Source organism: Coregonus lavaretus (assembly GCF_964263955.1).
Source record: "Coregonus lavaretus genome assembly, chromosome: 3".
Lineage (NCBI taxonomy): Eukaryota > Metazoa > Chordata > Actinopteri > Salmoniformes > Salmonidae > Coregonus > Coregonus lavaretus.
Window position 1 is genome coordinate 30,513,587 of NC_139990.1, and position 71,398 is coordinate 30,584,984.

At 42.0% G+C, this 71,398-nt stretch overlaps 5 protein-coding genes across 8 annotated transcripts; 3 read left to right on the plus strand and 2 right to left on the minus strand.

The window, feature by feature from the left end:
* The first annotated feature begins 14,478 nt into the window (after positions 1–14,478).
* On the plus strand, positions 14,479–16,738 carry LOC311110019 (uncharacterized protein). The gene is made up of 3 exons (XM_084152961.1): positions 14,479–14,644; positions 15,367–15,477; positions 16,127–16,738. The coding sequence occupies exons 1-3, from the start codon at positions 14,590–14,592 to the stop codon at positions 16,333–16,335; spliced, it is 375 nt and encodes a 124-aa protein (XP_084009087.1). The 5' UTR covers positions 14,479–14,589; the 3' UTR covers positions 16,336–16,738.
* A 1,345-nt stretch (positions 16,739–18,083) lies between these two features.
* On the plus strand, positions 18,084–27,821 carry LOC311123293 (chloride intracellular channel protein 1-like). 3 transcript variants are annotated; one of them, XM_084158163.1, is made up of 7 exons: positions 18,084–18,397; positions 18,702–18,780; positions 19,782–19,891; positions 20,610–20,735; positions 21,042–21,148; positions 24,481–24,662; positions 25,463–27,815. In XM_084158163.1, the coding sequence occupies exons 2-7, from the start codon at positions 18,739–18,741 to the stop codon at positions 25,622–25,624; spliced, it is 729 nt and encodes a 242-aa protein (XP_084014289.1). In that variant the 5' UTR covers positions 18,084–18,397; positions 18,702–18,738; the 3' UTR covers positions 25,625–27,815. The 3 variants fall into 3 exon arrangements, with proteins under 3 accessions (XP_084014289.1, XP_084014290.1, XP_084014291.1); XM_084158164.1 differs by having other exon boundaries at positions 18,258–18,388; positions 25,463–27,821; XM_084158165.1 differs by having other exon boundaries at positions 18,380–18,488; positions 25,463–27,813.
* Positions 27,822–42,407: 14,586 nt separating this feature from the next.
* LOC311112737 (prostate stem cell antigen-like) lies at positions 42,408–45,494 on the minus strand (the record flags this gene model as incomplete). Its single annotated transcript, XM_084155866.1, has 3 exons — positions 42,408–42,619; positions 44,987–45,106; positions 45,443–45,494. 3 exons carry the CDS (start codon positions 45,492–45,494, stop codon positions 42,408–42,410), a joined length of 384 nt encoding a protein of 127 aa, XP_084011992.1.
* Positions 45,495–47,522: 2,028 nt separating this feature from the next.
* Positions 47,523–53,271, plus strand: LOC311123316 (putative hydrolase DDAH2). Of its 2 annotated transcripts, none has more exons than XM_084158166.1 (6): positions 47,523–47,783; positions 49,133–49,800; positions 50,036–50,224; positions 51,059–51,178; positions 51,714–51,857; positions 52,201–53,271. In XM_084158166.1, the coding sequence occupies exons 2-6, from the start codon at positions 49,492–49,494 to the stop codon at positions 52,315–52,317; spliced, it is 879 nt and encodes a 292-aa protein (XP_084014292.1). In that variant the 5' UTR covers positions 47,523–47,783; positions 49,133–49,491; the 3' UTR covers positions 52,318–53,271. The 2 variants fall into 2 exon arrangements, with proteins under 2 accessions (XP_084014292.1, XP_084014293.1); XM_084158167.1 differs by lacking the exon at positions 47,523–47,783 and adding an exon at positions 47,915–48,067.
* A 5,361-nt stretch (positions 53,272–58,632) lies between these two features.
* On the minus strand, positions 58,633–61,515 carry LOC311117059 (small ribosomal subunit protein uS7). Its single transcript, XM_084157479.1, has 6 exons — positions 61,427–61,515; positions 60,492–60,601; positions 59,990–60,199; positions 59,382–59,510; positions 58,927–59,025; positions 58,633–58,755 (listed from the first exon to the last, which is right to left on the minus strand). Coding segments are annotated over exons 1-6 (618 nt in total). The 5' UTR covers positions 61,428–61,515; the 3' UTR covers positions 58,633–58,686.
* Positions 61,516–71,398: the final 9,883 nt, after the last annotated feature.

A 71,398-nucleotide genomic window follows, 5' to 3' on the forward strand; every position in this document is an offset into this window, starting at 1 on the left:
GACAATATGAAGGGACAATATGATTGGAGGAGATGAAACAAGGAGAGGGTGTGGAAAGATTCCGATTCCATCATCAACAGTCCATTGGAAGAGGGGACTACAGGGAGATGAAGTGTAATGAAATATAGACATGTGTAATACATAATTGTGTCATATTCTTAGGGATTAATTTTGTAGAAGGATGTTTGATGTTATTGAATACATGTGAGGATCTTAGATGTTTTTGTTTATTTCGTGAATGTTTAGGGACAGAGAGGCTAGGAAGGGAGAGTTCCACTTTTGGGGTCCAATGGGTTGACCAGCCTTTAGAGTGGATGTTTTTGGATAGGATTTTGTTTGCAGGGGCTTACATGTGTATTTAATGGCATCATAGTTTCAAATGCATTTACATGGTTTATGAGGTTATCTGGAGTACCGACGGTGGTTGCCTGGGGCAGAGGGACCGTGAGAGAATTTTACTGTCTTGATTGATATGGATGGATGGCTGCCGGACAGTTTTTCGCTCTTACACTCCATAGAGATTTCTTCATATTTCACAGTAATGTATTCACACTTCATAAAGATAGTAATGTATTCACACTTCATAAACGGTTATTGCATAGAAAGGTATTTACACTCTAGAGGAGAATGTTTTTGGTTTAATGTTAAAGATACTCAATAAGATAAATTGTTACTAGTCATAATCCTATTCTGTTTGTTTTCGAGACGTTTAGTTCGTCTCGAAGGGGGGAATATAGTATCTGAAGATTATGCCTTTGTTAAATGTTTTTCATGAAGAAATGGAATGGTGTTTGTGTTGGTATCAAGAGGGAATGTTTTGGGTGTGTAGACAGGGGAGACTGGTGATTGGCCAGAGGAGGGAGTTTCATTGTTTATAAATAAGGGGGTTAGGCGAGGAAGACGTCAGAACGGCCATGGCAATCTGAGGAGCCGTTCTCCGGGTGTCATATCACCTGTCATTTATGCTGTAACCTCGTGGTCTTAATAAAAGCCTCTAACACGATGGAGCATAAGCGGACTCTTTGTTGACAGCAATAATGACCACCATTCATCCGATACGACAGTCACTTGCATCACACCTGACATCCCATCCCTGGTCAGAGGTATGCAGGCCGAAGGTGGCCATTGATCGTAACTTACTGTTTGTTATTGTTACTTATTGTTATTTTTATAACACATACATTATAGCTGTGTCAAAACCAGTGTTCACATGATGTGCATGTGTGTATGCAACAAACTGCCCTGTTTCAGTTAATTGGTCTGAGGGAGATCTAGGACAGAGCTATATAGGTGCTGTTAATCATTTATTACGCTGATAATGAATCAATTATTATTATTTTGGTAACAATGTGTGTGTATAGGCCTACAGTTAATTATACACAAAGATAACCAGGGCAATCCAAAGAGAAAAGGAAAGAAAAACTATAATTAATGTACATTTTTGTCAATAAATATTTGGAATGAATCACTTTATTATTTTGGTGTGTTTCTACAACTTGATTGGAGTCCACCTGGGGTAAATTCAATTTATTGGACATGATTTGGAAAGGCACACACCTGTCTATATAAGGTCCCACAGTTGACAGTGCATGTCAGAGCAAAAACCAAGCCATGAGGTCGAAGGAATTGTCCGTAGAGCTCCGAGACAGGATTGTGTCGAGGCACAGATCTGGGGAAGTATACCAAAAAATGTATTCTGCATTGAAGGTCCCCAAGAACTCAGTGCCCTCCATACATTTTAAATGGAAGAAGTTTGGAACAACCAAGACTCTTCCTAGAGCTGGCCGCCCGGCCAAACTGAGCAATCGGGGGAGAAGGGCCTTGTTCAGGGAGGTGACCAAGAACCCAATGGTCACTCTGACAGAGCTCCAGAGTTCCTCTGTGGAGATAGGAGATCCTTCCAGAAGGACAACCATCTCTGCAGCACTCCACCAATCAGGCCTTTATGGTAGAGTGGCCAGACGGAAGCCACTCCTCAGTAAAAGGCACGACAGCCCGCTTGGAGTTTGCCAAAAGGCACCTAAAGGACTCTCAGACCATGAGAAACAAGATTCTCTGCTCTGATGAAACTAAGATTGAACTCTTTGGCCTGAATGCCAAGCGTCACATCTGGAGGAAACCTGGCACCATCCCTACGGTGAAGCATGGTGGTGGCAGCATCATGCTGTGAGGATGTTTTTCAGCGGCAGGGAGTGGGAGACTAGTCAGGATCGAGGGAAAGATGAAGTATAGAGAGATGCTTGATGAAAACATGCTCCAGAGCGCTCAAGACCTCAGACTGGGGCAAAGGTTCACCTTCCAACAGGACAACGACCCTAAGCACACAGCCAAGACAATGCAGGAGTTGCTTCAGGACAAGTCTCTGAATGTCCTTGAGTGGCCCAGCCAGAGCCCGGACTTGAACCTGATCGAACATCTCTGGAGAGACCTGAAAATAGCTGTGCAGCGATGCTCCCCATCCAACCTGACAGAGCTTGAGAGGATCTGCAGAGAAGAATGGGAGAAACTCCCCAAATACAGGTGTGCCAAGCTTGTAGCGTCATACCCAAGAAGACTCAAAGCTGTAATTGCTGCCAAAGGTGCTTCAACAAAGTACTGAGTAAAGAGTCTGAATAATGATGTAAATGTGATATTTCAGTTTTTTTCAGTTCTATCGGTCAAGTAATTTTTAAACCAGTTACAAGCACCCTGGTCTAGGCCAATTGAGGAAAGCAATTGAATTAGCAGTGAGTGATCAACAGTATTGAAAGGTCAATGAAGAGGGCAGCACAATGTTGCCTTTTATCCATACAGTTCACCACATCATTTTATTTTTTAATTTTTTTATTTTACCTTTATTTAACTAGGCAAGTCAGTTAAGAACAAATTCTTATTTACAATGACGGCCTACACCGGCCAAACCCGGACGACGCTGGGCCAATTGTGCGCCGCCCTATGGGACTCCTAATCACGGCCGGTTGTAATACAGCCTGGAATCGAACCAGGGGGTCTGTAGTGACGTCTCAGATGCAGTGCTATGACCTGGTCTAAAACCTGACTGATGTACATTTATAATACATTTCAAAGATAAGAAAGATCTTAGCTAGGCAAGAAAGTTTAGACATAATATTTTAGCTCACAATGGTCACCACCTTTGTGAAGGGGGACTACATGGGCCGCCTTCCAATCCTTGGGGATAGTACCAGATATAAACGTCAGGTAAAAAATATGTGTTAATGATTCAGCAATCAGGGGGTCAGAGAGCTGCAGCAAAAATGGATCAATTATTTCAGCTCTAGCTGATTTTTTAAAACATCAATCTTAAACAAGGCATCTAGCACATCAGAGATAGTAAATTGTTGAAATGAAAACAAAGATTCACAAGAAGTTGACAGGTCGAGTCAGCTAGAGGCTGGCAGAGAGAAGAGCTGTCGATTGACTGACTAGGGTCAACTACACCACCGTTTCTATCAAATAAAAAGCATGCCAAGATAAAATGATGATTAAAAGCATGACTTATCACATTATTCTCATTTATGATGCCAGAGTCAGACAGAACATGCTTAGTCAGGGAAGAAGAGGAATTTGTACGCCTCAGTGCATTTACTGTTTTCCAAAATTTAGAAGGATCACCAGCAGAGTAAGAGATAGACCTTAAAAGTAGCTTGATTTAGCTTTCTTAATCGAGATAGTACATCTGTTTCCCAATTGTCTGAAAGATTGAGCTCCTAGTAACAAATTAATGTGTATTCTGGTTTATGGACACATGGAGGAGTTTATGGACTTCTGGTTTATGGACTACAACCAGGAGCTTACATTTCTTGGGAACAGGAATATTTAAAGTTTGGGACGCAAAAATTTGATTTGACATATGGCCACTCCTCCCCTTTTCTGTAATCTGTCATGTCTTTATCTGAGACAGAACCATTTAACCATGTTTCAGAGAGAACCAGAATGTAAATGTAAATTGTGTCCATTTTTGAAATCATACTTCGCATATTTAGGTGCATTAGCCCAAACACCCTACGAGATTTAAAGTCAGAGGGGGTATTAAACTCATTCCCATAAGAGCTAACAGGCATAGGGTCATCTGCAGCTATTTGTTGAGTGAGCTGAGACTTTGCCAAGGTCCCTGGCCAACCACGTGAGAGCAGAGCAGATTGAGCATTTGACAGAGGAATTGAAATATGGTATGGCTGAGAGGGATGAGGCAAAAGGAATGGCAAATAAGTCTGGCTGCACAGCCGATTGGCAAATGTATTGCAAATTAAGAAATCATGTGACTAAACTGAATAAAAAGAAGAAGAAACTACACTATGAAACAAAGAAAAATGACATAAAGAATGATAGTAAAACGCTTTGGAGCTATTTAAATGACATTTTAGGGAAAAAAGGCAAACTCAGCTCCATCCTTAATTGAATCAGATGGCTCATTCATCACAAAACCCACTGATATTGCCAACTACTTTAATGATTCTTTGTTTTGGCAAGATTAGCAAATGTAGGCATGAAATGCCAGCAACAAACGCTGACACTACAGGTATATCTGACCAAATTATGAAAGATAAGCATTGTATTTTTGAATTCCGTAAAGTGAGTGTGGAAGAGGTGAAAAAAGTATTGATGTCTATCAACAATGACAAGCAACCGGGGTCTGACAACTTGGATGGAAAATTACTGAGGATAATAGTGGACGATATTGCCACTCCTATTTGCCATATCTTCAATTTAAGCCTACTAGAAAGTGTGTGCCCTCAGGCCTGGAGCGATCATTCCGCTACCCAAGAATAGTAAAGCCCCCTTTACTGGCTCAAATAGCCGACCAATCAGCCTGTTACCAACCCTTAGTAAACTTTTGGGAAAAAATGTGTTTGACCTAATACAATGCTATTTTACAGGAAACAAATTGACAACAGACTTTCAGCACGCTTATAGGGAAGGACATTCTACAAGCACAACACTTACACAAATGACTGATGATTGGCTGAGAGAAATGTATGATAAAAAGATTGTGGAGGCTGTTTTGTTAGACTTCAGTATGGCTTTTTGACATTATCATAGTCTGCTGCTAGAAAAACGTGTGTTATGGTTTTACACCCCCTGCTATATTGTGGATAAAGAGTTACCTGTTTTAATAGAACACAGAGGGTGTTCTTTAATGGAAGCCTCTCCAACATAATCCAGGTAGAATCAGGAATTCCCCAGGGCAGCTGTCTAGGCTCCTTACTCTTTTCAATCTTTCCTAATGACATGTCTATGTACGCATATGACTCAACACTATACACGTCAGCTACTACAGCAACTGAAATGACTGCAACACTTAACAAAGAGATACATTTAGTTTCAGAATGGGTGGCAAGGAATAAGTTGGTCCTAAATATTGCAAAAACTAAAAGCACTGTATTTGGGACAAATCATTCACTAAACCCTAAACCTCAACTAAATCTTGTAATGAATAATGTGGAAATGTAGCAAGTTGAGGTGACTAAACTGCTTGGAGTAACCCTGGATTGTAAACTGTCATGGTCAAAACATATTGATACAACAGTAGCTAAGATGGGGAGAAGTCTGTCCATAATAAAGCACTGCTCTGCCATCTTAACAGCACTATCATCAAGGCAGGTCCTACAGGCCCTAGTTTTGTCGCACCTTGACTACTGTTCAGTCATGTGGTCAGGTTCCACAAAGTGGGACTTAGGAAAATTGCAATTGGCTCAGAACAGTGCAGCACAGCTGGCCCTTGGATGTACACAGAGAGCTAACATTATTAATATGCATGTCAATCTCTCCTTGCTCAAAGTGGAGGAGAGATTGACTTCATTACTACTTGTATTTGTGAGAGGTATTAACATGTTGAATGCACCGAGCTGTCTGTTTGAACTACTGGCACACAGCTCGGACACCCATGCATACACCACAAGACATGCCACCAGAGGTCTCTTCACAGTCCCCAAGTCCAGAACAGACTATGGGAGGTGCACAGTACTACATACAGCCACGACTACATGGAAATCTATTCCACATCAAGTAACTCATGCAAACAGTAAAATCAGATTAATAAAACAGATAAAAATACACCTTATGGAACAGCGGGGACTGTGAAGCAACACAAACATAGACACAGACACATGCATATACACACACGATAACATACACACTATACACACACGTACATACATGTATGGATTTGGTGTTGTAGATATGTGGTAGTAGAGTAGGGGCCTGAGGGCACACACTTAATGTGTTTTGAAATCTGTTTTGAATGTATTGTAATGTTTTGAAAATGTTATAACTGCCTTCATTTTGCTGGACCCCTGGAAGAGTAGAACTGGGAGAGCAGTGTTGGCAGAGCTCAGTCCACCCTGATGAAGCTCCCACCAAAGGAGTGGAGCTGCTGCAGGGGACCAGAGTGGCTGCCAATGCTCCATTCTGGGTGTGCACAGGAGGTCTTAGTGTGGCTCCTTTTGCAGGGTTGGGGCTGTCATAGGGGGCAGGAGTGTCCCAGGCCTGTCCTGGGGATGGGAGTAGGGAGGGTAACCAAAACTAGCCTGGGAGGGAGGTTGTGGGGGAATTGAGGAGGGTGGTGTGGAGGGCAGTGTGGCTGGCAAAGCTCCAAACTCTCAGCATATGTAGGCTGATGATGTGAATGATACATGGTGTGGACTGCATCATGTGGTGCACTACCCTCGACAGTGTTTTGCCAGACCCTAGGGTAGTGTAGACTGTGCTGTGTAGAGCTGGGTTGAGTTGAGGTGGGCCTGGTCTGGTAGAGCTGTGCTGTGATGGGCCGGGTCTGGTAGACATGTGCTGTGATAGACTGGGTCTGGTAGAGCTGTGCTGTGATGGTTGGTTCTGGTAGAGATGTGCTGTGATAGACTGGGTCCGGTTGAGCTGTGCTGTGATGGGCCGGGTCTGGTAGAGCTGTGCTGAGGCGGCCCGGGTCTAGTAGAGCTGTGCTGTGATGGGCCGGGTCTGGCTGTGCTGTGATGGGCAGGGTCTGGTTGAGTTGTGCTGTGATGGGTCGGGTCTGGTTGAGCTGTGCTGTGATGGGTCGGGTCTGGTTGAGCTGTGCTGTGATGGGTCGGGTCTGGTTGAGCTGTGCTTACCCCAGCCAGTAGCACCTGACGACCTGTTGGATCTAACCAAAACTAAACCAGTGGAAGCTGAGTTTATTGTGGCTCGCAAATTCTTGCAAAGTGAAATCGCAATCACAGCCAGCAACAACAAATGGACCCCACTCTGTGTTCTTCAAAGATACGGCGGGCCTTTGTCAGCTATGCCGACTGTGATGTTTGCATTGAAACATGGATTAACATTTGGGACATCTACAGCAATGTGCTAAAATTCCTTCTCCACCCTAAAGAACGTATTCAGTGAACACAGACGCAGCAAGTTACATTAACGAAAAGCCCAGCTTGTCCAGCTGGCATTTGAGAGGGACCTGACAAGTAAATTTAGCCAGGAAGGAGAATGGAATCAGAAACTTCTCATGAGGTTCAACACCGCATGGAGGAGGCTGCAACTCTTCTACATTGTAAGCTACAACGTTATAGCCCTGGCTGCTGTGCCAAAATTATGAATTAATTGGTTTTCCCTCATGTAAGCCTACTTGTTATTTGGCAGATTTTTTAATGTAATGTATAGTTTAGGCCTTTGCTTTTTACTTCAATGCTTTTGAGGGTCGAATTGCTATTGATAGATATACAGGTTTGTGTTATTTGATGTGAATGATACATAGTGTGGACTGCATCATGTGGTGCCCTACCCTCGACAGTGTTTTGCCAGACCCTAGGGTAGTGATCGGTGCTGTGTAGAGCTGGGTTGAGTTGAGGTGGGTCTGGTCTGGTAGACATGTGCTGACATTCTCAACATGTCCCTGACTGAGTCTGTAATACCAACATGTTTCAAGTAGACCACCGTAGTCCCTGTGCACAAGGACACTAAGATAACCTGCCTAAATGACTACCGACCCGTAGCACTCACGTCTGTATGACGTGAAGTGCTTTAAAAGGCTGGTCATGGCTCACATCAACACCATTATCCCAGAAACCCTAGACCCACTCCAATTTGCATACCGCCCCAACAGATCCACAGATGATGCAATCTCTAATGCACTCCACACTGCCCTTTCCCACCTGGACAAGAGGAACACCTACGTGAGAATGCTATTCATTGACTACAGCTCAGCGTTCAACACCATAGTGCCCTCAAAGCTCAACACTAAGCTAAGGATCCTGGGACTAAACACCTCCCTCTGCAACTGGATCCTGGACTTCCTGACGGGCCGCCCCCAGGTGGTAAGGGTAGGTAACAATACATCTGCCACGCTGATCCTCAACACGGGGGCCCCTCAGGGGTGCGTGCTCAGTCCCCTCCTGTACTCCCTGTTCACCCATGACTGCATGGCTAGACACGACTCCAACACCTTCAATAAGTTTGCAGACAATACAACAGTGGTAGACCTGATCACCGACAACGATGAGACAGCCTATAGGGAGGAGGTCAGAGACCTGGCCGTGTGGTGCCAGGATAACAACCTCTCCCTCAACGTGATCAAGACAAAGGAGATGATTGTGGACTACAGGGAAAAAAAGAGGACTGAGCACACCCCCATTCTCATCGACGGGGCTGTAGTGGAACAGGTTGAGAGCTTCAAGTTCCTTGGTGTCCACATCACCAACGAACTATCATGGTCCAAACACACCAAGACAGTCGTGAAGAGCTCACGACAAAGCCTATTCCCCCTCAGGAGACTGAAAACATTTGGCATGGGTCCTCAGATCCTCAAAAAGTTATACAGCTGCACCATCGAGAGCATCCTGACTGGTTGCATCACCGCCTGGTATGGCAACTGCTCGGCCTCCGACCGCAAGGCACTACAGAGGGTAGTGCGTACGGCCCAGTGCATCACTGGGGCCAAGCTTCCTGCCATCCAGGACCTCTATACCAGGCGGTGTCAGAGGAAGGCCCTCAAAATTGTCAAAGACTCCAGCCACCCTAGTCATAGACTGTTCTCTCTGCTACCGCACGGCAAGCGGTACCGGAGCGCCAAGTCTAGGTCCAAAAGGCTTCTCAACAGCTTCTACCCCCAAGCCATAAGACTCCTGAACAGCTAATCATGGCTACCCTGACAATTTGCACTGCCCCCCCACCCCCACCCTGTCCCCCTTTTTTACTCTGCTGCTACTCTGTTGATTATTTATGCATAGTCACTTTAACTCTACTAGCCGGTACCCCCGCACATTGACTCTGCACCGGTACCCCCCTGTATATAGCCTCCCTACTGTTATTTTATTTTACTGCTGCTCTTTAGTTATTTGCTTTTTTTTTTTTTGCGTAACACTTTTTACTTTTTTTTTTACTTTGCATTGTTGGTTAAGGGCTTGTAAGTAAGCATTTCACTGTAATGTCTACACCTGTTGTATTCGGCGCATGTGGCAAATTACATTTGATTTGATAGGGACAATGACCAATTTAGCCTATTGGTTGTGCTCTGAGGTGAGCCCTGGCGTGGTGTCGGCTGTCCACTCAGGTGGCGCTGAAATTGGCAGTGTATCTAAAGTTATCATTTCATCGCGCTGACTGGCAGTAGCCTTCTGTCCATGGTCCTGAATTGATGGTTACGGTGTGTGATGTTTTAATGACCCCATCTTGGGCTACCAGTCTTCCTGAGGCTTCTCTTCAACATTGTGTGCTTTCTTCTGCGCAAAATTACAATTTTGGTGTATATGGCTGCATTTCAGATAGGCCTACATTTTTGTAAATGTTGTATGTTGGACCAGTACCGTACCGTGTGTAGCCTGCTAAAAGAAGTAGTCAAACTTTCACTCAGTTATCATTAATTTGCATTACATGGTTATTGTGTGATAGGGTACTGTTAAAGTGATGACAATACTATGAAAACGACACATAGTCTACTTTTTCGCCCCCTCCCTGCTCTCTTGCTATAGTGTGTGTGTGTGTGTGTGTGTTGCTCTCGGAATGGTGCTTTACTCTTATTCGCGGCAGATTCAAATTAGCTAATGCATGTAGGAAATTTCACATCAGCTATGACTATGCAATTAGTTTGATTTTGCTTGCTTTTCTGAAACTCTCCCACACAGAAAATATTGTGCACCTGGAAAAGTGGCGGCTTTGTTACACTCATTGCGTAGTGTCACAAAATCAACAGAAATGTAGCCTATAGTTCTAATTATTGAAGTTTAAGCTATGATACCTGTAAGTATCTTAATGGTGCTCATCCTTTTGAGTTGATCTGTGCGTGTTGGTTGGCGCAAATTATGTGTACGCTAGGCCTATGGCAGCTATGGCTGCAGGCTGCATTTCGGATACACATGTAGTGTGGAGCATATCTTTCTGTTATTATATAAAGCCATGGTTGTTGATGTGTATGGCTACATTTCAGATACATTTGCACATTTTTCTAATGAATACTGTGGAAATTGAGCAAATTGGCCTGTCGTTTTTTCCCGTTAACGTTACAACTATGGAAATGTTTGTAACACACCCCGGTTTAATGGCTTGTCTATAAGAACGCTAAAGCTTTGTCTGGGATTAAATGCATCATCTCGATACTTACATCACAAGAAAGAGAAGAAAGATAACTTTATTTTGATGGGTGTGCATTTTTTTTGTGGAATTGAACAAATTAATAATTGAATGCAGTTGAAATGTTGACAAATTATATGCTGAAATGAAAGCAACTTCCGAAAATGAACACTCGGATTATAGTAATATTATGTCTGATCTCGCAAACAGTATAAAGTATTTATAGATAGGTGTAATATAGAGCCAAGTCTATAGATTTTTAATCTGAAACTATCCTGCTATTGACACACTTGTTGAATTATGCAACAGAACGTGACAACAACAGTAATTAATGAGGCAGACTAGACAGCGCTGTCAAACGTGGTTTCCATATGTTTTTGATACCATTCCATTGATTCCATTCCAGCTATTAAAATTAGCATTTTTTTGGTGGTTGCAGCCCTGTTCCACCCCTTTATGTTAATGTTTAATATATGCAAAATAACCCAGTGTGTTTATGCAAATGAGGCACATATAACTTTATTTTAACACAACAAATATTTTAAAAATACATGATACCTTTAGAAAATATATGTATGAGTGCGTTCTAAGAAAAAAATAGTGAAATTTGACAATAAATTGAATACCTGAATTACCACCAAAATCCCTGAACTCATTATTTTGTCTGTGCCAGTCAAATAATAATGTTTTATGTGCTATAATTCAGTCAATATCTGATGGATTTAAAAAAACGTAAAAAGTTTGGAGTATCTTCATCCATTGTCCAACTGTTGCATTGTTTTTAAAACCTTTAAAAACATATATATATGACCTATATAATAGTGTCATGATGACAGCAATCTTTTATGTTTCTCTCCTTTTGCTCTCTTTCTCGACATTTTTCTCTCATTTCATCTCACAGAGTCCCTGGCTTGCAAAACATGTTCTGTGAGGATCACCAGTTTTGTCTGATTGGTTCAACTGCAACATGTAGCACCTCCAAGCCCAACTGCTACAGCGGACAAGCAGGTACTGACCCTGTGGTTACATCCAAGTAGAAAGCTAAAATAAAAATAGGTAATTCTTAGGTTCTTTTTTGTGTACTTATTGTATAATTACTGTGTAATTTCTCAATTAACCTAGCAATTTTTGTACTGTTAAATGAAGTGCTACCCAAACAAAAACGACCTGTATTTACAATTGCTCCTTGATATTACGTCTTTTATACAGGATTAGTTAATGTTTGATATTGTGAGCTGCATAAGGATTTGGAGGATGAGGACATTCCATGTATTTATTTCTGTCACTGGTGGGTGCCAGAAGGTGTGCGTGCCAAGATAGCTGGGGGGCCACTGGTGCTAATCTTAGGAGGAGTACGTGATGGAATATCCTGACTAGGGTGCAACACAATACCATATAGGGTGATCCTATTGTGGTGAGGAGTAGCTTAGTGGTAAGAGCGTTGTGCCAGTAACTGAAAGGTCGCTGGTTCTAATCCCCGAGCCGACTAGGTGAAAAATCTGTCGATGTGCACTTGAGCAAGGCACTTAACCCTAATTGCTCCTGTAAATCGCTCTGGATAAGAGCGTCTGCTAAATGACTCAAATGTAAATGTAGTTGGCAACTGTTGGATAGAATTAGCTTGCAAACAAGTATATAAGCTAAGAGATTTCCTTTGTTCAGTTAGTTCAAATAGCAATGGGCCACCCACGTGCCGTTTGCTACGTGAACCCGATACCGCATACTGAATTACTTGATGCCAGAGAAACTCATCATAACACTCCTGCTCTATTCCTTCTTCTTTTAGTGTTCAACATCAGTAGCTTCCTGAGCATCACGCACAAGGGTTGCCTGGCCACAGCCTCCTGCAACACCACATCCATTGCTAGCATCCTGGGAGCCGGCTACACCATCTCACAGACCTGCTGCAGCACCAACCTGTGCAATGGGGCCGGCTGCCGGAGCCATCCAACTACTTCTCACGTGGCCCTTGGTGCCACCCTGGTGGCCATCTGGTGCACCTTTTCATAGACAAACCATTCACAATAAGGACATCTCCTCCATAGGTTTCCATTGAAGGGTGTTATTGAAGGTTGTAGTTGTTAAATACACAATCAGGGGTGGTGTGTTCAATAGGGCGATATGGGCGACGCACTGCCAAACGGGAAAAGGAAGGGATTTTTTTTCTAATCAATTATATCACGGCAACAGTAGTTATCAGTGTTGTAATCTAGACATCTGATCTGCCACAGTGCCACTAAATGTCCAATCAGGCTAAAGTCGTGCTTCAAATGCCCCCCCCCCCCTTTTGGGGCGATTTCAGTCAGGTTGAAAATCTGAAAAAGAGCGGGTAGCCTCATCAATCAATTCACGTACTACTATCAAGATGGCTATAGCGTTCAGTGCAACTCGATTGTCTCTTTGAAATAAGTTACTTTTTGTCGGCGAACAAATCAAGAAAAATTGGCAACGAAACAATTAGGACCTCCCAGACCAAATTTAATAATTCAACAGGTTTCTACTAAAGGGGGGAAGTCCTACACCCGAGGATTTTCCAAAAATTGGTACGAACGAAAAACCTGGCTAGCAGGCTGCGATGTAGCTAATGCAGTCTTCTGCTACCCCCTGCTTACTCTTTCAACCTGAAGGCGGCACGGCAGACAGCACCGCTTGGACAGCGACTGGTGTGTAACGGACATGCACCATCTTTCAGGAAAGATTAAGAAACATGAGCTGTCAAAGACCCACATGGATAGCTGTTTGAGATTGTCTGCTTTGGGGAGAGTGAACATTCCCACTCAACTGGATGAGGGATACAGGCTAGCTGTCCGCCGCCACAACGATGAGGTTAGTGTTGATAATCACAAGTTTACTGGAGAACTGAAACTGACAAGGCTGACAAGATAGGACCCTTTTGTCCATTGTTATTGGATAGGAACAGAACTTATAACCAGCTCCTGACCTAAATAGATCTTAGCACAACATTTTACTCAACATATCATATTCCATATTCACTATAACAAATATATTTACTACGACATTAGCAAGAACCGCCACATCCTCAGCCGGCTAATCCAGTGTGTGAAGTTTTGCGGAGTGTTTGAGTTAGCTTTGCGAGGCAAAGATGAAACTGAGGGCTCCACCAACCCTGGTAAGCCAACACTTTTGAGATCAGTCAATAAATGCTTCTGGTATTGACTTATATGCTGCCCCTGTCTTCATGTTGTTGCTGGACATATCTTTTTTTAAATGTGTGTAGGTCACCTAAATCATCAGAAAAATTGCCCCCCCTGAGAATTTTTTCAGGAGCCGCCACTGTACACAATGTATTGAAAATGGTTTTATTCTGGAAAAGTCTGCAATGTTTATTCAGGCTAGTTTAACTAAGCTTTAGTTACAAGTACCAATTTAAACTGGTTTTACTTCCAGGGCCTAGAATACACAACATCCTACTACAACATTGGTATGAGCAGTTAATCAATGTATGTACTGTCTTGTATTTACATTGGGAACACATAAGAGTGACTATGCACTTTTTTATGGAATAACTTCTTCCCAACCATGTCACTATCAATTATCATTATCATACATAGTGAGTTATAATTTTCCCCATAGAGTATGTGTACTCTTTCATAAAGATAACCTTTTTATTTATTCTATGTGTAATAAATAATCATACTACATACACTTTCAAAAATATCTGCTACTACGAGACACTACATTATGTATTTTTGTGTGTGTGTGAAAGGGTTGAACAAATAATACAATAAAGATTAAATTAAATTAAATTAAATTCACTTTTTTGACTGAGCATTCCAATGTGATGTTAATGATAGATACTGTCTGCATTCCAGACTCTTCTTTTCCGACAAATGTCCTCTTAGCACCCTCATGGAAGACAACAAAACCTGCTATACTTCATTCTAGTTTCCATCTGCACTACTCCCTTAGCAGGAAACTGGAACTTTCCCCATTCATTTGATTAGTGTTCTTTCCTCACCAGTATATATAGAGTGAGTACTTTCTGCGATTAAAGCCTACGACTCCTATTGACAACAACAAACGCTACCCTCCTACAAGAAGATGAAGAGTAATATTTTGATTGGGCTAACTGTCCTGGTGGTCTTCATAGCAGTGGGTAAGTCATATCAGAATCATCTGTTTCTATGGCAATATTCAAAGACAGGTACAGTAATAGGTTGTGATTTGATTAGTTACAGTTTTTCGCAAATTCTGTACTAGGTGCTTTTATTTTCTAAGGCTATACAATTTTAATATGATATGTTGGTAGACATCCATGGGATGCATGTTAGCTACATATTCTGTACACAACAAAGGAGTTTGAAGAACCTGATAGAACCTGATAGTGCTTTCTATTGTTTTAGTCTGATTACCAGGAATAATTATGCATATTTCCATGGGTACCTAGGCTGTTCTGATACTGTATGACAAGTTGAGTCTCCTGTGGTAGCATTACATTCACTAATAAGATGATATTGACTCTCATGTAATGACTGAACCACATGTAATTGGCAAGCTTGTAGATAAGAGAAGCCAGTGAACACACATCAATTTACACAGTACACAATCAACCATTCATCTTAATGTATATACCTAATACCTATACATACTGTGAATGTCTAAACATGTACGTTTCAGCTTTTTATTATGAATTGCTGAGTGAGTTATAGGTATGACGTCAATCTGTCTTCTTTCATTCTTCCACCTGATGCCACTCGTGATGTTCAGTCAGGTGCTCCTATCTACCTACTGTATCATTGTTTGTGTTGTATTGTATTGTATTGTGTTGAACTGCACATGATTCATCGACTACTCTTGTCTCTCCTCCATGTTCCACAGCCCAGTCCCTGACCTGTAAGCAGTGCAGTGTGGGAATATTTGGGACATGTTTATTTCCCGGAAACATGGTGTGTGACAACTCCACTCTCAACTGCTACACCGGAGAAGCGCGTAAGGAAACCTGTTCACAGAAACTTGTGAATATGCAATGAATTAGCATACACTGAGGTACAAAACATTAGGAACACCTTCCTAATATTGAGTTGCACCCACTTTGCCCTCAGGACAGCCTCAATTAGTTGGGGCATGGACACTACAAGGTGTCGAAAGCGTTCCAAATGGATGCTGGCCCATGTTGACTCCAATGCTTCCCACAGTTATGTCAAGTTGGCTGGATGTCCTTTGGGTGGTGGACCATTCTTGATACACATGGGAAACTGTTGAGCATGAAAAACCCAGCAGCGTTGCAGTTCTTGACACACTCAAACCGGTGTGCCTGGCACCTACCACCACACCCCGTTAAAAGGCACTTAAATATTTTGTCTTGCCCATTCACCATCTAAATGGCATACATACACAATCCATGTCTCAATTGCATCCAGGCTTAAAAATCCTTCTTTAACCAGTCTCCTCCCCTTCATCTACACTAATTGAAGTGGATTTAACAAGTGACATCAATAAGGGATCATAGCTTTCACCTGGTCAGTCTATGTCATGGAAAGAGCAGGTGTTCCTAATGTTTTGTACACTCAGTGTATAACTTCAATGTCATAATGAACCAATTACTGAAAAATCTTATCCAAAATCTCATTCCATCTAGAATTCAATGCCACAGGGTTTCTGAAACTCCACACCCGTGGCTGTCTGGACTCAAACCTGTGTGGCAAGACCATCACTGCAAGCATCCTTGGTGCTGGTGTCACGAGCAGCTTCTCATGCTGCCAAACAGACCTGTGTAACGGGGCCAGCTCCGTCCAGGTCTCTGTGACTGTAGCCCTCAGCGCCGCCCTGCTTGCCTGGGGTATTTAGACTGGATATCCTAACATTTATTTACATTTACATTTACATTTTAGTCATTTAGCAGACGCTCTTATCCAGAGCGACTTACAGTTAGCACATACATTATTTTATCGAACCCACAACCCTGGCGTTGCAAACGCCATGCTCTACCAACTGAGTTACATCCCCTGCCGGCTATTCCCTCCCCTACCCTGGACGACGCTGGGCCAATTGTGCGCCGCCCCATGGGTCTCCCGGTCGCGGCCGATTTATCAACTGAATAATACTTGCAACTATGATCTTCAACAACTTGAAGTGCCTTTACACTACTCAACTGAACACACATACCAATGCTGTAATATTATTCTGAATAATAAATTAATTAAATAATGTCACAAAACGGAAATAAAATGTGGTGTTTTTCATTGTTGACACAATAGTGTCCTCTACACTTTTTTATTCAGACATTTTATTGAGAATGTACTGTTTGGTAAAAATGCTGAAACAATAATGGATGTTTGCATGATAATAAGTTGTACAAATACTGCTTTAGTTAGGAGGCTACCAATCTGTCAAACATAAGAAATGGTAAAAGAAATGAAAGACAAACTTATGAAACATCTTGGGTTAGGGTTCGGGTTGGGCTATGGCTAGGGTAAGGGTTGAGCCTGTGTATGGACATCAAGCTAGTGTCAGTTTGCATCATTTGGGTGTCTATTCACATTAGCCTACGTTAATGTGTCTTGTACAGTAGGAGAGTGGGTGTGTATTGCGTAAGTCCCATAACTCTAGTTTAACAGGTTATGCCCCCACCTTGACACCATTAGCAGCTTTGCCAGCCAAACTCAGCTGGCAGACAGTCTGGTGGAATCTTTCTCCCCCTTGTTTGTCTGCAACTCACTTTCAAACCAATAGCGCCATCAAGTGCATCAGACAGACTACAGCACATTGGTGAATCTACGACTAGGCCTGATGCTGTCAAATGTCCAGAAAATAGTACTTCATTCAGATTACATATAAGCACCTCTCATTGATCTCAAAGGCAAGATTTAAACACATCATCTGTTTCCCCTGAGGAAATAATATATTATATTATATTATTATAATGTTATATACACATCATGTAATACAAATTGTATTATAGCCGTGTAGCTTGTGTTTTATACCCTTCTGGCGCAGAGCATATAAACATTAATAAACCCACCTAATTGTCATGATATCACAATATTCCAGGAAATTGAATTAGTCAATTAGTCAAATATATATATATAAAGAAAAATATAATTGTTTACCTACATAATGACACATTTCAGAAAAGGAATACACCAGAACACCTGATTAAGTGTCACACAACACTGTCAAAGGTCTGTTACATAAGCTTATTACTGACGCATGAGTGCCTGACCCGATGAGCTGACAACCGACATTTAAATATATTAATGTCCACTAGGCTGTATTTCAAGATGAAACGACTCAATATCGCGGTCTGCTGGCCTTTGGGCTAGTACAGGTGCAATTCATTCCACGTTGTGTAGGCTTATTTTAGATTTCATAACCCAAATTACATAGATTACCTACTATAGACTAATTGTCGGCATAATGTCACCACATCTTCCCTTCTTAACCCCTCTCTTTTCCCCATCTCTCTCACTTATACACACAATCGGTCTTTCTTATCACCGGTTTTCGCTCGGTGTGCTTACACGTGTAGCCTAATTGCGCGCTATTCTTTGGGTGCTGAAATCAGTACGTTTTTGATAAAAAAAAAAAAAAAAGTCATTTTATGTAACGTGAGAATCTCAAGTCTGCCCATACTAGTGGACTCCATCGTAAATCCCATACTAGTCGTCGCTCAACTCCATCGTAAATCCCATACTAGTCATCGCTCAACTCCATCGTAAATCGTGGAGTTGAGTTTGGACGGGTAGGTTAACAACGGAGTACTAAACATCACTTGTTGCTAGTTGAGTGTTGGCTTGTACGGGGACCTTCCACCATCAGGAAATGGAGGAATGAGTGTTTAGCGAGAGACACAGAGGGAGGGGAAACCGACAAGACGTTTACTGCAAGTCCCATACATAACGTGAGCGAAGTAAGGAAATAATACATTTGTTACAATTTAGACTACATTGTTACTCACCAAACTCGCTTGGAAGGTTGCTATTAAGTCATAACGGTTTACAGTAAGACCTTCTTTTCTGATGCTTGTTTGTATTCGTTTATATAAGCTACAGAATGTGTCTGTCATAGCAGATAGTGCGGCCAAGCCCTTGGTCGACATCGGTTTTCTGTTTATGATTGAAATTAACCTAATAGGCCTATCTAAAAGTTAGTGCAAGACTGCACATTGACAGTTGTTTCCCTCCAAAAACGAAACTGCTTTATGTCACCTTTAGGTCTTCCAGTTCCAGCGCCAACACTTGAAACAAAAAGATGAGTGACGAAAATCGACTTCAAGTTGAACTTTTTGTGAAGGTATGCCACATCATCAAATCAATTCTGCTCTGATATGCATAATCATATCTTGGACAAGTTACTTTGTAAACAATGCGCCATTACATTACGCTATCAAAATGTCACCATGTGGTAGCCTACAATGTAATCTATTTTACTAAAACATCATTATAGCCCACGCATGTCTGCAAACAGATTACCTATCAGTGAGAAAAGTAAACTGTTGACACTGGTCCTTCGCAGAATTTGTTCGAAGACTGAATACCTAGAGAAGGCAAGGCCTAATGGCTTTCATAGTGCAATAGCCTATATTTAATAAGATAGTTATACATTAGGCTATTTATTAATAGAAGCTATGCCTATTGCTGTACTCCATTTGGCTCTTCAGTTGAATGGCCAGAAAATTTACTAATCTTATTAAATGCACATTAAGATAATACATATGCCATATAGGCTCCTTAATCTATATTTAGTAAACTGGCCAGAGCAGCCCAGGGGTGTGGTCATTCAGAGGAAATGATCCATTATATAAAAATAGTGAGTCTTTTTTCATGCTCTCATGGTCCTTCATGACCTATAATGATTTCTCTGTGTGAATATGTAGATGTATAACGTTTTTTTTTTTTCATGTATGAAAGATGTCCTTGTGGTAGCAGCTTAAAATGCTGACTTCTTGTCCAGTTCCCCACCATTCAAATTTCAAGAGAGCCACAGCCCCTACTCTGTCACACATTGCATTGTATATTTGACTAAAACAGTTTATTTCCTCCTATGAAAACATTTAAACTACACACATTATTGTGAATTCCATTCTCACTCACCTTACAGGTTATGTCTAAGCTATGTACAATTCAAAATTACTTTTCTTATGTAGGCAACTTTACAATGTTGCACATATTTATGTTTTGAATTAATTTAAAACCATGTGATTCCTGTTTGACTTCCCCTATCTATCTTGGGTATTATATGATCTTCTTGTTTGGATGAATTACCATAATATAAGGGCTTCTATCCCATTCTAGGCAGGCAGTGATGGCCAGAGCATTGGCAACTGTCCATTCTCCCAGCGCCTCTTCATGGTGCTGTGGCTCAAAGGAGTCACGTTCAACGTAACCACTGTGGACATGAAGAGGTCTGTCTAATACCTAACAATCTGTTTTTAAATTACATATACACTACCGTTCAAACGTTTGGGGTCACTTAGAAATGTCCTTGTTTTCGAAAGAAAATCACTTTTTTTGTCCATTAAAATAACATCAAATTGATCAGAAATACAGTGTAGACATTGTTAATGTTGTAAATGGCTATTGTAGCTGGAAACAGCAGATTTTTAATGGAATATCTACATAGGCGTACAGAGGCCCATTATCAGCAACCATCAGTCCTGTGTTCCAATGGCACGTTGTGTTTGCTAATCCAAGTTTATCATTTTAAAAGGCTAATTGATCGTTAGAAAACCCTTTTGCAATTATGTTAGCACAGCTGAAAACTATTGTGCTGACTGCAATAAAACCCTTTTGTGGGAAAAAAACTCATTCTGATTGGCTGGGCCTGGCTCCCCAGTGGGTGGCTGCGCCCCTGCCCAGTCATGTGAAATCCATAGATTAGGGCCTAATGAATTTATTTCATTTGACTGATTTCTTTATATGAACTGTAACTTAGTAAAATCTTAGAAATTGTTGCATGTTGCGTTTATATTTTTGTTCAGTATAGTAAAACATAACGCTTTTTTTTGTCACAAATGTATTACTTTTTGTCCCATTCACATACCTCTACCTTCTGCCTCTTTCTCACTCCCTCTAATTCTGTCCCCTCTCTTCCTCTTCCTTTTATTTTCTCTCTCTTGATAGGAAACCAGACATCCTTAAGGACCTGGCCCCTGGTGCTCAGCCCCCCTTCCTGCTCTACGGGATGGAGGTGAAAACCGACACCAACAAGATAGAAGAGTTCCTGGAGGAGAACCTGTCCCCTCCGAAGTAATCACTCCTTCCATCATTCTATCCTTCTATCCATCCTCTGATCATACCATCGACAGTTATGCTGCTACTTGCATCAAGCAAAGTTTCATACCCTTTCAGGTCTATGTTACATGTGCCATTGTTGTGTTTGAAGAATCATTTGTATCTGTTGTTTGCCTCTGTTGATCGTTTATGTACTGTACATGCATGTAGGCTGTTAATGCTTTGTGTATTTAATATGAGTTTTTATGTTCCTCTCGGAAGACAATATGCTTTCTTCCATGATACCTCACTGACTGAAATGTTTTATGCCTCCTTCCACAGATACCCCCGCCTGGCTTCCAGGAACCCTGAGTCTAATACAGCCGGCCTAGACGTGTTCTCCAAGTTCTCAGCCTACATCAAGAATTCAAACCCCCAGCTCAATGACAGTGAGTGACAATGATAAACCAGGATGAACTGAGCCCAGCCCTTCATGTACAACAACATTGTTGCATGCTAACAAGCACTATGGCCGGAATGATACCAGTTTTGCGATACTCGTTAGTACCGTGGCACGAAAACAAAACACAAAGCGGATTTAACTTCTTTAGGAAAACAGCCCCAATGTTGGAAACAAACATCATTATGTTGTCATCGATAGTCACATTTATTTTATTTTAATAGTTTTTCATATTTTATTTTTTCTATAGCATACAATATTTTATATACAGTACCAGTCAAAAGTTTGGACACATCTACTCATTCAAGGGTTTTTCTTTATTTTTACTATTTTTTACATTGTAGAATAATAGTGAAGAAATCAAAACTATGAAATAACAAAAAAGGTGTTAAATAAATCAAAATATATTTTATATTTGAGATTCTTCAAATAGCCAAACCAGATGGGATGGCGAATCGCTGCAGAATGCTGTGGTAGCCATGCTGGTTAAGTGTGCCTTGAATTCCAAATAAATCACAGACAGTGTCATCAGCAAAACACCCCCACACCATAACACCTCCTCCTCCATGCTTTACGGTGGGAACTACACATTTTTTACATTTTAGTCATTTATCAGACACTCTTATCCAGAGCGACTTACAGTTAGTGAGTGCATACATTTTTCATACACATGCAGAGATCATCCGTTCACCCACACTGCGTCTCACAAAGACACAGCGGTTTGAACCAAAAATCTCACATTTGGACTCCAGACCAAAGGACACATTTCCACCGGTCTAATGTCCATTGCTCGTGTTTCTTGGCCCAAGCAGGTCTCTTCTTCTTATTGGTGTCCTTTAGTAGTGGTTTCTTGGCAGCAATTCGACCTTGAAGGCCTGATTCACACAGTCCCCTCTGAACAGTTGATGTTGAGATGTGTCTGTTAGTTGAACTCTATGAAGCATTTATTTGGGCTGCAATTTCTGAGGCTGGTAACTCTAATGAACTTATCCTCTGCAGCAGAGGTAACTCTGGTTCTTCCATTCCTGTGGTGGTCCTCATGAGAGCCAGTTTCATCACTGCACTTTATGGTTTTTGCGACTGCACTTGAAGAAACTTTCAAAGTTCTTGAAATGTTCCGTATTGACTGAACTTCATGTCTTAAAGTAATGATGGACTGTCGTTTCTCTTTGCTTATTTGAGCTGTTCTTGCCATAATATGGACTTGGTCTTTTACCAAATAGGGCTATCTTCTGTATACCCCGACAACCTTGTCACAACACAACTGATTGGCTCAAACACATTAAGAAGGAAATAAATTCCGCAAATTAACTTTTAAGAAGGCACACCTGTTAATTGAAATGCATTCCAGGTGACTACCTCATTAAGCTGGTTGAGAGAATGCCAAGCTTGTGCAATGCTGTCATCAAGGCAAAGGGTGGCTATTTGAAGAATCTCAAATATAATTTGTTTAACACTTTTTTTTGGTTACTACATGATTCCATATGTGATATTTCATAGTTTTGATGTCTTCGCTATTATTCTACAATGTCAAAAATAGTAAAAATTAAGAAAAAGTAGGTGTGTCCAAACTTTTGACTGGTAGTGTACATCAGGTTTTTAAAGGACTAAAGAGTTTGGCCTGCTTCGTGTTTTCATTTCTTTCATGGAAAAAATATTGCGATACTGGTATCGTCACAGCCCTAACAAGCACCTGCAAGAAGCTCCCACAATCTGTCTCTGTTTTCCAAAAACAGCAGGGAGTGTCTTTGTTAATGGCATTATGCTCTGAGCTTTGCGTCTCTTCACAAACCGGTCGCCTGTTGTTTTGTATTTTTAGCAGCTCTTTCAGAAGTACAGTGAAAAGTACACACTACTCAGATAAACAATTGTCACGTGCAAAGAGTCAAAATGACATTTTAAATGACTCTAGTTCAACAATTTATAATTGTGCCTCAAGTCCTTTAAACTATGTTTTTATTCAAATAATGTTGTAATGATATTAGCATACAGGGCATTCAGAAAATATTCAGACCGCTTGACGTTTTCCACATTTTGTTACGTTACAGCCTTATTCTAAAATGGATTTTAAAAAAATTCCCCCCTCACCAATCTACACACAATACCCAATAATGACAAAGCAAAAACAGGTTTTTAGAAATGTGAAAAATTGAAATATTCTATTTACATAAGTATTCAGACCCTTTACTCAGTACTTTGTTGAAGCACCTTTGGCAGCAATTACAGCCTTGAGTCTTCTTGGGTATGATGCTACAAGTTTGGCACACCTGTATTTGGGGAGTTTCTCCCATTCTTCTCTGCAGATCCTCTCAAAACTGTCAGGTTGGATGGGGAGCGTCACTGCACAGCTATTTTCAGGTCTCTCCAGAGATGTTCGATCAGGTTCAAGTTCGGGCTCTGGCTGGGTCACTCAAGGACATTCAGAGACTTGTCCCGAAGTCACTCCTACGTTGTCTTGGCTGTGTGCTTAGGGTCATTGTTGTAAGGTGAACCTTCGCCCCAGTCTGAGGTCCTGAGCGCTCTGGAGCAGGTTTTCATCAAGGATCTCTTCATCAAGGATCATCAAGGATCTCTTTGCTCCATTCATTTTTCCCTCGATCCTGACTAGTCTCCCAGTCCCTGCCGCTGATAAACATCCCACAGCATGATGCTGCCACCACCATGCTAAACCGCAGGTATGGTGCCAGGTTTCCTCCAGACGTGACGCTTGGCATTCAGGCCAAAGAGTTCAATCTTGGTTTCATCAGAGCAGAAAATCTTGTTTCTCATGGTCTGAGAGTCCTTTAGGTGCCTTTTGGCAAACTCCAAGCGGGCTGTCATGTGCCTTTTACTGAGGAGTGGCTTCCGTCTGGCCACTCTACCACAAAGGCCTGATTGGTGGAGTGCTGCAGAGATGGTTGTCCTTCTGGAAGGTTCTCCCGTCTCCACAGAGGAACTCTGGAGCTCTGTCAAAGTGACCATCGGGTTCTTGGTCACCTCCCTGACCAAGGCCCTTCTCTGTATTTAATCAATTTTAGAATAAGGCTGTAACGTAACAAAATGTAGAAAAAGTGAAGGGGTCTGAATACTTTCCGAAAGCACTGTATATATAGAATATAAAGAATATAGTGTCATATTTCCTTTGTATTGTCATTGTTTCATGGTGCAGCACATTCAGTTCCTTCTTTCAGAGGTTTGCTTCAGCCTAATTGCAGGGAGCTCTATGAAGGCTTTACTTGCATGATACTACTGAGGAGCTTTACCTTTGCCCGTACTACAGTTTATGTACGTGTTTCAGTCTTAATGAATGTGTTTTACTTTGCGTGTTCTCTGCATGGTCAGACCTAGAGAAAGGCTTGCTCAAGGCCCTGAAGAAGCTAGACGACTACCTCGGCTCCCCACTTCCTGACGAGATTGACGAAAATAGCGCTGATGATGTCACTTCCTCCTTCCGCCCCTTCCTGGATGGGCAGGACCTCACTCTGGCCGACTGCAACTTGCTTCCCAAGCTGAACATTGTCAAGGTAATCCTTTGTTTTAAGCCCTGCTTGTGGCCTAGCGTGAGGTCTATAATCAAATCAGTATTAATTGGGGTTGGTGGACCACTTGTGAGCTAAATGCTCCCACATGTACAGTATTAACTTCAGTGAAAACTGCAATGTTAGAACACAAGGACATATTCACAATAGTGTTCATGCAGATCCAATGGCCTCTTTTTATCATTATTGTTTGGACTACCAACATACAATTATATTTATTGGCTATAACTGTTTCTTTGTTTGTCTTAACTTTTTTGTATGTTACTTTTATTTTGATTATTTAGTGGCCATGTGTATTCAGAATCAGAATCACCTTTATTCACCAAATACATAGCTCAGCTGGTAGAGCACGGCGCTTGTAACGCTAAGGTAGTGGGTTCGATCCCCGGGACCACCCATACACAAAAAACGAATAATGTATGCACGCATGACTGTAAGTCGCTTTGGATAAAAGCGTCTGCTAAATGGCATATCATCATCATCATCATCATTACATTTGCATGTACAGGAATTTGAGTCAGTGAAATCGTGCTGCCACAATAAACAGAATATACAGACAAAATATATTCGACGCAGAATTTACACAATCGACATACAGTATGTACACTGAACACTGAAGCTAAAAACTACCGATTACACTATGAACACTATAAGCAACATTAGAACTATGCATTTAGAGATGTATGAATAAAAACTATTTTACAGGATGATGTGCAATGGGGGAAATGACGTCTAACTCTTCCTTTCTTTCTCTCTTTTTCTCTGTCTCTCTGTCCAACCCTCAGGTGGTGTGTCTGAAGTATCGCACTTTCTCCATCCCTAAGTCTCTCTCCAACCTGTGGCGGTACATGGACGCTGCGTACCTCCGCGAGGAGTTTTCCTCTACCTGCCCCAACGATACAGAGATACACATCGCCTACTCAGCCGTGGCTAAAGCACTTAAGTAGGAGGACAAGCGGATTCCATCAGTCACACACACCAGCGAATACACACATACACACACACACACACACACACCTGTTCAGACATCCTACACACACTCACCTACGCACACAGTGTACATGTGGCATCATACACACACACTAATGCACTCACACATACATGCACTCAGACACACACGCACCATTCCAACAACCTTTCTTGAGAACAGGAAATCAATATTACTGTAAGATCAAGTTGGAAATATTTCATTGGCCATTTAAGAGTTTGTGAAACTCTCTGAGACTTATAGTTTATGGTTCCCTTTTTGTCACGTGCCACATCCACTCTTAATACCGTATATTCAGGGGCAGTTACACACAGTTAAAGTTCTAAACACGGGCAGTAGGTTACATATGGTAGCATCCAACTGAAGGTATAGTGGTCTGTTCAGTCACTATGATTAATTCTGCACTGCATACATTGCCACATTACCCCCTATTAGTTTCTATCTTTCGGCCAAGCCGTAAAAAAACTGCTCTTCTGTTGTGATTACACACAGACACGCATACATAGACCAGTTTAACTGCTACCTGCAGCTGAAAGAGAGAGGTCTGTTATAGGCGTGTCTATAATTATATATTATTACAGACATATTACAGTGTTGATATATTGTTCAGGGCAAACAGCCGTTAACAGGGTGGATGACATGGTCAATTTGAACCAGTCGTTTTATACATGCTTAATGGTCAGAAGTTAGGCTCAGGGAACGGGAAAGCAGGTCTTGGGCCAGTAGTAATACATTGGGGCACATTATACAGAGGTGTTTCTCAGCACACAGTTACCCACACCAAAAATGATTTCAACAGACCTTGGCTTCCCCTTTCTCCGGGTCGTAGCGCTGTGAATGGTTAATCAAGCTTATATCCCCCATTGTAAGACTCTTTTGCTAGTAGTAATTGACTTCTATCCCCTCATTCTAAGTGAATGATATTTTTGATAGTATATAAAAAACTGTGTGAGGCTCATATTGCAGGGCAGTTGAGTTACTCCAGACGAAGTAATATGGCTATTGTTGCTGCTTTGTGTGAACTTTAGGTTATTGAAGAAGTACTTGACTTTGTTTGGCCTTGAGGCACCAAGCCGGTTCAGTCATGTTTCACTGTAAAGCTGAGGGAAAACTACAGGATGTAATGCAGACGTGCACACACCTGCTCGCATGACTAAACCCTAAACGTCACATTAATAAAAAATTGAGATATTCATTGCATATATAACTGAAACTAAACGATTGTGCATTTGTACTCTTTTATATGGTTATTGACAATGGAAGACTCAATTAAACTTGAAAAAATAAAAGAGTTTGAACCTTTAGTGAGCCAAATGAAAGGTTTTACTTCAGGTGTATTGAGCTGGGTGTTGTTTAGGTTGTTTAAATCGACAACACCTTTGAACCTACTACCGTCCTGTGCTTTGTAGTGCACACTTTGAAGTCTTCCATTTTACAGTGACTTGAAATTCAGTCCCCTGGGAAAGAATGGGAAATATTTGTGTTTTGGTTCTATTCAATCCGTATCAGCGTATCAAGTTCAGCGTTACAGCGTGATTGAAATTTAAATGCAATGTTCCCGCTTTAAAGGAGATTGTATTCACGGTAAACGCTGCATATGTCAGCTCAATCGGAAATGAGCTTTCTATCGTGCAATCTTCAGCAATGCAGATTGAATAGAGCCCTCAAACTGACTGATAGATGATGCAGTCTCATGGTACTGACTTAAGTGGATCAGTTTAAAACAGCCTTGTTTTAAGCTGATCCACTTTGAGTGTACAAAATGTTGTGTACAAAACATTAGGAACACCTGCTCTTTCCATGACATAGACTGACCAGGTGAATCCAGGTGAAAGCTATGATCTATTATTGATGTCAGGTGTTAAATCCACTTCAGTCAGTGTAGATGAAGGGGAGGAGATAGGCTAAAGAAGGATTTTTAATCTTGAGACAATTGAGACATGAAGCCCGGTTACATGCACAAAATAATACTATTATTGTGGATAGTCAGATTAATATAATAGTTTGTTTAAAACGTTTACATTCTTTGCAAGAAGAACGATTTCCCTAATGATCCTGCTTACATTACACATCTGAAATCAGGCTACCTGATGGGACTTTTGATAAATGCAGAAAATCGGCAATCAAAATAAACGTTCTACCACAGTGACCATGTTATTTTTGAGAAGACTATTTGATTCTGAGTTCGGACACACAAAGTTTGTATCTGAAAACTATTTATAAGATGCATACTTTCAGTTTTTTCGAACTCACTTCACTCGCGCATAAGAGGGAGGCTTGCGCTACCAGTGCTGGCACATGCGCAGATCAAATACACTGCTAATAATTTGAAAGATTGCTCAGAAAACCAGTTGTTTTAATCGGCGTATGCTTACTTCAATTTTGACCGTATGCCGAGTAAGATGTTTACATGACTAATGCCATACTCAGCCTTCTGCCATAATCAGTTTAATATCGAATTATTAGTGTGCATGTAAACGTACTCATGGATTGTGTATGTGTGCCATTCAGAGGGTGAATGGGCAAGCCTTTGAACGGGGTATGATAGTAGGTGCCTGGCGGACCGGTTTGAGTGTGTCAAGGTGAGTTCCCCGCCCACTTAGCCTACTAGCTCCCCGTCCACGCAGTCTATCTTTTCAGACTTCCTGGTAGTTTGACATGAGAGAAAAATTGAGATTTTTAGCATTTGTATCAGGAAAAAATATTATGGGTGCTGTTTAAGTCACTCAAAAGGCTACTTTACATGGGAATCAGAATGACTGTTCAGACCTTTAGACCAACGTTTCTTTGGAATTTACGGTATAATTGACTGTTTACGCATAAAATCACCTAGCTTGCATTGCCATTTGCAGCAATTTACTGTAAATAACTGTACTTTACTGTTAGCTTTATTGTATAATACTGTCAAAACAACAATCAAGTTTTACAGTGTACTTTATTGAGGGAAAATGTACAATACTTACTGTGAATGAGATATGTGGTTGTCCCACCTAGCTATCTTAAGATGAATGCACTAACTGTAAATCGCTCTGGATAAGAGAGTCTGCTAAATGACAAAAATGTGTAAAAAAAAATACATGTAGCCTCCTGTAGCTCAGTTGGTAGAGCATGGCGCTTGCAACGCCAGGGTTGTGGGTTCGATTCCCATGGGGAGCCAGTAAGAAAAATGTATGTACTCACTAACTGTATGTCGCTCTGGATAAGAGCGTCTGCTAAATGACTAAAATGTAAATGTAAGAACTGCAACGCTGCTGGGTTTTTCACGCTCAACACTTTCCCGTGTGTATCAAGAATGGTCCACCACCCAAAGGGCATCCAGCCAACTTGACACAATTGTGGGAGGCATTGGAGTCAACATAGGGCAGCATCCCTGTGGAATGCTTTTGACAGCTTGTAGAGTCCATGCCCTGACAAATTGAGGCTGTTCTGAGGGCAAAAGGGGGTGCAACTCAATATTAAGAAGGTGTTCCTAATGTTTTGTACATTCAGTGTATTTTGTATGTCTTCCAGGGTAAGGTTTTGTAAGACTGTATCACCTAAGTGCCATTCACGTTATTGAATAGTACAACCATGAGGATGTCATTTGCAACATATTTAGCATCGGAGTTGGCGTTGTTATGTCAGTTCCTTCAACCTGTGGGATGACCCACTGGGTACACCACGTAATTTCAACGTGGACATTTGGGTAGTATTTGGTTAAGACAACGATCAATTAGATTTCAACCTTTATTCACCCACTCAAAAAGACAGCCAGAAGTTTGTTGAATTCCCAATGTGTTATCACTATGTTTTCAACCATCTAAAAGCACAACCAAATTCCAACGAAAAACAATGTCTGATTTTTGGTTTAGTTGTCATCTAAATGTATCACTGTACTTCTAACCATTTAAAAGCACAACAAAGTTAAAATGAGAATACAATGTCAGATATTGTATGTATTCAACAACTTAATGTGTTATCACTGTGCTTCATCTACATGATTACATAAGAAGACATTTATAGTTACAGTAACTTCAAAATGTGGCCATGGATTTGTTACTCATTTTGAGGTTGAAGAAATACCTTTACATTAGTTTGCAATATAGCCTTAAATTTAGGCTATTTACTGTATTACAAAAGTAATAAAGAATTGTGCTTGCTTGACAACACAACCAAAGATCAAGATTTAAAGAATGGGACTGAATCAAACTTTATTTAAAGTGCATTTAAAGTTTGATTTGATTTAGTTATATTCTTTACTTTGGTTTTTGGTTGAGATGGAGATGTGAATACAACATATCACTTATTAATTTGTAGAGAAACTGGAATTAAAGCCAGACTAAGTCAGTGGCATAGATGGCACTATCCAAGCAGAAGATGGGTCTCCTTCAAATGTTGATATTTGGTTGTGTTGACAACCAAACACAATTCAATATCCAGTTTGTCTATAAATTAATAATTGATACAGTGCCTTCAGAAAGTATTCACAAGTATTTGTGTTACAAAGTGAAAAAAAAAAGATTTCATTGTCACTTTTTGTCAACGATCTACACAAAATAATCGAATGTAAAAGTGGAAGAAAAATTCTAACATTTGTATAAAATGTATCTTGATTAGATAAGTATTCAACCCCCTGAGTCAATACACGTTAGAACCACCTTTGGCAGCGATTACAGCTGTGACTCTTTCTTTGTACATCTCTAATAGCTTTCCACACCTGGATTGTGCAACATTTGCCCATTATTCTTTTCAAAATTCTTCAAGCTCTGTCAAATCGATTGTTGATCATTGCTAGATAACCATTTACAGGTCTTGCCATAGATTTTCAAGCAGATTTAAGTCAAAACTGTAACTCAGCCACTCAGGAACATTCACCGACTTCTTGGTAAGCAACTCCAGTGTAGAGATTTGGCCTTGTGTTTTAGGTTATTGTCCCGCTGAAAGGTGAATTCATCTGAAAGTGTCTGGTGGAAAGCAGACTGAACCAGGTTTTCCTCTAGGATTTTGCCTGTGCTTAGCTCCATTCCGTTTCTTTTTTATCCTGAAAAACTCCCCAGTCCTTAACGATTACAAGCATACCCATACCATAACATGATGCCGCCACCACTACGCTTGAAAATATAGAGAGTAGTACTCAGTAATGTGTTGTATTGGATTTGCCCCAAACATAACACATTGTATTAAGGACAAAAAGTTAATTGCTTTTGCACATATTTAGCAATATTACTTTAGTGCCTTGTTGCAAACAGGATGCATGTTGTGGAATATTGTTATTCTGTACAGGTTTCCTTATTTTCACTCTGTCAATTAGGTTAGTATTGCAGATTAACTACAATGTTGTTGATCCATCCTCAGTTTTCTCCTATCACAGCCATTAAACTCTGTAACTATTTTAAAGTCACCATTGGCCTCATGGTGAAATCCCAGAGCGGTTTCCTTCCTCTCTGGCAACTGAGTTAGGAAGGACGCCTGTATATTTGTAGTGACTGAGTGTATTGATACAGCATCCAAAGTGTAATTAATAACTTCACCATGCTCAAAGGGATATTCAATGTCTGCTTTTTTTTATTTTTACCCATCTACCAATAGGTGCCCTTCTTTGTGTGGCATTGGAAAATCTCCCTGGTCTTTGTGGTTGAATCTGTGTTTGAAATTCACTCCTCAACTGAGGGACCTTACTGATAATTGTATGTGTGGGGTACAGAGATGAGGTAGTCATTCAAAAATCATGTTAAACACTATTATTGCACACAGAGTGAGTACATGCAACGTATGATTACTTATTAAGCTAATTCTTACTCCTGAACTTACAGTGAGGGAAAAAAGTATTTGATCCCCTGCTGATTTTGTACGTTTGCCCACTGACAAAGACATGATCAGTCTATAATTTTAATGGTAGGTTTATTTGAACAGTGAGAGACACATTAAGGTCCTGGAGTGGCCTAGCCAGTCTCCAGACCTTAATCCCATAGAAAATCTGTGGAGGGAGCTGAAGGTATGAGTTGCCAAATGTCAGCCTCGAAACCTTAATGACTTGGAGAAGATCTGCAAAGAGGAGTGGAACAAAATCCCTCCTGAGATGTGTGCAAACCTGGTGGCCAACTACAAGAAACGTCTGACCTCTGTGATTGCCAACAAGGGTTTTGCCACCAAGTACTAAGTCATGTTTTGCAGAGGGGTCAAATACTTATTTCCCTCATTAAAATGCTAATCAATTTATAACATTTTTGACATGCATTTTTTGTTTTTTTTGTTTTGTTATTCTGTCTCACTGTTCAACTAAACCTACCATTAAAATTATAGACTGATAATTTCTTTGTCAGTGGGCAAACGTACAAAATCAGCAGGGGATCGAATACTTTTTTCCCTCACTGTATTTATGCATGCCAATAACAAAGGGGTTGAATGCTTAACTTATTGACTCAAGACATTTCAGCTTTTAATTTTTGATTTAATTTGTTTTTAAAAATCGAAAACATATTATGGTGTATTGTGTGTAGGCCAGTGACAAATCAAAATTCAATCAATTTTAAATTCAGGCTGTAAAACAACAATATGTGGAAAAAGTCATGTTGGAATCACACCTCCATCTCAAGTTAAAGAATACGAAAAACGCACTTTAAATAAAGTTTGATTTGATTTAGTCCTATTCTTTAACTTAGGTTTTTGGTTGAGATGGAGACGTGAATCTACTATATATATATATTTTATATTTTTATTTTAGGGGATAGATCAGCTTTAATATTGCAGATAGGTTGTAGCTTCCATCAATGTAATTGTCTGCATAATTTCCAATCCCCCATATATTTTTTTGTTATATATATATATATATATATATATATATATATATATACAGTACCAGTCAAAAGTTTGGACACACCTACTCATTCAAGGTTTTTTTTCTAGAATAATAGTGAAGACATCAAAACTATGAAATAACACATATGGAATCAAATCAAATCAAATCAAATCAAATTGTATTGGTCACATGCGCCGAATACAACAGGTGCAGACATTACAGTGAAATGCTTACTTACAGCCCTTAACCAACAGTGCATTTATTTTAAACAAAAAAGTAAGAATAAAACAACAACAAAAAAGTGTTGAGAAAAAAAGAGCAGAAGTAAAAATAAAGTGACAGTAGGGAGGCTATATATACAATAGAATAAAGTGACAGTAGGGAGGCTATATATACAGGGGGGTACCGTTGCATAGTCAATGTGCGGGGGCACCGGCTAGTTGAGGTAGTTGAGGTAATATGTACATGTGGGTAGAGTTAAAGTGACTATGCATAAATAAAATGAGTAGCAGCAGCGTAAAAAGTATGGGGTGGGGGGGCAGTGCAAATAGTCCGGGTAGCCATGATTAGCTGTTCAGGAGTCTTATGGCTTGGGGGTAGAAGCTGTTGAGAAGTCTTTTGGACCTAGACTTGGCACTCCGGTACCGCTTGCCGTGCGGTAGCAGAGAGAACAGTCTATGACTAGGGTGACTGGAGTCTTTGACAATTTTGAGGGCCTTCCTCTGACACCGCCTGGTATAGAGGTCCTGGATGGCAGGGAGCTTTGCCCCTGTGATGTACTGGGCCGTACGCACTACCCTCTGTAGTGCCTTGCGGTCAGAGGCCAAGCAGTTGCCATACCAGGCGGTGATGCAACCAGTCAGGATGCTCTCGATGGTGCAGCTGTAGAATTTTTTGAGGATCTGAGGACCCATGCCAAATCTTTTTAGTCTCCTGAGGGGGAATAGGCTTTGTCGTGCCCTCTTCACGACTGTCTTGGTGTGTTTGGACCATGATAGTTCGTTGGTGATGTGGACACCAAGGAACTTGAAGCTCTCAACCTGTTCCACTACAGCCCCGTCGATGAGAATGGGGGCGTGCTCAGTCCTCTTTTTTTTCCTGTAGTCCACAATCATCTCCTTTGTCTTGGTCACGTTGAGGGAGAGGTTGTTGTCCTGGCACCACACGGCCAGATCTCTGACCTCCTCCCTATAGGCTGTCTCATCGTTGTCGGTGATCAGGCCTACCACTGTTGTGTCGTCGGCAAACTTAATGATGGTGTTGGAGTCGTGCCTGGCCATGCAGTCATGGGTGAACAGAGAGTACAGGAGGGGACTGAGCACGCACCCCTGAGGGGCCCCCGTGTTGAGGATCAGTGTGGCAGATGTAGTAACCAAAAAAGTGTTAAGGAAATCCAAATATATTTTATATTTGAGATTCTTCAAAGTAGCCACCCTTTGCCTTGATGACAGCTTTGCACACTCTTGGCATTCTCTCAACCAGCTTCATGAGGTAGTCACCTGGAATGCATTTCAATTAATAGGTGTGCCTTGTTAAAAGTTACTTTGTGGAATTTCTTTCATTCTTAATGTGTGATGAGCCAATCAGTTGTGTTGTGACAAGGTAGGGTTGGTGTACAGAAGATAGCCCTATTTGGTAAAAGACCAAGTCCATATTATGGCAAGAACAGCTCAAATAAGCAAAGAGAAACGACTGTCCATCATTACTTTAAAACATTAAGTTCAGTCAATCCGGAAAACTTTCAAAGTTTCTTCAAGTGCAGTCACAAAACCCATAAAGCGCAATGATAAAACTGTCTCTCATTAGGACCGCCACAGGAAAGGAAGACCCAGAGTTACCTCTGCTGCAGAGGATACGTTCATTATAGTTACCAGCCTCAGAAATTGCAGCTCAAATAAATGCTCTCAACATCAACTGTTCAGAGGAGACTGCGTGAATCAGGCCTTCATGGTCGAATTGCTGCAAAGAAACCACTACTAAAGGACACCAATAAGAAGAAGAGACTTGCTTGGGCCAAGAAACACGAGCAATGGACATTAGACCGGTGGAAATCGGTCCTTTGGTCTGATGAGTCCAAATTGGAGATTTTTGGTTCCAACCGCTGTGTCTTAGTGAGATTCGGTGTGGGTGAACGGATTATCTCCGCATGTGTATTTCCCACCGTAAAGCATGGAGGAGGAGGTGTTATGGTGTGGGGGTGCTTTGCTGGTGACACTGTCTGTGAGTTATTTTGAATTCAAGGCACACTTAACCAGCATGGCTACCACAGCATTCTGCAGCGATACGCCATCCCATCTGGTTTGGGCTTAGTGGGACTATCATTTGTTTTTCAACAGGACAATGACCCAACACACCTCCAGGCTGTGTAAGGGCTATTTTACCAAGAAGGAGAGTGATGGAGTGCAGCATCAGATGACCTGGCCTCCACAATCCCCCATCCTCAACCAAATTGAGATGGTTTGGGATGAGACTGTTGGAAAAGCATTCCAGGTGAAGCTGGTTGAGAGACTGCCAAGAGTGTACAAAGCTGTCATCAAGGCAAAGGGTGGCTATTTGAAGAATCTCAAATATAACATTTTGATTTATTTAACACTTTTGTGGTTACTACATGATTCAATATGTGTTATTTCATAGTTTTGATGTCTTCACTATTATTCTACAATGTAGAACATAGTAAAAATAAAGAAAAACCCTTGAATGAGTAGGTGTTCTAAAACCTTTGACCGGTAGTGTATATATAAATATTGTGGACTGTTACTGTACTGTATTGTATTATACTGTATTATATGGACTGGAATTACAGACCTCGTTCAAACCATGAAGCTGGGAGAGAACATGCGATGCTGGGGCAGGACATGCACCCTACAAAGTTACAATTATAGGCTAGCGAATTTGCAGTGGATGCCAAGGGAAGACAGGCTTCCCCCCAAAAAAATACCAAGAAAAAAAGAACAACAAATTAAACATAATTTATCTTTCGTCTCTCTGTGTTTAATACATTTCCTTCAGTTCGCAAGAGACTGAATGTATCTCACCGGAGAAAGCATCCGATCGAGCGAAACAGCGCCCCTCTGTCTCAGTATGTGTAGCCCATCTATCTGATGCTGTCTGGCCAAAAAGAGTATGACATTGTTGTTGCCCATAGCATTGAATGCAAGGTAAGCCAGCGCACATTTGGCCTCCCTCGATAAAAAAAGTACAAAATAATAGCCAATCAGTGTTAAGCTAAACTGAGTAAGCTCAGCTGTGAATGGTCCTGGTGCACCAAAAAAAAAAGTGTCAAGGGAAGCCAGTTTGGATTTGGCTTCACACCAATCACATCACATCAGAAGCCAAACGTCATTGACAGGACTTGAATTGTTGCATGTCGTTATGTTGTTGTGCGGCATATTAGCCTACCTCCTCTTTCTCTCTATTGTTGCTTCATTCCTTCATTGCGTTCAACAGTTACATGAAATACGTTTTATTGTCCTTATCTTAATAATTGTAATGACATGCTTGAATAATATAGAACTAGAATAAGATGCAGACGGCTATCACTTCTCTTCACGAAGATTGAATGGTTATGGGTCTTGAACAAATAACTGCTATATCCAACCGCCATTGCACATTCTCTCTTCTTTCAAACTCCCCGTGAGTTAAATTGGCTGCTGTATTTAACATTCAGCAAACAAGAGTTGCATCTCTCTTCAAATAGTCTATTAGTATAAGAAATGCTTTAAAGAATCTGCAAGCTATTCTAGTCTAGCTTTTCTTGGAATAGCAAAAGCTACGGGGCGTTTTTTTAAGGAGAGATGCCAGCAGAGCGCAGGTGTATATTGCGCAAGAGAGACAGGCTATAAGTTAAAGGCGCTGCATGGTCAATCCGAAGTCTGCATTGGCCATACAGCATTTACTACTGATGCGGCTTCCGCAGGTCAGAACAAAAACATACCATTTGCACTTCGTGGAGCAGCGCAGAGCTGTTGTGAAGGAAGTTGTCAAGGAAGTGAGTTTGTGTTTATACAGGACCTCCCACCCTCACCTACCGTCAACCAATCATGTCAACCAATCATGTCAATGCGGAGCTATACAGAGCACTCAGCATAGTTACAACATTTGGGTGGTGCACAGTGATGCGGTACAGAGCTCAATTTGGCCTCTGTGTGCCTCTGGAGGCTCTGCAATTGTGTCACATCCTCCATATGGAGCCTCTGACCACATTTTTCGGATCAAGCATAAATTGGCTTTAAATTGGCTTTTAGAAGCTTTTTTTTTTTTTTCACCTTTATTTAACCAGGTAAGCCAGTTGAGAACAGGTTCTCATTTACAACTGCGACCTGGCCAAGATAAAGCAAAGCAGTGCAATAAAAACAACACAGAGTTACATATGGGGTAAAAAACATAAAGTCAAAAATACAACAGAAAATACATATACAGTGTGTGCAAATGTAGCAAGTTATGGAGGTAAGGCAATAAATAGGCTATAGTGCAGAATAATTACAATAGTATTAACACTGGAATGCTAGATGTGCAAGAGATTATGTGCAAATAGCTTATGCATAACCCAGAATTCATTAGCTAAATATAAGGCTAATAATGCATTGTATTTATTACCTGAAAGACGAAGACTAGGACATCTATGTATATACAGTGCCTTCGGAAGGTATTCAGACCCCTTGACCTTTTCCACATTTTGTTACGTTACAGCCTTATTCTAAAATTGATTAAATAAAATAAAAAACTCAGCAATCTACACACAATACCCCGAAATGACAAAGCAAAAACAGGTTTTTGAAATGTATGCAAATGCATTAAAAATGAAAAAACAGTAAACTCCTCCATTTTAGAATAAGGCTGTAACCTAACAAAATGTGGAAAAAGTCAAGGGGTCTGAATACTTTCCGAATGGATGCTATTTGAATGGAATTGATGGAGAGAGAAAGACAGAGAGTGCTCATGTGCACACTGATTTAAAGCAAAGATAATCGAGTGATAGGCTGTTTTAAAACTCTGCAAAAAAAATAAGGTGACCCCTGAAAGCCAGATGGAGATGTGTAAATTAGATACGCATTCAGTCCTTATATTACTCTAGCATAGGCTATGCTGCAGCAAATGTAGTCCTACCTTTCACAATAAAAAAAGGCCTGGTATCATTGATGATATATGACTTATAAAGTTAGTTACATTTCATTTGCTTTGTTAAACCTACCCTTTGGAATGACTTCAATAGCAGTGAATCTATTTAGTTATTAGGAGATCTCTCAGTAATCTTTCTTAAGATAGCACATTGGTAGTAGTCAGTGACAAATATTAGATTCCAAGTCACAATACATTGACGAATTACATTGAAACAAGGTTGATTCAACCAGTGTGTGCCCAGTGGGGAGTCTGTAGTTTAAAAGTATTAATAAAACCCATTATTATTTTTACATGATTGAATCCTTTATGTTATTGGAGTTATTTGGTTTCTATGGACCAACTTGTCCCCAGTCCCCAGGGACTGCCGTGTATAAAGCCCGCAGAGAGAAGCATGAGATTGAACTTCACTCAACTTTCTAAAGCAGTGGTCACCAACCGGTCGATCGCAATCGACTGGTCGATCTCCCAGGCATACCTAGTCGATCGCCAAACATTTCTGTAAAAAACCCTACGATAAAGCCTTGCGCTCCTATTTTAATTTATTTGTCTCGGGCTGTTGGTGGTAGGTGCACCCGATTCAGCTGCTCTGCGTGCTGGGTAGGCGAACTGTTGCCATTTTTAACCATTTCATGTGTCTGAAGGTACAAACTCTGCCTTCCCGGCGGGCCCAGAGAGCAAATCAAATGCACTATAGGTCTACCGCTGGCCAATCGGATGGCTCAGATGACCTTGTCCGCAGTAACGTAGCAGGCATACAATAAAGCAACAGCAAAGTTGATACTGTGAGATTTCAAACCGTTTAAAACCATGACTAGAGACAGACTGTCTTTTTGGGTCTTTTTGAATATTGAGGAATATTTAACTTTCTCTGTTCATAGAAGTAACAACATGAATTTGTGCATGAGGCAGAAATAATGTGGTGCGACCCGAGTTTCGCCATCAGCTGGAGGGAGACTGTGTCCCTTTTTGGTCAGTGTCAGGGGAGGAAAGGGAGAGCGGAAGAATGTTGAGAGGCGGACCCTCAGTCTGCTGCTCGCTCCCTCCTTCTTCTTCAGTGGGGTTTATCAGCGGTTGGCATCCAACGTTATGGTGCATTACCGCCACCTACTGTACTAGAGTGGGGGCCAGAGACAGGGAGAAACTAAAGCCCTGTTGCTCTTAAAAAAGATTACAAAATATTTGAGACTATATCTAATGACGTTCTACTCAATATACTCTTTAAACTAATCTCCTGTATCCCCTTCTCCCTCATTGTAGATCTCATCCTCTCTCTTTCTCTCTGAAACTGCCCACACTGTAGCAATACATGCTCCATGATCTCTGTTTCCTGACAATAACCACACTTTCCTGTTGGATGCTTTCCTATCACATTTAATGTCTTATTTAACTGGCGGTGTCCCACCCTTAATCTTGTAAAAGTAGCCTCCTCTCTTCTGTCCCTTCCTGCCGTCCTCCCCTGCCCGACTTTCCTCTGTACTTGAAATAAATGCCTTCCCTTATTATCTCTATTCCACTGCTCCTGCCATCTCTGCACCATCACTGTATATATCAGTCTTTTTGCCTTTGCCTTGCTCATTGAAACTTCAACATCAACATCCCCACTACTAAGTGCTTGTTTAGCCAGTTCATCTACTGCCTCGTTCCCCTCCACCCCCACATGGGCTGGGACCCACGTAAATCTTATCTGTATACCCATCTGTTTAATCCTACCATGGGTTTGTAGCACCTCATAAAGCAGGTCTTGTCTGCTACGTTAGCTAAAGGACTGGAGACTCATTAACACTGCACATGAATCAGAGCAAATAACTACTCTGTCATGTTTGACTTCCTCCACCCACTGCAAGGCCAACAGTATGGCCATCAGCTCCGCCGTAAATACAGCCAGATGATCTGTAATACATTTCCTGACTTCCACCCCACATTCCTGCACTACAAATGCTGACCCAGTATGTCCTGTCCTTGGATCTTTTGAACCATCTGTGTAAATGGCCACAAAATCCTGATACACAGTATCCAGACGTCTCTTAAAGAAATGAGATGGATCAACATCCTCCCTATCTTTCTGTAGTCTCTCCAACACTTCTAGATCAACTACTGGAGGCGGGAGTAGCCATGGTAGATTTACAGGAATAGCTACCGTTGGACTAAACTCCTTTCTATACAGTCCCATCTCCTTCACCTGGGTATTACCCACCCACCCAAAGCTCGTGTTCTGTCTTCGCTCATGTTCCCTGCATGCCTGTAAAATCCCTTTTGCAGGATGAGACACCCCATGTCCTTGAAGGTTGACCCAATAATTCATTGCCAGCTGCTGTCTCCTAATCTGCAATGGCATATCCCCCATCTCCACCTGTAATGCATGCTCGCTCCCTCTGCTGAGACTGACAATCAAATGCAGGCACCATCAGCCCAGTAAAATAAAAATAAAAAGCAAATTATTTAAATGTATGCTCACTCAGCTGTGCCTCACAAGTAACACAACAATGGATCTATTACCGGTGTGATCATATAGCCTACCTCAAATTTTGAAATATAATTGTAAAAAAAAATCCCGAACAACAATGGGCAATTCAAGCAAAGCTAATATGCGGTGATAATGTATTGGGCCTATAGTTTACTGCACACACCTCATTGCTATAGTGCTGTTTTTAATTGGTTAATGTTGCATAGGCTTACGTTTTTTAAGTCATGCAACAACAACAAAAAATCAGAGTGGTAGATTTCAGCTTACATTTTGACTCAGAAAGTGATCTTGACTAGTGACCACTGTTCTAGAGTTTTCCCTGTTAACACTATCAACGTTTCCCTTTACTGTGGCAATTGTGATCGAATAAACGCAATGTTAACCACTTTCAATGCAACATACCGAAACAAAATGAACTATAGTATGCAAGAGATTTTGTTGTAGAGTAGGGTTCTATTGCATTGACACGCACTACTCAGCCCGTACTCTACACAGACATGTGCGACATAACCAATCAGATTTTAGATTTTAGTCATTTAGCAGACGCTCTTATCCAGAGCGTGAGTGAGTGCATACATTTTCATACTGGCCCCCCGTGGGAAACGAACCCACAACCCTGGCGTTGCAAGCACTATGCTCTACCAACTGAGCTACAGGGGACTATAGTAGGCCTATATGCAAATAGACCATTGCCATATATGGATCTGTGCCATTTACTTTTAACTGGAATGTGTTTAGAGAATGAGTGGTCATGAGTAGATTTGCTTGTTTTAAGATCAAAGTGAGAGCTGCATGTAGCCACATGTTCATATCCTTTGCTAGTTAGTGAGTTATTAGCCCAGTTATAGATCATTTGTAGTCAGTAATGTGGGAGTGATTGCTTCCTACAAGAGCACAAAACGTGTACATTTCTAGACATCTTTGAAAAGCGAGTTTTTGAGACAGGCTTGAATAAGCTAAGTAGCAAATAAGCAGAGGGTAGCATAATTTGTCTGATTCTTTGTAATAGTGGTATGAGAATAATAATGCATTTTATTTTGTAAAGTGGTTTCTTGCATCAAACAACACAACAGCATTTCCGGTCACCTACTTGTCTGAAGGACAAGTGGATAAACAGGTTAATGTCAAGCCCTGCATGTTTTTTTCAAAAGTCTCATGGAATGTAGGCCTACATAGAACACCACACATTGGCTGCTACTGTAAGCTGAATGATTGAACAGCTATTTCCATGTTAAAATGTTATGGGATGCCTTTTCTCCATTGTTTTTGATGGTAGGCCATTCTGGTAGGCCTACATTATTATCAAATAGCCACTGTAACCTACATGGCCACTGTTAAAACTGTAACTTAAAGCGGGTACAGCCTCAGTGTTCACAGTAAACGCGCGCTGGAATTTGCACAGAATTTTCACAAAGTTCAAATTTGCTCAGTGCCAGAAAAGATTTGAGTGAACATTGGTCATGACTATTTGTCAAAAGGGACCAAGTCTTTATTTCAATGCTGCCTGTTGGATTCTAGGATTTTCCTTTACTGAAGCTTGTAACAAGTTTACCTTTTATTGTAAGATTAGTGATGGCTTCAGGGACTTTTAACATTCCTCTTTAATTCTTCTTTAATGTTGTCTTTCCTCCTACTCAAACTCATCCTCCTTTTGCAAACATATTTTAAATGTTTATAATTTTCTTCCTACTTTTAATATATTCTTTCTTTGACATATTTCAGCCCTTATCTTCACCTTCCATTTTAATCAAAGGCAGTTGCATTTAACCTAGATCATGTTTTGGACATTGAATCAATTACATTTCATTAGATCTCTATAGATGATGTCAATCAAACTTAGTATGAGACTGAAATGTTTATTTATTTATTTTGTATGTTTCAATTATCCTGAAAAGACATAGTCATTACTTAATTCAAATAAAGAGATCTAAATAAAAACACAATTGTTTATTGTTTGTTTGTTTACTAATTGCTGCCAGTCATTTTCCAACAAGGTAATGTTAAATATAGCACCATAGAAAAGTAGAAATGTTAGAAAGCCATGTTAACCCTTATTTAAACAAAGGTTCTTAATAAAGTAAACAGTTTATCAACATGTGGATTATGTTTTATCACTAGTTCCATTGTCATTAAAACAGTGTGATGTGTATGTGTGTGTGTGTGTGTGTGTGTGTGCGTGTGTGTGTGTGTGTGTCTATTGCATGTGTAGGTCTATTGTATGTAAGCAGCTCATGTAAACAAGGCACTGTCAGTGTGTTACACTGTGTATGTCTATACTGAGATTGTTTTGGTTAGTGGGATTCACGCCATGACATATATAGGTTGTGCATGTTACTGTATGATCATGCATTATCATATAAAATGCAATAAATCAGTATATCAGCCCAGTATGAGAGGGAGAACAGGCAGGATGCACAGTGCACCTCCCCTCCAGATGGGGGCAGCATGGGCCATAGCCCCGTTGCACAGGTCAGTGTCACAGCAGTTGTTGTGGTAGGTGAAGTTCAGGCCTGCAGCATGTTTCTCCCCAGACAGACCACATTGGGAGGGAATGGCACAGCTCTTCTCATACAGGACCAGACGCAGGGAGCCTACAGATGGGGAGAAGGGTAATATCAATAGTATTCAACACAGAGAAAGAGTTAGCACTACTAATAGTCAGTTAACCCATACTTGGAGTTGGATCCATACAGTACAGTATACAGTCATGGTCAAACGTTTTGAGAATGACACAAATATTAATTTTCACAAAGTCTGCTGCTTCAGTGTTTATGATGGCAATTTGCATATACTCCAGAATGTTATGAAGAGTGATCAGATGAATTGCAATTAATTGCCAAGTCCCTCTTTGCCATGAAAATGAACTTAATCCCCAAAAAACATTTCCACTGCATTTCAGCCTGCCAGAAAAGGACCAGCTGACATCATGTCAGTGATTCTCTCGTTAACACAGGTGAGAGTGTTGACGAGGAGAAGGCTGGAGATCACTCTGTCATGCTGATTGAGATAGAATAACAGACTGGAAGCTTTAAAAGGAGGGTGGTGCTTGAAATCATTGTTCTTCCTCTGTTAACCATGGTTACCTGCAAGGAAACACGTGCCGTCATCATTGCTTTGCACAAAAAGGGCAAGGATATTGCTGCTAGTAAGATTGCACCTAAATCAACCATTTAACGGATCATCAAGAACTTCAAGGAGAGAGGTTCAATTGTTGTGAAGAAGGCTTCAGGGCGCCCAAGAAAGTACAGCAAGCGCCAGGACCGTCTCCTAAAGTTGATTCAGCTGCGGGATCGGGGCACCACCAGTGCAGAGCTTGCTCAGGAATGGCAGCAGGCAGGTGTGAGTGCATCTGCACGCACAGTGAGGTGAAGACTTTTGGAGGATGGCCTGGTGTCAAGAAGGGCAGCGAGGAAGCCACTTCTCTCCAGGAAAAACATCAGGGACAGACTGATATTCTGCAAAAGGTACAGGGATTGGAATGCTGAGGACTTGGGTAAAGTCATTTTCTCTGATGAATCCCCTTTCCGATTGTTTGGGGCATCCGGAAAAAAGCTTGTCCGGAGAAGACAAGGTGAGCGCTACCATCAGTCCTGTGTCATGCTAACAGTAAAGCATCCTGAGACCATTCATGTGTGGGGTTGGTTCTCAGCCAAGGGAGTGGGCTCACTCACAATTTTGCCTAAGAACACAGCCATGAATAAAGAATGGTACCAACACATCCTCTGAGAGCAACTTCTCCCAACCATCCAAGAACAGTTTGGTGACGAACAATGCCTTTTCCAGCATGATGGAGCACCTTGCCATAAGGCAAAAGTGATAACTAAGGGGCTCAGGGAACAAAACATCAAAATGTTGGGTCCATGGCCAGGAAACTCCCCAGACCTTAATCCCATTGAGAACATGTGGTCAATCCTCAAGAGGCGGGTGGACAAACAAAAACCCACAAATTCTGACAAACTCCAAGCATTGATTATGCAAGAATGGGCTGCCATCAGTCAGGATGTGGCCCAGAAGTTAATTGACAGCATGCCAGGGCGGATTGCAGAGGTCTTGAAAAAGAAGGGTCAACACTGCAAATATTTACTCTTTGCATAAACTTAATGTAATTGTCAATAAAAGCCTTTGACACTTATGGAATGCTTGTAATTATACTTCAGTATACCATAGTAACATCTGACAAAAATATCTAAAAACACTGAAGCAGCAAACTTTGTGAAGACCAATACTTGTGTCATTCTCAAAACTTTTGACCATGACTGTACTGTATTTCACTTCAGTAAGTCTAGGCCTATTTGTCAGTGCACTGACTGAAATAGAGACAAGAGGAGATGACAGTGCTAGACTGACAGACATTGTGACATATTACTGTCATACTAAGAGGCTAATACAATTGGCCCACCAAAAGTCAGCATTTAGAAAGGAGTTAACACAATACATTAAATCACTGCAAATTACTGCCCTACATTGAATTATGTGGCAAAAACACAACAAGAAACACATTGTCTGTGTTTTCAGAGCGGTCCCTTTCCTCAAAATCCTCAGAGGCACACAGAATCCTGTGTCCCCCCCACTGAGCGACGGGCTATTTCTTTTAGATAATTTGATGGCATCACAGGAATTAGGGAGCTAACAACTGGCTTGATGAGAGATTAGTGGTGACATTTGACATTTTTAGCTAGTCTTTTGAATACCTAGTAGGAAGGCAAGTCTAGGCAGGCAACTCTTCAACTTCAGTTGACACAACACAATTGCAGTGCCACTCAAGTTTGTTACTCAATCCAATACACAATCATGGAACATACGTTCTTTTTGTATTTTTCATTAACACAATATGTCATGCCACCTCCACCAGAAACCCAATACTGTCCCCAATGCCCACACACGCATACAAACACACAAACACACGCATTCACGCAAGCATGCATATACACACACAAACACCCACAGACTGCACTCACCTCGAGTCCCCACTGCAGTGCTAGCTAGGCAGCGCTGTCCGGCAGGACACTCCTGAGGGAACTTGAGGCAGTCAATGGGAGAGATGGCAGGAAACACACATGTGTAACAGCACAGAGGTGCTAAGAAAGAAGGGGACCAACATACATTAAGATTATGTATCAAATATAAGATGTACTTCATACTAATGGGGGTATAACACTAAAAGTGTACTTAAGGTGGGGGAAAAGGAAGACAACTCAGCACTAGAGGTATTTATTTTCTCCTAAACCTTTTGGCTGACTAGCTAATGTAGCATTATTATCTCCTGCTATTGAGATATGGGTCGAATCAACAACAAAAAAATATTTGTCCTTGTTAACAAAAATACTTTGTCATATTGAATTGAGTATTCCTAGGCATTATCAAGTTGATCTCTTTTCCTCAAACTTTCTCATCGCCATCCTTTTCTTACATACCTGCCAAAGGAAGATAGCACAGGAAAAGAAGGAACTGTTGTGGATGAGACATCTTAGAAATCCTAGAAGTTGATCCTTGGGCACTTAGGAAAATATTACAAACTCTTCTGTCGTTTTGGTCAACGCCCCTGCCTAATACCTTCAGCCTCTCTCTTCTCCCAACTCCACTAGCAGTTAATAGGGAGCGTATCCCATTCCATGCCAAATTGAATTGATTTGTATCTCTTTCCTTCCTTCCAAGTCAGCATCCAATCCATCCAACTCTCAATCTTTCTCTCCCAGTCAACCACACACTCTGTCTGTTCCTTCTGTATTATTTCCCTCTCTGATAATGCAGTAAGTGACCAGATGTAATTTGTATTGTCCTCAAATGGTCAGTTGTAAATTCCCTCAATCTACCTCCCGATCTCTGGTCCTCTTTATTTTTGACCAACCAGACACATTGGGAGCCAAGGTCTCCACCCAAAACTCTCCTAATTAAATTTGGATGGTAACCATGTGTCGAAATCTGTCTAAAAGGGGGATTTACAGAGGGCCTTACATTTAAGAAAACAACTAAATGTGACATGTAGGGTGGTGGTGATTTATATTGTACTGAATCAAAAATAGCAAGGGAAGTTATACATCATGTCCATAATGAAGGCTACACCCACAGATGTGGATATAGATGGCACAGTAAAAAGAGTGGAGGGGATGCACTGTATGTGTAACCTACAGCATAACATTATGCATTTTATATGTGAGTATTTCTCACTGAGAAGCTTTAGCATCCAGCTTATGCATGAGATAATAAAGAGAGAGAGGGAGGGAGACAGACAAACAGACAGACGGACAGAGAATGACTAAGAAAGAAAAATAGTAAGTAAGAGACAGACAGACAGACAGAGAGAAAGTAACTGCATTATCCATAACTCCCTAATGAGTGCCGTGAGGTGGGTAGGGAGGATAGTCAAGTGACAGGAGTCTTGTGATAGGGGCGAGCTCAGGCCGGATAAATTGTTTACCAGTCATTAAACACACCATGTACAGCCAGCTTTCCTGAAACCCACTCCACTATGGATAAATATTAGACAGGTTAGGGTCATGTTCATTAAGCACAAAATGGAAGAAAACAGTGTGAAACACGGAGGAACTACATGAACTTATCCAATAAGAACTGCTTGTTTTTTCGTTTTCTGTTGGAAAATGTTTTGCTATGGGGAAAGGAGGTTACAGGGTTTAGCTAGTTGGCTTATGCTGGTGTGTAGAATACAGATCCACCTCCACTGTATTTCAATGGGATGTTTTGTGTGGGCTAGAGTTGGGCTGACAGATGGTGTTCTTCTTTAATCCTGTCTACATCCTCTGTGTGTGTGTGTGTGTGTGTGTGTGTGTGTGTGTGTGTGTGTGTGTGTGTGTGTGTGTGTGTCTGTTTGTCTCTCTGTCTTTGTGTGTCTCTCTCTCTCTACCATCATCAAATTAAAGTACAAGCAATTTTTTCTAACTCCCAATCAAATCTGCAGTTGACTGTTTTGACTGTTTTGATTTCAGTAACATACGCCAGTTGCTAGAGGGGAACATTGCACTGTCCTGTCTGAAGGTCACACACTCCATCTCTCACTGGTGGGTCTGTTTGAGTGTGTTTACCATTTAACCAGAGATGATTATCTCAAATTTGAGACTGACTCATGCTTAACAATTTTAGGCCGAAGTGTGATAAGCCACCAGCATTGATAATAAATTAGAAACCTGTTCTTAATTCTCCAAGACAAATATACATGTTGACAGACTACATTGTGTAACTCCATCATATCTCATTCTCTTGGACCCACTGCACAGTTAAATATATGACCCATATTGCAGAAAAGCCAGGATTATTTTTCGCAGACACAGACTAGACTCCAACAACACACACACACACAAAGACACAAAGTTAAATAGTCAAACGTATTGCGTCTGTAAAGAAAACGCGCTGAAAGCTTGCGAATTAATAATGTGGCCATATGCAATTTACTCTGATGAGCGCACGAGAAGAACATAACATTGCGAATTGATATAACTGTTAACATTTATATGTAGAATGGGCGGATACAATTTTGGCGAGGGAGCAGGGGTGTGGCACACTTGGAAACAATGAATCAGGGAGAAAATATGAATCCGGGCCATAATCTCTCCGAAGACCACTTGAAATCAATCTGTGTTACTCTGAATTTACTTTAGAAGCAACATTTCAACGGGTTTGGGCAACATTTTATAAGGAGATTAGCTGTTAAGCCTACTTTATTAAAGTGACAGAAGTCAGAATCATTTGCGAGTTGAACTGTGGTTGATGAATTCTTTTCGATCTGCATTTTCATATAAGGTAAGAAGCAAATCTATCGTGATAATATCCTACTGTCTACTTTCTCCTTGAGCGGAGGGAAACCGGACTGTACAGGATGGACGGGTGGGGGAGGGGAAGTGAGGGATGAAAGGGTGAACAGGGCGCCGGGTGAGACTGGTAGAGGGAAATATAGAAGAGAAGATAAAAACGGGATAGGAGGTTGGGAAATTGCAGGAAAAACCAGAGAAAATCGGCATACGATAAAAGACACGGCCAGTGGAAAATAACTGAATTTGATTAACCTCTGTAAAAGCAATAATAAAGTAAAGTAGTCATACATCTTCACTTAGATTTTGGAATATTGACTGAACTGGGCGTGATGAGCTCTTGCAGCCAAATATTTCTGATGCTTTTAGTGTAACTTGTTTGGCTACTCTGTAGATGGCTGGCATGGGATGAAATACATTTGAGAAATAGTCCTAACTCTAGTTGTATTAATTTGATAGAGGTTTAGGTAGGCTACATTCCTAAAATCAATACTGAGAGACATCACTTTGTGTTTGTTATTGTCTGATAATTACTCAAATTGTGCGTGAATGGTTATTTTTTCTTAATTATCCAGAATACACTACATGTATGCAGCATGTGAACCTGTAGAGCACATTGGGGCAATCACGAAACACTTGTTGCGTCGAAATGTTAGAGGAGTCAACCTGAATTTGCTCCACATTCTGGTTTAGTAAACTCCTGTGCCTAGCAGAGAGAGTGACAAGTCGATTAAGCAAAGATAATATTGCTGCTGGGATTCACAAAAGGATGATAATAAAGTAGTGATTGTATCTAAACCGTAGGCAACGAGCTGATTGATTTGCCATTGCAAGACCATTGTAGGATGTTGTGCTCAAATAATCTGCCCTTGACAGTCCTTGTCTGTATTCTCCAGTCCACTCTGTTATCTGTATTAATTCTGGTTCACAGTTCAACTTGAAATAAGAATAGTGTCTCTATTAAATAAGTTAGAGATAAGTTACATTACAAATTATTGAATAATTATTGATTTTTTTTATTTTATTTAGTTGGTTTTAATCATGTAATCAAGTATTCAATAGCATATGGTGGACACTGGACTCTTGAGATTACGCTGTTTTTTCATGCCAACTGTCCAACGCCAGCAGCACCACAAAACAGACCATTGTCTCTCTGAGGAACATATCTTATGGTCCAGACAGAATGGGTAGCCTACTGTATGTCCTACAGTTGAAGAGACTGAGATGTGTGCAGTAGAGCAGACACAATTGATCACAGGAACTTTCATCTAATGAGTCACCAACATGCTTTATTCTTCTTATCAAAAGACCCAAATAATTTGTCTCCCTCCTTTCTTTCAGACAGCAATCAGACTGAAACTCCCCATATCTACCTCCGTGGAACTATGCAGTGGGTATTGGAGTGGCTGATTACTGAAGTGGAAGAACAGGGATGAAGACTTTCTCTTGTGTGTTTTCCTGCCTGGATGACAGACTCCCCATAGAGTTGCTGATTCGCTCCATCACGTCCCTTTAGTTTCCAGCCGGTCTTGCCATCACACCTCACAGCTTCTCAAACAGTTGGGAACACACTCTGACAACAACTGTCACCCACTCATCTAGTGGCAAACACACTTTCACTGTTCTGCCTTGTAGTGGCAGAACACCAATACTAGCCCAAAGCCAGGGTACTCCCACGGCTTCACACACACACACACATCATGGCGAGTGTGTTGCCGTACGGCTGCTTCACCCACGCCGTGGTGCGGTGCATCCCAGAGACCTTTGGGAAGGTCGATAATGAGAAAACCGACAAGGTCGAAAATGGGGAAACCATGACAGACCTGGCCAAGGCACAACGTCAGTTTGGGGTGCTGACGGGGGCGCTGAGACAGAAGGTGGGGCTGCAGCTCATAGAGATCCCTGCAGACCCGGAGCTACCAGAGAGCTGGAGGATAGAGGATGTAGCTGTGATACAGGGAGACACGGCACTCATCACCAGGCCTTTCAAACAGCAGAGACGCAGAGAGGTAAACACTGACCACAACAACTGAGAAAAAGAGTTCTCTGTATCACTGACTTTTTAAAATCTAAATGAAGAAGATTTGTGTGTGTTGTGAATCATTCCAGTAAATGTGTTGTAATTCTGTCTCAATTATTGATTTATATTGTTGTTATTTATGTTTTAATTATAGATTAATGTTGCAGTAGAGTCAGTAAATCAACTCTCTCTCCCTCCCTGTCCCTTTCTCCTCTCTTCCTCAGGCTGAAGCGGTGAGGAGGGTGATGTCGGAGCTAAACCTGACAGTGGTGGAGTTGGGGGCAGAGGAGGGGGGCTCCGTGGGGGCCACGCTGGAGGGCAGCGACGTGCTCTTCACTGGCAGGGAGTTCTTTGTGGGCATCTCCTCCCACACCAACCACAGAGGAGCTGAGGTTCTGGCCGACACTTTCAGAGTGAGAATAGCTTGATTCCTCAATTCCTTTCTCCTTTCTCAAACCACATGGGAGGACAAGATCCAAAGTCCCTCCCCCCCGACCTTCTCCTCCAATGTGTCCTGAGGAGGCAAGCAAAGAGGACATAAAGGAAAGAGCCCATGTGTTGCAGCAGGGATGAGCAGGTGGCCATTGTTCTGTTGTATTATGAGATTTATGGCTCAAAGACAAATGATGGAAGAGCAAGCTATGTCCCATTGGTCAGGGATGGTGGTGATCATACCGGGAAGTCCCCTGGGATTTGATGGCTTCCTCTTGCTAAGTGCATTTATGGCAGTAATGTGTGTATGTCTGTGCACATGTGAGTTCACTTGTGTGAGGGTAGAAAGAGACAGAGGGGAGAGTATGAATGTACAAAGTAAATGCATACTTCTTACTTCTCTACCATCCTCCCGTAAACTAGACAACATTAGATTTTCGCAGTCAGTTCTGTTTATTTTAATGGACTTATAATGGTAGTTAATACCATAACCTGTTGGATTTAGATATTCAATATCACTCAGGGTGTGGCATGCAAACTACACCATTATGTGTAGTTTATTATGTAGGGGCGTTATTTGTGTCTGCCGTCTGTCTGCTTTCCTGGTGTTGCTTTACATGCAATATTTACACAGTATTTATTATTTAATCTATCGGATTAATTACTTGATGTACATGACCATATTAAAAAGAAAAAAGTAATTCAAAGATATACATTTTCTTTGGGTCCCTGTGTACACAATAAGAATAATATTTTAGAATCTACAATATTTTATAGGCCACTTAATGTTCTTACCACCTCTGTCCTCGTTTTAGGACTTTGCTGTGTCCACAGTGCCAGTGTGTGAGGGAGCTCGTCTAAAGAACATCTGCTCTATGGGAGGTCCTGATACTATCATCATCAGCAACAGTGATGGGGCCAAGAAGACCCTCCGGGTGAGTGAGTGTGTGTCCGAGAGAAAGATTGTGAACTAATATACTGTAGCTCTCTATCCATGTACATTCTGCTTGCCACAACAAACTGCCATTCAGACATGCAAAGTGATCGACTCAAAAGTCTCCGTCTCCAGCCCAGTATTTATGTCACTGTGCTCAGATGAATAACGTAAATGATAAAGCAAGCTTTGTTGGGCTGTTTTAAACTGTCATGGTGTTGTTTAGAGCCCTATTAGCTCACATTACCCAAGTGTCTGTGCTCCATTTGGTCCCCATCCGGAGATGATTGCCTCTTGCCCAGTTCAGTTTCTCCCTGTGTGGGCTACTGTAATGTGAACAGACCCTGGCCGCTGTAGCTCAGCTGGTAGAGCACGGCGCTTGTAACGCCAAGGTAATGGGTTCGATCCCCGGGACCACCCATACACACACAAACATTTTTATTATGCACGCATGACTGTAAATCGCTTTGGATAAAAGCATCTGCTAAATGGCATATTATGCTAATTTTGTTAGCACTGCCTCTGTGTTTGTGTAGATGATGGAGCAGCTGACTGATCACCACTACGAAGTGCTCACAGTCCCTGAGAGCGCAGCAGCTAACTGTGTCTACGTCAGGGGCCCCTCCAAAGTGGACTACCTGCTTCACCGGCCCACTGAGGAGTGTCCCGACAGTGTCCCTGTGAGTGAACAGCAGTCTTTAGGCTACTTTACTAAGCTATACTTTTTTTATATCCACCGTATTGTGTCTTTGGCATATAAGAGAGAAACAATGTTATTTTCAATACAAAGTCCCTCTCTACTCAATCCCAAGTGTGCCATGATATAGGCATTCATTTCCCACCCTGCTGCAATACACCATGAAATAATCACATGAAGAAGTGCATGGTAGAACAAGGAATGCAAGATGAACAGTAGGCTACACACAAAAGCTTGTCAACCAGCTGTCGTGGACATTCGCTAAAGCTTCTCCCCATAAATGTGAATTTAATCAAATGGTATTCCTCCCCCCCCCCCACACACAGGCCTTCCAGAAGCTGACGGACTACACCCTCCTCCCTACAGCGTGCAGCGAGGCCTCCAAGCTCGGAGGGTATCTGTCTTCATTCTGCCTACTTATCAATAGGAAGCCATACTTCTAAATACCCTGCCCTTCTCCCATAGTATACACATAGACCTTCCTTGGCTATATGAAAATACAAATGTGAACATAAAGAACATGGCCAACTGTTGGGCCAGGGGCTAAAGGGAAAAGTCTAAACTGGATCCTTGGGAGATCCCAACTCTGACGTCACCCCATTGAAGTTGACATTTAAAACAGTTACGGTAAGGGTTATGGTTAGGGGTATGGTTAAAGTTAGGTAAGGGGTATGGTTAAGGGTTAAGGTTAGGTTTTAGTGTAGGTAGGGACATTCCAAGGATCCCAGATTGCACTAACTGGGGCTAAAGAGGGTTCAATGTGCATATTCTGCACAACTGCACCACCTACTGTGGAAAGAGTGCAGTGTGGCATGAGGAACTTCAATAGGCTCTAGATTTCAAATGTAGGCGTACTGTATACTGGCCCGGCTCTACAGAGATGCTTTGAGGATACAAAAGCATGGCCACCTCAGTTTTATGTCCCTATATTATATAACAACTTGTTATATTTAAATAGACTGCGATTATCCGAAATGTCTCATCCATCCTCCAAACCACACTCTCTCTGCGCTCTGAGTAAGTAAGCTGTTGTTACGTTGCGGCCATAGAAATATAATCCATAGAAGGCACTTGCCACCGCTAACCCTGGCAATTTGACTGGTAAACTCATGGGTACACTCGCAATGGCTGCCAGTCCTGAATTAAATTGGCATGTCCATTGTATAGATTCTTTGGATTCTGTCTGTGGTCGTATAGGCCTTTCGCAAATTCTGAAATAAATTGGCAGGAAAGAATAGTTTGGAAAGTAAATGCCCAGTTGCGACCCGTCATTCAGGGCAGGTGGGGCAGAGCCTGTTTTGCATGTTATTTTGGCATTAATACGTGTCACATATCAGTTTGCAAACAATGTAAAAAAAAAACATGTATTGAGTTAATAAAGCCACATACAAACATGGTCTCTTTTTTGCTTTCTTGAGTAAGGCAGCTCCAAAATGCAGGTGTTTCAGCCTAGCTCAGTGCTTTCTGTGGTGGAGGGGCAGCCAGCGGAAAATACAGAGCGTAGGGTTTGGTAATTTTCTCTAGTTGTGCCGTGATTGGTTCGGTGTTCTGTCACTCATGGGGACACTCACCACAAAATCTACAGGGAGAGCTAGAAAGTTCAAGCCCCCTTGGGTGATGCCATAGAGTTACATTAGAAGTGCCCATTAAAGGCTCAAGGTCATTGGCCACAGATCAAATGATGTCAAATCACGTTATACCTACCGTAGCTTTGATTGGACTGATCATGTCAACATCATACTTTCAAAATCTTAGCTAGCAAGTCATCATCATGAATCATGTCGACAATCTACTGGCAAATCCTTTTCAATCCTCGTCATATGAAGAGAAATTATAGACAAAACGTATCGGTGCTCATCGGCCATTGGACATGAACATTACACAACAAGTTGGAAATCGCAAATTCAACAATGAGTGGTTTGGAAGGAATCAGTGGCTAACTGCAAGCGTTGCAAAGCAATCACTATTTTGCTTCCCTGCCTGCTATTCGGTTGAGAGGGTGTGTGGTCTGGGTTTAAGGGTCTCTTTTCCAAGCTTAAAAGGAGAAACATTCACACGCAACACCATGGGCCAGAAAAGGTTGAATACATTGGCCATGCTGTCAATCCAGCATGACTTCAGTGAGTTCAAGACAACTGGGGAAAAAACTAGCTCCGACTGGGAAAATACGTTTTGAACGGTCATCCAACTCAGAATTCCAAGTCAGGAACTCGGGCCTCTTTCTAGAGCTCTGACCTGAAGATCACTGACGTCATGATTCAACCTTGTTTTTTTCCGAGTTTCCAGTTGTCTTGAAAGCACCATAAATCCAGAGAATGCCAGACTTTTATGAACAAGTTACATGACAAAATTTGCCCAGAAGGACCGTCGTGCCACCTTCCTGTTCAAGTGAGCACAGCAAAACGGTGAGTCCAGAAATGTATTGTATGCTGCTGCATAAATTATGTAATATGCCAGGGAGATATGTATACTGTAGCTAAGAAAGTAATACTACAATTTGGATCCCTACACAGCCTCATAGAGGATCTAAAATGTAGATACTTTTTCTAACCTCTCAACCAAATTATGATAAGTGTACTATAGTATGGATTGGGTCACTAAAAAACTACAACTTTTACATTACCGTGTAGCTCAGTTGGTAGAGCATGGCGTTTGCAATGCCAGGGTTGTGGGTTCGATTCCCACGGGGGGACAGTATGAAAAATAATAATAATAATAATAATGTATGCACTCACTAACTGTAAGTCGCTCTGGATAAGAGCATCTGCTAAATGACTAAAATCTAAATCTAGTTTACCAATAACATGGTCTGACAGTATGCATATCCCGAAAGAAAGAAATGATCTCAGTCCAATTCATTTGAATAGAAAGTTAGCAAATATAGATAAGACCTTGCTACCATGGAAAGGAAGATACCTGTCTATTTGTGGAAAAATCACCCTGATTAACTCTTTAGTCATATCCCAGCCTATTGCAAACACTTAGCAACCTGTTTTTGAAATTATATGAGCAAAATATATTCCATTTTATTTGGAATGGCAAGCCAGAAAAAATTAAAAGGGCATATTTATATAATGAATATGAATTCAGAGGGCAGAAATTATTAAATATTAAAGCATTAGACCTCTCACTAAAGGCGTCAGTCATACAAAAGTTATACAGTGAGGGAAAAAAGTATTTGATCCCCTGCTGATTTTGTACATTTGACCAATGACAAAGAAATGATCAATCTATAATTTCAATGGTAGGTTTGTTTGAACAGTGAGAGACAGAATAACAACAACAAAATCCAGAAAAACGCATGTCAAAAATGTTATAAATGTATTTGCATTTTAATGAGGGAAATAAGTATTTGACCCCCTCTCAATCAGAAAGATTTCTGGCTCCCAGGTGTATTGCATACAGGTAACGAGCTGAGATTAGGAGCACACTCTTAAAGGGAGTGCTCCTAATCTCAACTTGTTACCTGTATAAAAGACACCTGTCCACAGAAGCAATCAATCAATCAGATTCCAAACTCTCCACCATGGCCAAGACCAAAGAGCTCTCCAGGGATGTCAGGGACAAGATTGTAGACCTACACAAGGCTGGAATGGGCTACAAGACCATCACCAAGCAGCTTGGTGAGAAGGTGACAACAGTTGGTGCGATTAGTCGCAAATAGAAGAAACACAAAAGACCTGTCAATCTCCCTCGGCCTGGAGCTCCATGTAAGATCTCACCTCGTAGAGTTGCAATGATCATGAGAACGGTGAGGAATCAGCCCAGAACTACACAGGAGGGTCTTGTCAATGATCTCAAGGCAGCTGGGACCATAGTCACCAAGAAAACAATTGGTAACACACTACGCCGTGAAATCCAACATCTCAAGACATCAGTCAGGAAGTTAAAGCTTGGTCGCAAATTGGTCTTCCAAATGGACAATGACCCCAAGCATACTTCCAAAGTGGTGGCAAAAAAGGACAACAAAGTCAAGGTATTGGAGTGGCCATCACAAAACCCTGACCCCAATCCTATAGAAAATGTGTGGGCAGAACTGAAAAAGCGTGTGCGAGCAAGGAGGTCTGCAAACCTGACTCAGTTACACTAGCTCTGTCAGGAGGAATGGGTCAAAATTCACCCAACTTATTGTGGGAAGCTTGCGGAAGGCTCCCCGAAACGTTTGACCCAAGTTAAACAATTTAAAGGCAATGCTACCAAATACCAATTGAGTGTATGTAAACTTCTGTCCCACTGGGAATGTGATGAAATAAATAAAAGCTGAAATAAATAATTCTCTACTATTATTGACGTTTCACATTCTTAAAATAAAGTGGTGATCCTAACTAAATACAGGGAATTTTTACTAGTATTAAATATCATGAATTGTGAAAAACTGAGTTTAAATGTATTTGGCTAAGGTGTATGTAAACTTCAGACTTCAACTTTAAATTAAGCTACTTACGTTGTGTCTGCCAACGCCCCTGGGATAATGTACATTCGATGCAGCATTATGACAACTCAGCGTCACAATGGTAGGGATTAACTGAGCCTTGAAATGCGTGGCAAAGTACAGGAGCCAAGATGATTTGGATGGATTCCGTCATTCCTGTAGAGTATCTTCTGTTTCCAGAAGCTGTCAAAGTTATCAATAAAAGTGATTCCAACACAGCCACAGTAGTCTTTTAGCCAGGTGTGTAATGCAAGTAGCCTGCTGAATCTTTCACACCCGCGGGATGGTACAGGGCCTGAAATTATTGGCTGCTTTTTGGAATCGGCCAGTGCTAGAATCAGTTCTTTAAAATCCATTTTTCAGAAGTTCCGAGCTAGCCCTCCTGATGTTGTTTGACCCCACGTGGACTATGACAGCGCCAGCTCCCGGCATGTCGTAGAACGGTCGGAAGCAGACTTGTAATGTCCTGTACCGAGCTCCTGGGTAGCACAGGGTTTTTGCCCCGGGAACCAAGATGTTTCTCACAATAGAGCTGCCGATGACAACAGCTGGTGCAATGGCTGAGGAGGTCCGGCTGTTCTTTCGCCTCGAGTGGGACCTAAGGGCCCAATGGACCAGAGCCGGCTGTACTATCCATCGTGGAGGATGACTGGGCAGGTCTCTCAGGTAGCCTCATGGTCCGATGAGGGTGAGTGTTGCAACAGAGGACAGACTATTTTTACGCACACTCACCGGTTCCGTTCTGTGAGGTTGTGTGGCCTACCACGTCGCGGCTGAACCGTTGTTGCTCCCAGACATTTCCACTTCACAATAACAGCACTTACAGTTGACCGGGGCAGCTCTAGCAGGGCAGAAATACACTGCTCAAAAAAATAAAAGGGAACACTAAAATAACACATCCTAGATCTGAATGAATGAAATAATCTTATTAAATACTTTTTTCTTTAAATAGTTGAATGTGCTGACAACAAAATCACACAAACCGGTCATGCTGGAGGTTGTTGCAGGCAGCAGAACGTTCTCCACGGTGTCTCCAGACTCTGTCACGTCTGTCACATGCTCAGTGTGAACCTGCTTTCATCTGTGAAGAGCACAGGGCGCCAGTGGCGAATTTGCCAATATTGGTGTTCTCTGGCAAATGCCAAAACGTCCTGCACGGTGTTGGGCTGTAAGCACAACCCCCACCTGTGGACGTCGGGCCCTCATGGAGTCTGTTTCTGACCGTTTGAGCAGACACATGCACATTTGTGGCCTGCTGGAGGTCATTTTGCAGGGCTCTGGCAGTGCTCCTCCTTGCACAAAGGCAGAGGTAGCAGTCCTGCTGCTGGGTTGTTGCCCTCCTCCACGTCTCCTGGTAGCGCCTCCATTCTCTGGACACTACGCTGACAGACACAGCAAACCTTCTTGCCACAGCTCGCATTGATGTGCCATCCTGGATGAGCTGCACTACCGGAGCCACTTGTGTGGGTTGTAGACTCTGTCTCATGCTACCACTAGAGTGAAAGCACCGCCAGCATTCAAAAGTGACCAAAACAGCCAGGAAGCATAGGAACTGAGAAGTGGTCTGTGGTCACCACCTGCAGAACCACTCCTTTATTGGGGGTGTCTTGCTAATTGCCTATGATTTCCACCTGTTGTCTATTCCATTTGCACAACAGCATGTGAAAGTTGTCAGTGTTGCTTCCCAAGTGGACAGTTTGATTTCACAGAAGTGTGATTGACTTGGAGTTATTGTGTTGTTTCAGTGTTCCCTTAATTTTTTTGAGCTGTGTATGATGAACTGACTTGTTGGAAAGATGGCATCCTATGACGGTGCCACGTTGAATGTAACCGCACACTTCAGTAAGGCCATTCTGCCTATGTAGAGTGCATGGCTGTGTGTTCGATTTTATACACCCGTCAGCAACGGGTGTGGCTGAACTAGCCGAATCCACTAATTTGAAGGGATGTCCACATACTTTCGTATATATAGTGTAGCAACTCAGAATAAACTGCAATTGTTTGAGTCACAGTACTTAGGTTTTGTTGCGATGTCCTCATTAGTGATAAAGCACTGACATTGACCTTTCTCTTCCCATTAAAATCCAATCAGTAGTATGCACCTAAGATCCTGCTTTAACTTATAATATTCAAGTAACTACATATGTGGACTATCAGTTGAAACATGTGAACTCAATTTCTACACATTCAGCATTTTAGTGTAGCTTTGTATATTACCAAATAAATGAATTTAAAACCTTTGACTCATTCCTCAACTGTCATGTATTCAGGCCTTTATAAGTATGTTACTAAACACCATACCACATTTATCTTAAAAACAACACAATTGAAGTGCTCAAATTTATTTCCTCTTTTTCTTTTTAAAGAAAGCAACAAACATTTAACGGTTGGACTTGGCGACCCTCTCCAACTCGTCCTTCTTCTTGATGGCATAGGAGTTAGAAGAACCCTGACCGAGAAAAAACACATTCAATACATTGATCAAAACCGAAAAAATTGACATGACACTGGTGAATAAACACCCAACATCACAGCAGACTAGAACATTTTGATTAAAACTGCAGAGAGAGGTTCAGAACCAAATCTGTACAGTACTGAAACCACATTTGAGACTACTCACCTTAGCTGCGTTGATCAGCTCATCGGCAAGGCACTCTGCGATAGTCTTGATGTTTCTGAAAGCAGCTTCTCTTGCTCCAGTGCACAGCAGCCAGATAGCCTGAGAGACAGGATGCAAGAGTGTAAGCAGCCATACACAACACAGAATATAAATAAACTATGTTGTGAATCTTTACAACAAAACAAATCAAAATAGAGGTTCTGTATCTGAGCTGGTGATTGACTGGGCCACAATAGACTACAGCCAATGAATATGCAAAGAAGTTTACTCTACGAGTACTCTAGCACACCAGGACAATGAGTTTGTAAAGGCGTGACTCTAGCCTCGTGTACACAAACAATTGACATACAAGTCTCATTCTTGTAACTTCACTTGTGATGTAGCCTAGATTTGGAAGTGAACCAAGTGGCAACAGGCACAGAGTTGGTGGAGAATGTGCCAGCATTCTATTTTACCTGGTTGACTCTACGCAGAGGGGACACGTCCACAGCCTGCCTCCTCACCGTACCAGCACGACCAATACGGGTGGAGTCCTCACGGGGACCGCTGTTGATGATGGCATTGACCAGCACCTGCAGGGGGTTCTGAGAGGACAAGTCAGAGGAGAGACAAGGTCAACCACCACAACCGTAATCCATATTCAGGGGTACAAATCTCACAGGCAAAGACACTCCGAGCCTACATATGGGACATAGCGATGACAGAAGTAAAATTGGGGTGATAACAGTAAGAGGAGAGTAGGCATGGACTTAAAGCAGGACAAGTTCCATGTGGCGTTTGTTCCAGGCCTTTCGGCACAGAGTTGCCCATTTGTTTAGGCAGCCCTGCTTCCTAGAGCTGGGTCTATCTGAGCCTCCACTGGATTATACTCAGTCACTATGACAGACCAGCATAGTGGCGGGAGGCTGACAGGCATGGAGTTCAAGGCAAAGTCTACATTTCAAACAGCACCCTATTCAGCGCACTACTTTTGACCAAGGACCATAGTAGTGCACTATGAAAGGAATGGGGTGCCATTTGGGACACAAAAAACAGTGTTGGATAAGGTAGAGATGGTATGTACCTCCCCGGTCAGCAAGTGGATGATCTCGAAGGCGTGCTTCACAATGCGACAGGTCATCAGCTTCTTGCCGTTGTTGCGGCCGTGCATCATCATGGAGTTGGTGAGACGCTCCACAATGGGGCACTGGGCCTTGCGGAAACGCTTGGCGGCATAACGGCCTCCAGAGTGTGGCAGGTACTTGGCGTACTTCTCCTTCACAGCAATGTAATCCTGAGTTGAAGGAAAAAGCATAATCAAAACTAGTTCACTTTCCAATAACTTAGGTTTCAATGTTCAGGTTAACAGGGAATACATAGATGTTCATGTTTCTGAGCTGGTGATTGACTGGGCCACAAGAGACTACAGCCAATGAATATGCAAAGGAGTTCACTCTACGAGTACTCTAGCACACCTGGACAATGAGGGTCGTAAAGGCGTGACTCTAGTCTCGTGTACACAAACAATTAACAAATAGTTATGTTTTATAGTGACTAGTCACAAGTCGAACATTGAAATACCTTACCTGCAGGGAGATGTCATTGATCTGAACATCGTCGGTGCTCCATTTCCCAAAGAGTTTGATTTCTGGCGTTTCTGCCACTGCTGGGGCAGTCTCCCACGACTCTGAAGTCACTGAAGAGAAACAATATTTGGTCAGGTAACATTAAATGGATTTAATTACGAGATTCAAGGTACCACAATGTCTGACCTCAGTTCCATGGCAAAAGGCCTTGTAATAATGGTATCCCACACTAACCAATGATATTACCACATCACGGCTCAACTAGTTAGTAGAATGAGAGAAGGCTTCGTGATACAACCATCAACATCAGGGAGGAATGTCTTCCACTGCTGGCAACACACGAATAGTTAGCTAACTTGCTAGCCAACGTTAGCCATTATACCGTCAACGTTAACTAATGATGTTAGCAACGTAGTCAAGGCTACACACGGACGGCATAAATATTGCTGTCTGTAGTTACAAATGTTATTTAATGAAGTAGTCGGTATAAAAACGTAAAGACAAAGTGAATGAGCGAACACACCAGTAGGCCCAAAAGTCTAAAGGCAGCCCGAGTCTACCAACTAATGTTAACTACATGGCTAATGTCATTATGAGCGAAACATAACCAACTACAATAGTGATTTAAGATTAACATGTGTTTAACACCAAACAGAACATCTTGCAAACCAACATAATGTGCTGAGTGGTCCTGGGAGGACGCTAAACAGGTACTAGCTAGTTAGCCATGTCGCACGTGTTAGCATTGAGTTAATTTGCCCCGGCTGAAATCATTTGCGCACGGAATAAAAACACTGCTTTAAAAACGTCTTTGGACTATAAACTCATTTACTTTTGACTCCAAGTCAAACGAGCAATGTTACACGTACGATGGTTTGACATTGTGCATTTTCATGCAATTTTGGCCTTGAAAATACAAAAAAACATTCACTCACTTGCGTCTGCCGTTCTGTATCACACTTCTCAGAGCCGGAAAAGGGCCTGTTCAGGGCGCCTCAAACAGATATCCAGAGAGGCGGAAATAAGGCATCTGGCTTGCACGGCTTTTATGGAATTGTAGTTCAATGGCAGAAATCCCATCTTTTTGTTACGTTACAGCCTTGTTCTAAAATTCATTAAATATTTTTTATTATTCTCATCAATCTACACACAATACCCCATAATGACTATTCATTTTTTTCAAATATATTAAAAATAAAAAACAGAAAAAGCTTATTTACATAAGCATTCAGACCCTTTTCTATGAGATTCGAAAATTTGCTCAGGTGCATCCTGTTTCCATTGATCATCCTTGAGATGTTTCTAGAACTTGATTGGAGTTCACCTGTAGTCAATTAAATTGATTGGACATGATTTGGAAAGGCACACACCTGTCTATATAAGGTCCCACAGTTGACAGTGCATGTCAGAGAAAAAACCAATCCATGAAGTCAAAGGAATTGTCCGTAGAGCTCTGAGACAGGATTGTGTCGAGGCGCAGATCTGGTGAAGGGTACCAAAAAATGGCCTCCATCATTCTTAAATGGATGAAGTTTGGAACCACCAAGACTCTTCTTAGAGCTGGCCGCCCGGCCAAAGAACCAATAAACTGATGTTCACTCTGACAGAGCTCCAGAGTTCCTCTGTGGAGATGAGAGAAACTTCCAGAAGAACAGCCATCCCTGCAGCACTCCACCAATCAGGCCTTTATGGTAGAGTGGCCAGACGGAAGCCACTCCTCAGTAAAAGGCACATGACAGCCCGCATGGAGTTTGCCAAAAGGCACCTATAGGACTCTCAGACCATGAGAAACAAGATTGAACTCTTTGGCCTGAATGCCAAGTGTCACCTCTGGAGGAAACCTGGCACCATCCCTACGGTGAAACATAGTGGTGGCAGTATCATGCTGTGGGGATGTTTTTCAGCGGCAGGGACTGGGAGACTAGTCAGGATCGAGGGAAAGATGAACAGAGCAAAGTACAGAGATCCTTGATGAAAACCTGCTCCAGAGCGCTCAGGACTCAGACTGGAGCAAAGGTTCACCTTCCAACAGGACAACGACCCTAAGCACACAGCCAAGACAATGCAGGAGTGGCTTCAGGACAAGTCTCTGAATGTCCTTGAGTGGCCCAGCCAGAGCCCGGACTTGAACCCGATCAAACCTCTCTGGAGAGACCTGAAAATAGTTCTGCAACGACGGTCACCATCCAACCTGACAGAGCTTGAGAGGATCTGCAGAGAAGAATGGGAGAAACTCCCCAAATACAGGTGTGCCAAGCTTGTAGCGTCATACCCAAGATGACTCGAAGCTGTAATCGCTGCCAAAGGTGCTTCAACAAAGTACTGAGTAAAGGGTCTGAATACTTATGTAAATGTCATTTTTCCGTTTTTATTTTTAATACATTTGCAAACATTTCCAAAAAAACGTTTTTGCTTTGTCATTATGGGGTATTGTGTGTAGATTGATGAGGAACAAAAACAATTTAATCAATTTTAGAATAAGGCTGTAATGTAATTTTTTTCTCTCGAAAAAGTCAAGGGGTCTGAATACTTTCCGAATATACTGTATGTCCATAGATGATATAAAATATAGCGGGTGCATAGTGGTTGAAGCCAAAAGGCTGTTCAGTAAGAAAGAGGGGCAGAGAAGTGAAAGCCTGTCACTATTATTAATGTTTGAGATGGTTTTACCAAAGAAAGTACAGATGGGCTTCCTGGCTTTCACTTTTAGAGAGTTTGTTTCACCTCCATTAAAGTGTTTTAAATGCCAAAGAATGGGACATGTAGCGGCACTGTGCAAAGACAAGAAAATATGTGCCAAGTGTGGAGGGGAACATGATCATGGTGAATGTGGGGACAATGTCAAGGTTAAATGTTGTAATTGGGGGGGGACAGTGCAGCATTTGGTGGATGCCAGGTGCAGAAAGAGGCTAGAGAGGCCCAAAGATATAAAATCACTCATAATGTCTCTTATGCAGAGGCTGCAAGGCAGATTGGTGGAACCATTATGCAGAATTATGGAAATAATAGGGTTACTCCTGGAATAAGTGGACCTACTGCAGGAAATGTTGCTTATGTTGGGCCAGACATGGATACGAGACCTGTTCAGAAATCTTGCTCTCACAAATGTTGTTTCAAGGACACCTTAATAGTTAATCAGATTGACTTTATAGCCTTCATTGGAAAGGTTATCAACCTGACTGCATTTGTGGAAGTTGAAGATCATTGTGGATACAGCAACAGAGTTTTTTGGAGTAACAGATGTTACTGTCGCCACGATTGTCGATATGTTGACTCCTAATAATACTAATGATGGAATGTCTCAGTATGATGATAATTAGAGTTATGGTTTTTGTCATCCTTCAGTGGAATGCCAGAAGCCTTATTTCTGACGGTCAGGAGTTTAAGAAATATGTAATAGATTTAGAGATCAAACCTGATGTGATATGTGTTCAAGAAACATGGCTTAGACCAAATCTTGATTTTATTATTCCTGGTTATTGCTCAATCAGACCTGTTAGATCAGTTGGACAGGGTGATGGGTGTGCTACGTTCATAAGGGAAGGTCTTGTATATCGTAATATACCTGTCCCATCGGAATATGAATGTGTGATGGTGGAAATCTACAGTGCAGGTAGTAATATTAAGTGACACAATTTTACAACCCTTGTCAACTATCTGTAGCGATGTTTGATGAAATATCAGGAGAATTGGGCTCTAGAGAGATATGGTGCGGCGACTTTAATGCACATAATAGTTTATAGGGAAGCACACATACAGAATATCCTACCAACGGGACATTAAAAACTGTAATAACTTATGTTTCACAGAGTCGTGGCTGAACGATGACATGGATAACATACAGCTGGCGGGGTTTACGCTGCATCGGCAAGATAGAACAGCCGCCTCCGGTAAGACAAGGGAGTGGAGGTCTGTGTATATTTGTAAACAACAGCTGGTGCACGAAATCTAATATTTAGGAAGTATCTAGGTTTTGCTCGCCTGAGGTAGAGTATCTCATGATAAGCTGTAGACTACACTATTTACCAAGAGAGTTTTCATCTGTATTTTTTGTAGCTGTCTATTTACCACCACAAACCGATGCTGGCACTAAGACCGCACTCAGTGAGCTGTATAAGGCCATAAGCAAACAGGAAAACGCTCCTAGTGGCCGGGGACTTTAATGCAGGGAAACTTAAATCCATTTTACCTCATTTCTACCAGCATGTTAAATGTGCAACCAGAGGGGAAAAAAACTCTAGACCTCCTTTACTCCACACACAGAGACGAGTACAAAGCTCTCCCTCGCCCTCTATTTGGCAAATCTGACCATAATTCTATCGTCCTGATTTCTGCTTACAAGCAAGAACTAAAGCAGGAAGCACCAGTGACTCGGTCAATAAAGAAGTGGTCAGATGACACAGATGCTAAGCTACAGGACTGTTTTGCCTTGCACAGACTGGAATATGTTCCGGGATTCTTCAGATGGCATTGAAGAGTACACCACATCAGTCACTTGCTTCATCAATGAGTGCATCGATGACGTCGTCCCCACAGTGACCGAACATACATACCCCAACCAGAAGCCACTAATTACAGGCAACATCCGCACTGAGCTAAAGGGTAGAGCTGCCGCTTTCAAGGAGTGGGACTCTAACCCGGACGCTTATAAGAAATTCCGTTATGCCCTCCGACGAACCATCAAACAGACAAAGCATCAATACAGGACTAAGATTTAATCGTACTACACCGGCTCTGACGCTCGTCGGATGTGGCAGGGCTTGCAAACTATTACAGATTACAAAGGGAAGCACAGCTGCGAGCTGCCCAGTGACACGAGCCTACCAGACGAGCTAAATTACTTCGATGTTCGCTTCGAGACAAGCAACACTGAAGCATGCATGAGCGCATCAGCTGTTCTGGACGACTGTGTGATCACGCTCTCCATAGCTGAAGTGAGTAAGACCTTTTAAACAGGTCAACATTCACAAGGCTGCAGGGCCAGACGAATTACCAGGATGTGTACTCCGAGCATGCACTGACCAACTTGCAAGTGTCTTCACTGACATTTTCAACCTGTCCCTGATTGAGTCTGTAATACCAACATGTTTCAAGCAGACCACCATAATCCCTGTGCCCAATAACACTAAGGTAACCTGTCTAAATGTCTACAGACCAGTAGCCCTCACGTCTGTAGCCATGAAGTGCTTTGAAAGGCTGGACATGGCTCACATCAACACCATTATCCCAGAAACCCTAGACCCACTCCAATTTGCATACTGCCCCAACAGATCCACAGATGATGCAATCGCTATTGCACTCCACACTGCCCTTTCCCACCTGGACAAAAGGAACACCTACGTGAGAATGCTATTCATTCACTACAGCTCAGTGTTCAACACCATAGTGCCCTCAAAGCTCATCACTAATCTAAGGACCCTGGGACTAAACACCTCCCTCTGCAACTGGATCCTGGACTTCCTGACGGGCCGCCCCCAGGTGGTAAGGGTAGGTAACAACACATCTGGGGTGCGTGCTCAGTCCCCTCCTGTACTCTCTGTTCTCCCATGACTGCATGGCCAGGCACGACTCCAACACCATCATTAAGTTTGCCGACGACACAACAGTGGTAGGCCAGATTTACATTTTAGTCATTTAGCAGACGCTCTTATCCAGAGCGACTTACAGGAGCAATTAGGGTTAAGTGCCTTGCTCAAGGGCACATTTACGTCATTTAGCAGACGCTCTAGTCCAGAGCGACTCACAAATTGATGCATTCACCCTATAGCCAGTGGGATAACCACTTTACAATTATTATTATTTTTTTTTGGGGGGGGGGGGTAGAAGGATTACTTTATCCTATCCCAGGTATTCCTTAAAGAGGTGGGGTTTCAAATGTCTCCGGAAGGTGGTGAGTGACTCCGCTGTGGGGTGGGGGTGGGGGTGGGGGGGGGTGGGGGGGGGTAGAAGGATTACTTTATCCTATCCCAGGTATTCCTTAAAGAGGTGGGGTTTCAAATGTCTCCGGAAGGTGGTGAGCGACTCCGCTCACCACCTTGTAATGTAAAATGTAATGTAATGTAAAATGGTAGGCCAGATCACCGACAACAATGAGACCGCCTTTAGGGAACAGGTCAGAGACCTGGCCGTGTGGTGCCAGGATAACAACCTCTCCCTCAACGTGATCAAGACAAAGGAGATGATTGTGGACTACAGGAAAAGGAGGACCGAGCACGCCCCCATTCTCATCGACGGGGCTATAGTGGAGCAGGTTGAAAGCTTCAAGTTCCTTGGTGTCCATATCACCAACAAACTATCATGGTCCAAACACACCAAGACAGTCGTGAAGAGGGCACGACAAAGCCTATTCCCCTTCAGGAGACTGAAAAGATTTGGCATGGGTCCTCAGATCCTCAAAAAGTTATACAGCTGCACCATCGAGATCCTAGTTGCATTACTGCCTGGTATGGCAACTGCTCGGCCTCCGACCGCAATCCACTACAGATGGTAGTGCGTACCGCCCAGTACATCACTGGGGCGAAGCTTCCTGCCATCCAGGACCTCTATACCAGGCGGTGTCAGAGGAAGGCCCTAAAAATGGTCAAAGACTCCAGCCACCCTAGTCATAGACTGTTCTCTCTGCTACCACACGGCAAGCGGTACCGGAGCGCCAAGTCTAGGTCCAAAAGGCTTCTTAACAGCTTCTACCCCCAAGCCATAAGACTCCTGAACAGCTAATCAAATGGCTACCCGGACTATTTGTATTGTAAATAAGCATTTCACTGTAAGGTTGTATTCGGCACATGTGACAAATACAATTTGGTTTGATTTGATAATGGTACTATTGTGGAAGATATGATGGAAACGAGCATTTGTATGTCTTCACGATGGAATTAGTACAAGAGTTGATGTTGTTAGAGGGGTTCCCTCTATCCCAAAAGATAGAATTTGTGGATAATTGGCCCTCTTTCTGGGACTCACCCACAAACAGGACCAAGCCTGACCTGCTGAGGAGTGACGGACTCCATCCTAGCTGGAGGGGTGCTCTCCTCTTATCTACCAACATAGATAGGGCTCTAACTCCTCTAGCCCCACAGTGAAATAGGGTGCAGGCCAGGCAGCAGGCTGTTAGCCAACCTGCCAGCTTAGTGGAGTCTGCCAATAGCACAGTCAGTGTAGTCAGCTCAGCCATACCCATTGAGACTGTGTCTGTGCCTCGACCTAGGTTGGGCAAAACTAAACATGGCGGTGTTCACCCTAGCAATCTTATTAGGATAAAGACCTCCTCCATTCCTGCCATTATTGAAAGAGATCGTGATACCTCACATCTCAAAATAGGGTTACTTAATGTTAGATCCCTCACTTCAAAGGCAGTCATAGTCAATGAACTAATCACTGATCATAATCTTGATGTGATTGGCCTGACTGAAACATGGCTTAAGCCTGATGAATTTGCTGTGTTAAATGAGGCCTCACCTCCTGGTTACACTAGTGACCATATTCCCTGTGCATCCCGCAAAGGCGGAGGTGTTGCTAACATTTACGATAGCAAATTTCAATTTACAAAAAAAAAAATGGCGTTTTCGTCTTTTGAGCTTCTAGTCATGAAATCTATGCAGCCTACTCAATCACTTTTTATAGCTACTGTTTACAGGCCTCCTGGGCCATATACAGCGTTCCTCTCTGAGTTTCCTGAATTCCTATCAGACCTTGTAGTCATAGCAGATCATATTCTAATTTTTGGTGATTTTAATATTCACATGGAGAAGTCCACAGACCCACTCCAAAAGTCTTTCGGAGCCATCATCGACTCAGTGGGTTTTGTCCAACATGTCTCTGGACCTACTCACTGCCACAGTCATACTCTGGACCTAGTTTGTCCCATGGAATAAATGTTGTAGATCTTAATGTTTTTCCACAAAATCCTGGACTATCGGACCACCATTTTATTACGTTTGCAATCGCAACAAATAATCTGCTCAGACCCCAACCAAGGAGCATCAAAAGTCGTGCTATAAATTCTCAGACAACACAAAAATTCCTTGATGCCCTTCCAGACTCCTTCTGCCTACCCAAGGACGTCAGAGGACAAAAATCAGTTAACCACTTAACTGAGGAACTCAATTTAACCTTGCGCAATACCCTAGATGCAGTTGCACCCCTAAAAACGAAAAACATTTGTCATAAGAAACTAGCTCCCTGGTATACAGAAAATACCCGAGCTTTGAAGCAAGCTTCCAGGAAATTGGAACGGAAATGGCGCCACACCAAACTGGAAGTCTTCCGACTAGCTTGGAAAGACAGTACCGTGCAGTACCGAAGAGCCCTCACTGCTGCTCGATCATCCTACTTTTCCAACTTAATCGAGGAAAATAAGAACAATCCAAAATTTATTTTTGATACTGTTGCAAAGCTAACTAAAAAGCAGCATTCCCCAAGAGAGGATGGCTTTCACTTCAGCAGTAATAAATTCATGAACTTCTTTGAGGAAAAGATCATGACCATTAGAAAGCAAATTACGGACTCCTCTTTGAATCTGCGTATTCCTCCAGGGCTTAGCTGTCCTGGATCTGCACAGCTCTGCGAGGGCCTGGGATCGGGAGAGACACTTAAGTGTTTTAGTACTATATCTCTTGACACAATGATTAAAATAATCATGGCCTCTAAACCTTCAAGCTGCATACTGGATCCTATTCCTACTAAACTGCTGAAGGAGCTGCTTCCTGTGCTTGGCCCTCCTATGTTGAACATAATAAACAGCTCTCTATCCACCGGATGTGTACCAAACTCACTAAAAGTGGCAGTGATAAAGCCTCTCTTGAAAAAGCCAAACCTTGACCCGGAAAATATAAAAAACTATCGGCCTATATCGAATCTTCCATTCCTCTCAAAAAATTTTGAAAAAGCTGTTGCGCAGCAACTCACTGCCTTTCTGAAGACAAACAATGTATACGAAATGCTTCAGTCTGGTTTTAGACCCCATCATAGCACTGAGACTGCACTTGTGAAGGTGGTAAATGACCTTTTAATGGCGTCAGACCGAGGCTCTGCATCTGTCCTCGTGCTACTAGACCTTAGTGCTGCCTTTGACACCATCGATCACCACATTCTTTTGGAGAGACTGGAAACCCAAATTGGTCTACACGGACAAGTTCTGGCCTGGTTTAGATCTTACCTGTCGGAAAGATATCAGTTTGTCTCTGTGAATGGTCTGTCCTCCGACAAATCAACTGTACATTTCGGTGTTCCTCAAGGTTCCGTTTTAGGACCACTATTGTTTTCACTATATATTTTACCTCTTGGGGATGTTATTCGAAAACATAATGTTAACTTTCACTGCTATGCGGATGACACACAGCTGTACATTTCAATGAAACATGGTGAAGCCCCAAAATTGCCCTCGCTAGAAGCCTGTGTTTCAGACATAAGGAAGTGGATGGCTGAAAACGTTCTACTTTTAAACTCGGACAAAACAGAGATGCTTGTTCTAGGTCCCAAGAAACAAAGAGATCTTCTGTTAAATCTGACAATTCATCTTGATGGTTGTAAAGTCGTCTCAAATAAAACTGTGAAGGACCTCGGCGTTACTCTTGACCCTGATCTCTCTTTTGACGAACATATCAAGACTGTTTCAAGGACAGCTTTTTTCCATCTACGTAACATTGCAAAAATCAGAAATTTTCTGTCCAAAAATGATGCAGAAAAATTAATCCATGCATTTGTTACTTCTAGGTTAGACTACTGCAATGCTCTACTTTCCGGCTACCCGGATAAAGCACTAAATAAACTTCAGTTAGTGCTAAATACGGCTGCTAGAATCCTGACTAGAACCAAGAAATTTGATCATATTACTCCAGTGCTAGCTTCCCTACACTGGCTTCCTGTTAAGGCAAGGGCTGATTTCAAGGTTTTACTGTTAACCTATAAAGCGTTACATGGGCTTGCTCCTACCTATCTTTCTGAGTTGGTCCTGCCGTACATACCAATACGTACGCTACGGTCACAAGACGCAGGCCTCCTAATTGTCCCTAGAATTTCTAAGCAAACAGCGGGAGGCAGGGCTTTCTCCTATAGATCTCCATTTTTATGGAACAGTCTGCCTACCCATGTGAGAGACGCAGACTCGGTCTCAACCTTTAAGTCTTTACTGAAGACTTATCTCTTCAGTAGGTCATATGATTGAGTGTAGTCTGGCCCAGGAGTGTGAAGGTGAACGGAAAGGCTCTGGAGCAACGAACAGCCCTTGCTGTCTCTGCCAGGCCGGTTCCCCTCTCTCCACTGGGGTTCTCTGCCTCTAACCCTGTTACAGGGGCTGAGTCACTGGCTTGCTGGTGCTCTTTCATGCCGTCCCTAGGAGGGGTGCGTCACTTGAGTGGGTTGAGTTACTGACGTGATCTTCCTGTCTGGGTTGGCGCCCCCCCTTGGTTTGTGCTGTGGTGGAGACCTCTGTGGGCTATACTCGGCCTTGTCTCAGGATTGTAAGTTGGTGGTTGAGGATATCCCTCTAGTGGTGCGGGGGCTGTGCTTTGGCAGAGTGGGTGGGGTTATATCCTTCCTGTTTGGCCCTGTCCGGGGGTTTCTTTGGATGGGGCCACAGTGTCTCCGGACCGCTCCTGTCTCAGCCTCCAGTATTTATGCTGCAGTAGTTTATGTGTCGGGGGGCTGGGGTTAGTTGGTTATACCTGGAGTACTTCTCCTGTCTTATCCAGTGTCCTGTGTGAATTTAAGTATGCTCTCTCTAATTCTCTCGTTCTCTCTTTCTCTCTGAGAACCTGAGCCCTAGGACCATACGTCAGGACTACCGGGCATGATGACACCTTGCTGTCCCCAGTCCGCCTGGCCTTGCTGCTATTCCAGTTTCAACTGTTCTGCCTGCGGTTACGAAACCCCTACCTGTCCCAGACCTGCTGTTTTCAAATCTTAATGAT

What these genes read in the sequence shown, in the direction of transcription:
- LOC311117059 (XM_084157479.1), bottom strand. An exon ending in CTCTGCGTAGAGTCAACCAG is followed by an intron (nt 59,026 to 59,381) that starts GTAAAATAGAAT and finishes CCTGTCTCTCAG; the next exon opens with GCTATCTGGCTGCTGTGCAC. An exon ending in AGCTGATCAACGCAGCTAAG is followed by an intron (nt 58,756 to 58,926) that starts GTGAGTAGTCTC and finishes TTTCTCGGTCAG; the next exon opens with GGTTCTTCTAACTCCTATGC.
- LOC311123316 (XM_084158166.1), top strand. Translation starts at nt 49,492, where the DNA reads ATGGCGAGTGTGTTGCCGTACGGCTGCTTCACCCACGCCGTGGTGCGG. An exon ending in AACAGCAGAGACGCAGAGAG is followed by an intron (nt 49,801 to 50,035) that starts GTAAACACTGAC and finishes TCTCTTCCTCAG; the next exon opens with GCTGAAGCGGTGAGGAGGGT. An exon ending in TTCTGGCCGACACTTTCAGA is followed by an intron (nt 50,225 to 51,058) that starts GTGAGAATAGCT and finishes TCCTCGTTTTAG; the next exon opens with GACTTTGCTGTGTCCACAGT.
- LOC311110019 (XM_084152961.1), top strand. Translation starts at nt 14,590, where the DNA reads ATGAAGAGTAATATTTTGATTGGGCTAACTGTCCTGGTGGTCTTCATA. An exon ending in GGTGGTCTTCATAGCAGTGG is followed by an intron (nt 14,645 to 15,366) that starts GTAAGTCATATC and finishes CATGTTCCACAG; the next exon opens with CCCAGTCCCTGACCTGTAAG. An exon ending in CTGCTACACCGGAGAAGCGC is followed by an intron (nt 15,478 to 16,126) that starts GTAAGGAAACCT and finishes CATTCCATCTAG; the next exon opens with AATTCAATGCCACAGGGTTT.
- LOC311123293 (XM_084158163.1), top strand. Translation starts at nt 18,739, where the DNA reads ATGAGTGACGAAAATCGACTTCAAGTTGAACTTTTTGTGAAG. An exon ending in ACCACTGTGGACATGAAGAG is followed by an intron (nt 19,892 to 20,609) that starts GTCTGTCTAATA and finishes CTCTCTTGATAG; the next exon opens with GAAACCAGACATCCTTAAGG. An exon ending in GAGAACCTGTCCCCTCCGAA is followed by an intron (nt 20,736 to 21,041) that starts GTAATCACTCCT and finishes CTCCTTCCACAG; the next exon opens with ATACCCCCGCCTGGCTTCCA.